This window comes from Mixophyes fleayi, chromosome 1, assembly GCF_038048845.1.
Source record: "Mixophyes fleayi isolate aMixFle1 chromosome 1, aMixFle1.hap1, whole genome shotgun sequence".
NCBI classification, from domain to species: Eukaryota; Metazoa; Chordata; class Amphibia; order Anura; family Limnodynastidae; genus Mixophyes; species Mixophyes fleayi.
In genome coordinates, this window is record NC_134402.1 from 8613685 (window position 1) to 8685773 (window position 72089).

The 72089-nt window shown below is 38.4% G+C and overlaps 1 protein-coding gene across 1 annotated transcript; it reads right to left on the reverse strand.

Moving 5' to 3' along the window:
- Positions 1–14738: 14738 nt before the first annotated feature.
- Positions 14739–56700, reverse strand: LOC142111077 (vomeronasal type-2 receptor 26-like). Its single transcript, XM_075193795.1, has 4 exons — positions 56395–56700; positions 49356–49661; positions 25964–26087; positions 14739–15661 (listed from the first exon to the last, which is right to left on the reverse strand). Exons 1-4 carry the CDS (start codon positions 56698–56700, stop codon positions 14757–14759), a joined length of 1641 nt encoding a protein of 546 aa, XP_075049896.1. The 3' UTR covers positions 14739–14756.
- Positions 56701–72089: the final 15389 nt, after the last annotated feature.

Genomic DNA, 72089 nt, shown 5'->3' on the forward strand with positions numbered 1-72089 from the left:
CCAAATTCATGATATAAAACAAAAGTGTATAGGTCCTCTTTTGTTTCTTTTCGCAATAATAATTTATTGAGATTTACACCTCAAATAGTATTATAGATTGTAACAGAAAGTGGAAGATCAGAAAATGTGTATAAATAGGGGACTCGTGACTGATTTAATCGTGTCTATTATTCATAAAATATTAATTTCTGCTTTATTAATATGCATTATAATTGGAGATTTATAAATCTTAACTCCACTGTGAAAGTAACTAGCAAAATATTAAAACTTGAGAAATTGAAAACACTATGTACTAATGAAAACCACTGTTAAGATGGCAGACTATTGCTGCTCTTTTTGAAACATATATTTATTTGTCCTTCTTTTCTTTCATTTCAACTACAAAATTTAATTAGCGATACTTTAATGTTCATTTTGGATGTAATGCAATAAAATTGCCTTCAACCGTATGTGTGCTTGTTCCGTGAGCTATAATCCACACACCTGCCTTAAAATAGATTAAAATTGTTTCTACCTTTAACCCCACATATTCTTACTCATATCAAGAATCTTTATAAATTCATTATTTTCACTGATGTGGTTCTAGCTTCATTTATAGTGTCAAATGACAGTAATTTTCTTTTTTGCAATGTTTAGAATTATTAGCTGTCCAGGTATTTGGAGTCTTCTCTATAGTGTTCCTTTACTGGTGGCTACATACTGATAATAGCCTCTACATTAAACACATCTTGGTCTGCCTCCCTGTATAACAGCTGTACAATTACCAACTAGTTGGCTTGGAAGTTAATTGCTGTCCTCAGATTATATTTGTGTCTGTCAGAGACGCCTATAACCACTTTGTTGTGGGTAACTGCTTGTGTAAAAAACTATCTAAGGCTTACGCATACGCTGCATGTCACCAGAGCCGTAACTAGGGTGGTGCGGGCGGTGCCGTCGCCCCGAGCGCAAGCCCGAGGGGGCGCAGCAGCCGCCCACTACCTTCCCCTCTGTGGCTCAAAGTAAAAAAAAAATATCTAAAAAAAATAAAATAAAATAAAAAAATATTGCCCCCCCCCCCGCGACTCATGCAGGGGGGGTGCCGCGAGTCGGGGGAGGGGGGGGGTCGGTTACCGCGAGTCGGGGGAGGGGGGGTCGGTTACCGCGAGTCGGGGGAGGGGCTAGTGTGGTGGCTGGTCAAAGAATGATCACACTGTCTGTCAGACAGTGTGTATAAAGTTATTTGTCAGGACCCGCCCCCTCCCCTTCCAGGATGCTGTGCTCCGCTCCACCCCCCCCTCTGAAAAGAAAGTGAGGAGCGGCCATTGCTGAGCAGAGAGAGTGAGTCCCCTGCATCTACTGCTGACTGCTATGCTGACCATCCAGGAGGGAAGAAAAATAGGTAAGTAAATGTTATATTGTAATTAAAATATATATTTAAAAAAAAAAAATAGGAAATAGGGTGCTCCATCCAGGAGCAAAAACTGAGGGAGTGTAGTGGGGAAGCAAAATCTATGGGGGCAGGGGACATGAAAATGTATAATGATTATTTTTTGGTATTGTATTTTTTGGTATTTTGCATTTATGTATTCTCCACTGTCCCTCTCATCTACCCCATCTGTGCCACCTTCTCCCCAGTCCCTCTCATCTACCCCCTTGTGCCACCTTCTCCCCAGTCCCTCTCATCTACCCCCCTGTCCCACCTTCTCCACAGTCCCTCTCATCTACCCCCCTGTGCCACCTTCTCCCCAGTCCTTCTCATCTACCCCCCTGTCCCACCTTCTCCACAGTCCCTCTCATCTACCCCCCTGTGCCACCTTCTCCCCAGTTCCTCTCATCTACTCCCCCCCCATGTGCCACCTTGTCCCCAGGCTCTCTCATCTACTACCCCCTCTGTGCCACCTTGTCCCCAGGCTCTCTCATCTACTACCCCCTCTGTGCCACCTTGTCCCCAGGCCCTTTCATCTACTACCCCCTCTGTGCCACCTTGTCCCCAGGCTCTCTCATCTACTACCCCCTCTGTGCCACCTTGTCCCCAGGCTCTCTCATCTACTACCCCCTCTGTGCCACCTTCTCCCCTGTCCCTCTCATCTACCCCCTTGCACCATCTTCTCCCCTATTCCTCTTACTTGTCATCCTGCAGCCCACTTCCAGCACTGGGTTTATATGTATTTAAAAATCCAAATTTATATAGTGTATGTCGTGTAAAGTACAGGAAATAGAAAATTTGTCATTTTCATATTCATAATCTATGATTTCTATTTTCCTCCACATAGTGTCTATTGCAAAAAATACAGGTGTAGCCAAGGGCTCTTATATTTCTTCCCTATAGTGAGAGAAATTTGTATAGGTTACACCTGTATTTTTGAGGCTACCAACTACACAGCAATACAAAAGAATTCATTCAGTAAAGTGCTAGCCACACCCCCACATTAGGTTGGCCACACCCACTTGGCAAATGTCACTCCCACTTAGATGGGGGGCGCCGGTGCCCTGTCTCGCCCAGGGCACTAAAATGTCTAGTTACGGCACTGCATGTCACATTCATCCTATAGTTCCATTTAAGTATTGTACTCTATATTCACTATATGGAATTATTTACCATACTGGTAGAGTGGATAGAGGGGGCTTTTGACTTTTCTCTGTGCGGTGTGAATTTTTTGTAGTATTATAGATTGTGTCAATAATTTCACAGTACAGAATGTAGTGACTACAAGCCAGTGGTGGCTGCTTACCGAGTGTGTTTAGTTCAACATGTGTTTTGCTACAAGTATGTTAAAAATTGATTTAAAAGAATTCAGAGTTATACCGGAGTTCATATTTATTATATATACATCAAACAAAGAGGGTATGAAAAGTGACTAATCTGTTCATCTTTTCTTTCATTAACAGGTAATTATCCATACCTAGTTTTCACCAGTGTCAGAACTGAATTTAGATTTGTTTTTCTTTTTATACAGAGTAACAATCCAAACCTTCTCTGCACCAGTATCAGAACTGAATAAAAAAAAAAGTTTTTTTGCTTAATATATGGTATGCTGTTATTTCACTTTTTCTTTTGATTGTCTTTTAATGCTATCCTTTATTGTGGGAGGTTATTGGGGTTTATTTAGAAATCACTAATCACATATGCTTTTACCCCAACATTATCAGGGTGTTGTGACTGCAAACCAGTTATGGCTGCTTAGCTTGTGTATTAAGATTGACATGGCATTTTTAAGAATTATATCAGAATTAAACAATAGGTGTAAAGGTGAAGAACGATCTACTTCACATCACTACTACAGGAGGACAAAGTCCATCACTCTCCAGTGAGTCCTGTTACCACCATCAGAAGCACCTGCTTGTACACTACCTGGACACACCCTACTGATCTCTTGGTATAGATACGTTCCCTGCAGATATAGCACAACCAGCAATCATTGTCTCTAATTTTGTTTCTCGGTATGTCCAATCTGTTCGGTGGTATTACCATGCTAACATCTGTACCAGTAAGTACCTCCACCTGCACTACACTGACTGCTTTCCATGTCTCCCCAAACTGCCACATGTTCTTCTATCTCTACTCCAGTATTCTCCTTCTTACTCATCCTCACTGCCTCCCTGTCTCTGTCAACCTTGTTTGTCCCTGTCATGTCTTCTGCTGAATTGTTTCTGTATGTCATGAGATTTGTTCTGTTTATTACATCTATTATTCTGTTCTTTACCAATGTACATGTTTGTCAAAGTAAAATTTACTGAAACTAACAGAAATACATATGAATTCACATATAATACTAATATATATAGAACCAATGTATTATAAAGGCCTGTAGAATTACTCAGGACCTGTACTTTTAAGAAGATGAACTTTATCCTAGTGTTAGCAGAAAAACAAGTTATGTAATATTACTAATGAGACACAGGTTTTTAGTAATTTTCCATTGTTGCACACTTCAGGAGAAAAACAGATTATATCATGGTCATATGATTTGTATTGAGCAACCATCTCCGGATATGTCCATATGCTGACCATCCAATAGAACATGTTATTTTAATGATAAAGTGCCAGTAGTGATGTAAACTGGGAAGGTGTGTTTTAAAGTAAGAAGGAGTTTCATTATCCTATAAAAGAATATGTTGAACAGATATAGGGGGTCAATTGGCATTTTTGAGACCCTGGATGTACTGCTTCATCCAGTATGGCTGTATCTATGTATTATATCTTTTTTTTTTTTTTTTTTTTTAAAGTTTTATTTTTGAGAAGGTCAATAATGAGCATCAGTCCAAGACAAAATCTGTTACAATCAGGTTATACACATTCAGGGACTAATACAAACATTGTGTATCATAATGAGAATATGGAGATTGACCAAATTTTAGCTATAGGGATAGAAGAAGAAAGAAACAGAAAGGAGGCCAGTCAGAGAAAAGTGGGCAAAATAGATTAGGAGGCGGTGTGGCAGACCGCCAATAGAAGAGAAGAGAAAGAAAGCAGAGCAAGAAATAGAGAAGTGGGGGGAGGGGGGGAAAGGTAGCGGGTTGAGGAGGGATATCAAGTGGAGTGTTTTAGAGGAGTCATAGGGCAAAAGGAATTTGGATTTGAAAAAATGACATCCAAATTTCCGAGACCTTATTGAATGATTTAGAGGTGTTGCGCAATATGCATGTCATAAACTCCATTTTGTATGAGTGCCAAACTCTATTAATAATTGTCTGCATAGTGGGCGCGGTGGGTTGTTTCCAATTAGTGGCAATTTGACATAGTGCTGCAGAAACTATGTGGCGGAACATTTTTGTTTGGTGTTTAGTTGCGGATGGAATTCCAAGTGGGAGAAGGAAAAATCTGGGAGAGACCGGGATGTCAATCTGCAGAATCTGAGATGCGAAGTTCCGTAGTTCCGACCAGAATGGGGCAATCTTGGGGCACTGCCACCAAATATGGAGGAAGGACCCTTCTGACGAGCATCCTCTCCAACATGAGCTGGATGAGTCCGGAAAGATTTTTTGTAATCTGGTCGGGACCAAATACCATCGATAAAGAAACTTATAGGCATTTTCTTTCAGCTTCACACAGATTGAACTAGAGGCCGTGTTGGCTTTTATATCATCCCAATCTTCCCCATCCAAGGGACCCCCCAGATCCTCCTCCCAGGCTCGCTCATGGGAATCTTGGGTGTCTGAGTCAGGGACTCTCAGCCCTCCATATAGCCGAGATATAAGGCCATTGGTAGAAGATCGCCAGAGGAAAAGTGACTCGAATGAGGTCAACGGCCTGATTCTTAAAGATGATTTAGTGGTGGAATGAAAGTTTCTTAGTTGTAGGTATTGAAAAAAAAAAGTGTTGGGAATATTGAATTTGGTTTTTATGTCTTCGAATGAAGGAAAAGAAGCGCCTGTAGTGATATTATTAAGATAGTAAACATCGTTCCTTTTCCAAAATTCAAAGGACGAGACTATTTGACCTGGTAGAAAATCTGGGTTATCAAAAAGAGGAACAATTGGACTAGGAGCCGGGGCAAGATTAAACTTAGTGTTTGCCCGGTCCCAGAGAGAGAGCGAATGCGATACAATTGGGTGAATAAGAGCGGACCGAGGAGGTTTAGTGCGAGGGAGCCAAAGGAGAGTGTATTATATCTTTTTAATAAATTATAGAAATATTATATTTTGGAAACCTGCTCATCTCATTTATTATTTAAAGAGACGGAAAGAAAATAACTTAGACAAGCTGGGGGCTCGGTCCTATCAATATCACATACCACACCTTACTCTCTTTCATGACTGCTTCGACAGGGGGGAGACGATTGATTGATGACCTACACTCCTCTGCACTGTTGAGTATCAGATGTAAATATATATATATATATATCTGTGCTCCGAAGTGTATCAAGGTACCGAAGCAGTCAGTGAAGAGAGGGTGAGGGTGGATGCTGATATGTAAAGTAACCTAGGACCTCATTGCTAAATGTGTAGTAGTTAATTAAATGTGTTTCTGCAGAAACTTAGTAACTTAAGAAAATATTGTTGTTTTGAATGTTGCTAAAATGTGCTTTTTTCCAATATGGACTGGCCACCCATAACTGGCAAAAGACATTTTAGTGTTTTAGTGTTATAACACTGTTTATACTTGTTTGCAAAGTTAAGAGATATGACTTGCAAAGTTAATGTGTTAAATGAAATGATTTTGCAGTATAGGCTGATGATCTATATTTGGCAGAAAGTGTTGTGATGTTTTGTGATCTACTGTAGACTTATTTGAGGAAAAAAATAATTTATAATATACGAGTAAAATGCCGGTTTCTCATGATGGACGCATCCCTGGTGAATTGAGACTTTAAGTCAGGATAAAGTCTGCTTTTCATAAGGAGAGAAAGGGCGTGGCTCCCCGGGCAAATAAGTGTGTGCCTATAGAGTTTCAATCCTGATTTCATGAAAATTCTAATAAAGGGGATATGAACCTAGACGTAACGAGAGATTAAATTCTATTATAAGGGTAAAGTGAAAAAATAAGACGTTAAAAATGCTATTTAATTATTAGTTGTTAATAACTGACATGAGCAGTGAAAAAAAAAAAAAATGAGCATAAATAAAAATTTCAAAGGAAAGCAGTATAATGATACAGCCAGTGCGCAGCGTATAGTATTAATACTGAACGGGTTTGAGGGGTTTTTTTTATAGTCATAGAGGTTTACAGATGTGGGAAATACATAGAGCTAAGCCAGAGGACGGGATTGGTAAGAAACTGTCCCGCTTTGAGATACTTCAGCTGTTTTTAGAATTGCAAACCTTGAAAAGTGAATTTTTTTGGTTTATACATCTGTCTTGTACGTCTGTTATTTATACTGATACTATACTATTTTGGCAGGTAGTGTGAACCGAATCTCTGGTTACACATAGAACACAATGTTTTTGTTTAAACTTTGAGAACTCTGTGCTGTTTAATAAGTGGAATAATTGTTATTTGAAATATGGCAAACAAAATATGTGTTATGTTAACTTTATCAGAAAATAGTTGCATTGAAAATGATAGTGGTTTGAAAATGGCATCTGTGTAGTGATTTATATAGGGAGATTGAGAAATAATAACTGCGTCAATGATCCTTTTGTGGTTTTTTTGAGTTTCGCCATTTTGGAAAAATGTCTCTCCTCCAATCTCCCACGTCAGATGGAATGGGGCGGAGTTTTCATTTGTCTTGCCAAGAGGAGGAGTTCAGTATATGGAAAATTTTCGGTATTCTGAGTTTGTAACATCGAACGGATAAAGGACTGGACCCCACCCTGCATACCAATGCAGATCTCAGTCATAGATTGCGCAGCGTTAATTTTTAATGCTAATAAGAAGTATTCAGAATAGTTTTTGCTGTTTGCCAATAGGGGGGTTCAATCTTTATAAAGTTTTATAGACAGTTCTAATTATTTGTTATAATGTGTGCAGAATAATTTGCAAACTTTTGTACCCACAGGAGACAAGAAAACCAGAATATGTGAATTTGGATGTTCTGCAGTGAAGAAACTAAATAATTATTGTGTTTTCTTTCAGAAGTATCCAAGCAGAAGAAAATTAATTTATCTATTAAAAAAAGATTTAATTGTTGGACACCTGGTCAGAGATATCTAGATTTCCTAAAGGGTGGTCCTGATATTTGAATACTCTCTACCTCAGAGTAATGAAAAGAGGAAAAAAAAATAAAAACAGTACATTTATTTCTTGATATGTCACAATTCTGTAGCCAGTGAATATTAGGATTTTTAGCCACAGCTGTATGCTGGATGACGTTGAAAAACATTATCTAGCATACACTTCTTAATACATTGAGGCAATTGAAGAGAATAAAAGACTCTACCCCTGCATCAGGCATCTAAAAATTATAAGAAATGTTTACTTTTGTACTGAAGATAACACTGTTTTAGGATATTTAAAAGATAATTAGTGTACAATTAGATAGGTAGCAAAAGCATTACCTTTATGTTAAAGGTTTATAGCCATAGGAGCTATTATGGTGGAACAGACACAGGATATTGTGTTGCAGCGTGAGTTACATTTGTTTGTCCCTCATGTGTCACACAACTCCTGAATAATGCACAGACTAGATATGTGCCTGTAGCAAGGTTTATACAATGGGAAATTAAAATTAAATTAAATTGCATTAATTCTTCTAACATTACAATATGCAAATGTCAGAATTTCAATTTTGCTACATCATTGCCTTAGAAACCTCACATGACAAGGAAGACAAGGAGCATTATTGAATTAAGTAAATGTGTAAGTTTTTTTTCTGTATTACCAGACATTTCTGAGACTACATTGGAGAATTTAGGTTAAAGTTTTTACTGATGAAAATGTGTTATAGATAAATGCATAATGAGCTCACTAGTGACAGTGACAGGATGTGCAATCACTATACATAATGAGATAACAGCACTCATCAGAGCATGTCAACTAGGTAAAGGAAAATGAGTAAACATTTACACAGAGTTACGTTACGCGTAGTAAGTGAACACCGTAGTTTATGATTTTGGAATTATTTGTAAATATAGGGGTTACCTAACATCAACAGGAACACCTATATAACATGCACAAACAGTCAAGCAACTGATAAGAGGCTATACAGTTGCCAAACGAGGTTGAAGCCATTAATTGCCAGGCACATACCAAACAGACAGATAAAGTCTTACTAGAATATAAAAAAAAAATATAAAGTGGAAGTTACTCAATCAATTTATAAGGTATAGCAGGTGTTTGAAAGGGGATGGGTTATCCTTAAAGGAATAAATACACATAGAGATCTCCCATACACTGCTATAGTCAGCAACAGATCTGCAAGAAAACAAACTAGCAGACTCAGCAATTCGAAGAAAGGGCAGCCACATACTCAATTGATGATTTTTAATGATATCACACTTCAGTACTTATGACAATGTCAGTAAAAGGCTTTATTGAATGAAGATAATACATGGAAATTGAAACAATGTTATTGAAACAAAGAATGATATTTGGGTAGATATAGAAAATAAACCAGTATAATTAAAAAATGTTGTTATGCTTTACAGAAAGTGTTCATGGGTTAGTTAGTATACATGGGGGCAGATAATAAGACTAAAATTGTTATATCTTGTTGGAATGCCCAGACATACTACATATGCTAAGTTTAAATGTGAAATGTGATAATTTGTCTTAAGAAAAATGAAGGAAAGATAATGCCTACTAAGGTCACTAAGACAGTTGTCTAATAAAACCTTTTCAGAGGCTACAAACTAGTGTATTGAATTTATTTAAGTAAGAGAAGAATAAAAAGAGTTAAGCGGGTTACAGTATGTGTTAGTTGGTATTGATACGTGTTGGTGGAATGAGGCCTAGTTAACTGCCTCAGACATAGTGCAACTTATTGCTAAGAAGATTTTGCCAGAATTTGTATGTAGATGTAGTTCACCCAGAGAGTGGACTCATTTCAGAGAAAAAGTGTTTCAAAGAATGTGTAATATGATGGGAATATATTCTAACATTATACACTATATCATTCTCAAGCTTCAGAGAAAGTTGAAATAATTAATGGAGTAATTAAATAATAACTAAGCTTACTAAAGAAACAGGAATGGCACTTCTTTAGTTTATAATGGTATTGGAATCACTAAACCTCTTCTCAATCTCTCTCCATATGAACTGTTATTGGCATTCAGCCAAGATACGTTATTAATCCACAGACTTCAAGCTGCATCATGATCTAACTGTGCAATATGTCATACAGTTGTCTGAACAGTTGCATTGCAGAAGCTTCAGAAGGTCCAGAGGAACACTTGAACAAAGACATTCAACCAGAAGCTGCACACAGAATACAACTTAGAGACTATTTTATGGTAAGGAATCTCTTACACTCTGGTTCCCTTACAGATCGATGGGATGGTCCTGCTAAAGACAAGTTCTATAATGACTGATACTGCCGTAAAAGTTGCAGAGAAAGACATTTGGATCCATAGTTCCCATTGCAAATAGGTCAAAGACCCAAGCTTAAAGGAACCAAAGGACTCAGAACTGAATACAGATAAAGAGACTGAGTTATGTTTAAAAGAACTCTTCAATCAAGATGGAAGTGATGATGTGTAATCAGTTACAAGTGTATCGACTTATGATGCAAAGAAAATTCAACCTTGCTGCCTTTCTTATAGGAACAATGATACGTGAAGCCTCAACATGTTATTTATATATTTTGGAAAGGAATTGAGGAGAAGTTGGTAAGGTGATAGCCCATCTGATATATTAGATGAGGATGATTTTAATAAGACCATTTCTGCTTCTTTTCTAAACAGGAAAACAAGAGAATTCAGAAATTGTAAAGGATTACCACCAATTCCAAAATGTATTTGTGAGTATTGTGGTACTCCACCAAAAGAAAGGTGGTTAATATGGTGGTCTGATAATAATGAATATTGCTGGAGAGTATATCCAGTTGACCGATAGTATGTTATGCTAAGGGAAATGTAAGGAGTTACAAATTGTTGGGCGTGTACTAAACCTCCTTTATTGAGTAAAAATATGCCAATGTTACCATTTCAAGTACCTTATGAAGAATTACACACATTTGTCCTAATATAATATGTCAAGGACAAAAGTGAGATCTTAGTGATTATGGTCGAATTGTTGAAAATATATATATATATAACCTGACTAAATCTCTGGTTATAGATTTAGCACCACATATAACTGAATAATTTTTTTTTTTTATGTTTAATAAAACAATAAATGAGGTTAAAAGGATAACACCTCAGATAAAGGACAGCATCAGGTATATATGTTACCGTAAAAGACCGAAATTGGAGAATGTCGACTTTCACCAGTGAATGTCAACAAACACCAAATACGTCGGTGAAAGATCGAATATTTCATTACATTCTTGTACATTCGGACCCTCACTGGTGTATGTCGACAATCACAGACATGCTCTGGTGAAGGACGAAAAGCAATATTTCATTACATTCTTGTACATTCGGACCCTCACTGGTGTCAAGAAATTTCGCTGAGAGAAGCAGCTGTTGCTAATTCGAAAAGCGGTGGGCAAGGCTATACACGCTGCCATTGCAAAAGAAAGTGTTCGACAAATAAATGCAGTTGCAAAAGCAAGGGCCTCTTATGCAATTCAAAGTGTCATAATAGTTTAACCTGCTGCAATAAATAGGATCTGAAGTTTTTTACTACTATTATTTACCTTTCTCATTTTGAATGTACTGTATAATTGAGTAAGTTTTTACCTTCTATTATTTTCGTATCTTATTTTAAATGTACTGTGAATTAAAGTTCCTAATCATTCCTCTCAAAAAGAGAGGCGAAAATTTATCGCGACTGAACTACGGAGAAAGAAATATGAATCTCGAACATGTTCAACATTCACCATTAGTGCATGGTGAATGTCGACATTCACCGGTGTAAGTCAGAAATAAGGATATTTAACAAATATTTCGGACATACACCAAGCGACTATGTGAATGTTGACATTCACTGGTGGAAGTCGACATTCTCCAATTTCGGTGTTTCACCGTAACATATACATTGCTGCCGTAAAACAATAAGTATTTTAAAGTGTAAGAATTAGCATGAATAAGTGTGATACAGTGGTTATAGTGCTCGAACCATATGAGCTCGAGTGTATAGAACCGTGTATGTTTGATGTAGACAGAGGTTTATAAATTACATAAAATAAGAAAGCTAAATTAAAGATAGAGCTTCAATCAGATGTAACTACATTTGGAAAGGTATAACACTGAAGCACAAAAAAGAGTAAAATATGTACACAATGCACTTTGTATTAGTATAATTAACTTTTTAAGCATACACTACTAGAACCAGACTTAGGCGAAGAGAAAACGATATTAGATAAGAAATGCCACGTGGGGATGATAATCTCAACCATGGTGTTAGAATATTGTGGTTCATTTCTTTTACCAGGAAACATTTATTATATAAACATTTATTGAAAATATGCAATTAAATGGTTATTAATTATGAATTATACTGTTTAGGAAGAGTGGTTCCTCAGTTTTATACAGTGTTGAACGATGAGCTGAAAGAGATATTATTAATAAAAATATGTTCTACTCATTAATGAGTCAATAAGACATAAAGTGTTTATAAATATTGATAATATGTTTACTTATGAAAATTATGAAATTATGAATTTATGAAATTGAACGTTTTCCAGGAGTTAATTGATAATGAGACTGAAATTTATCATGATAACTTTCATTATGTCGGACTTGAATTACAGGTATTTAAATATGAACTTTTACAACAGTGAGTAGTTGTGGACTATTTAACAGCTCAAACAGGAGGATAAAGCTTAATCCTTGAGACGGAACTTGGAGTCCATTGTTTATTACCTAAACAACGACACTTCCGATCCAGAAGCTATAATTATACGTTATATAAACAACGCCTATAATATGAAGAAGGATTTTGATGACAAAATTATTATAAAGACTTTTAAAATGATTCATCATGGACATAGTTATAGCCAACCATATGGTTCTGTGGACTTGAAAAGTGGCTATCAAACCAAATGTATATTTACATGAAATTTATTGTGATAATAATTGTGACAATATTGTTTCTGTACAATTGTTTAAAGTATAGATTGTATTTGAAAGAGTCAAACCAAGAATATCAGTGCTGGCAGAAATATATACTCCTATTCAATTAAGTATAGTCACATGAAAAAGAAGTTTTTATGTGCATATAAAAGGGCTGAACTGTCAAAGTAAAATTTACTGAAACTAACAGAAATACATATGAATTCACATATAATACTAATATATATAGAACCAATGTATTATAAAGGCCTGTAGAATTACTCAGGACCTGTACTTTTAAGAAGATGAACTTTATCCTAGTGTTAGCAGAAAAACAAGTTATGTAATATTACTAATGAGACACAGGTTTTTAGTAATTTTCCATTGTTGCACACTTCAGGAGAAAAACAGATTATATCATGGTCATATGATTTGTATTGAGCAACCATCTCCGGATATGTCCATATGCTGACCATCCAATAGAACATGTTATTTTAATGATAAAGTGCCAGTAGTGATGTAAACTGGGAAGGTGTGTTTTAAAGTAAGAAGGAGTTTCATTATCCTATAAAAGAATACGTTGAACAGATATAGGGGGTCAATTGGCATTTTTGAGACCCTGGATGTACTGCTTCATCCAGTATGGCTGTATCTATGTATTATATCTTTTTAATAAATTATAGAAATATTATATTTTGGAAACCTGCTCATCTTATTTATTATTTAAAGAGACGGAAAGAAAATAACTTAGACATGTTATTATGTCTAATGTTTTGTATGTATGTCTTATTTATACTATTATGTTAGGCGCTGCAGAATCTGTGACTCCATGCAAATAGTAATAATAATAATAATAATAATAATAATAATAATAATATGATTATTACTATTTTTATTATTATTATTATTATTATTATTATTATTAGTAGTAGTAGTAGTATTATTATTATCATTATTAACATTATTATTAACAGTACAATTCGTTAAAATTTTCATTGTGTTTAAAACAAAGGAACAGATGGAGAGAGGAATGTACACCAGCTTGCACAGCAGAGATATTGTGTGAAATCGCCTTGCGCATGCATTGTAGGTGAGTGCACACATATGCGCCCATGTGGAGTTGCATGATTCTGCCACTTACACCAGCATGTGCATAGAGAGGCGTAATGAGTACGCTCTAACGTAGGCTGAGTACAATAAACACATGTACGTGCAATTGGAAACAGATGCCAGCCAGGAAAAGGAAGAATATATGCCTGAACAAGCCTTATTATTTGCTGGTGGTAACGGGCAGGTTTACATAGTGAATGATGATAACATCAGTGTACTGCACTAGTGAGCCGCTTGTAATTGGCTGCTTGAGATTGAACCACTGAAGCTGATTGTTGCTGTGATGTGTGTCTGCCATTAAACCGGAGAATATGTTACTGGAGTCGTACTGCATGGATTATAAGATTCATTCATTCAGCATATCAGCGTAAATATGTGGTTATTACATCCAAATGTTTTTAGAAGTAAAAAACACCCATTTTGCAATGAGCTGGGGTTCCACTGACTCATACATGAAATATGCTGCTTTCAGGTATATTCATTTTTTTAAAAGTCCTTTGGTTTTTCCAATATATTTTACTTGCAACCCCACATCCAAAGATCTACTACATAGGTGGTGAACCCGTTCCATAGCATCAGCTCTATCACTATAATTGCCAACATCAGTCTTTGGTTTATCATACTGGCACTGGCTACACTCACCACATTAGTTACCAACATAATGACTATACATTTCCTCTACATTTATGACTGTGCCATAGGTAGTGGAGGATCTGTTACCAATACATTTTCTAAAAGTAAAAGATACCAATATTTCTGATGCATGTAGAAAATTGCAAATCTACATATACCAGGATCACTGTTTATTTCTTGAATAAAAAGTATTTTCTCTTACTGGAGTAGTTCTTCCCTAAACGTGTTTAATATCTCTCTTTTATAACCCCTATCTGGAAGCATTCGGCTTTGCTGCTCACTAGAACAGTTCCCGTCTCAGAAAATGTCCAACAGGAAAACAGGACAAGTAATTTAATGTAAATCTTAATTTAATGTGCATAACATAAATATACAACAGCCATGTAAGGGAGTTTTACTTTATATTATATATTTCTATATATTATATATTACAGTTATACATTTTCACCACAAGACTATGAAACAGTAATTGAATTTCCATTGAAAAAACTCAGTTAGCTTTATGAATAACTTTTTTCTAATAATTGTCTTTTACTGTTCATTTCAGGTCTCAGTAGAATATTGTAGCATTTCGGAAAAAAAATACAGCTCAATATTCCAATACCAGAAGTCAATATAGCAAATATCTCTACAGTGACCGTGTTCTTCCCCTTACTGCTCAGATAGGCTGGGATGGCGCAGACCCAAACACTGCAGAACACCAACATGCTGAAGGTGATGTATTTGGCCTCATTAAAGATGTCAGGTAATGTCCTCACCATGAAAGCTAGACCAAAACTCACAGCTGCCAGGAACCCCATGTAACCCAACATGAAAGAAAAGGCAAGGACAGAACCCTCATTACATTGGATGATGGTCATCCCAGGGTAAGAATCCCTGTCATACTCCTGAAAAGGAGCAGAAACTGACATCCAAATAGCACTGATGAGAACTTGAACAGATGAGCAGATCAACACTACAGAATTGGGAAACTTAACACCAAGCCAATTTCTCCAATAGCTTCCAGGTCTGGTGGCTTTGAAAGCGATGCAAACCATGATAGTCTTGGCCAGGATAGAAGATAAAGCAACAGTAAAAATTATTCCAAAGGAAATCTGCTGTAACATGCAGGTGATATCCACTGGGCGACCGATGAACAGATAGACACAGAGTAAACTCAGCTTGAGGGAGATGAGAAGAATGAAAGTAAGGTTTCTATTATTGGCTTTTACTATGGGAGTGTCCCGGAATGAAATAAATGTTCTGATTATATAGACAGCCAAAATAAAAAATAGCACAGATATTGCAGAAAAAACTGTAGCAATTGTGTCCTTGTATGATAGAAATTCTGCTATTCTGGGAATACATGCATCTCTGCTATCATTGGGCCATTCATCATCAGGACATTTCTGGCAGTTTTCACTGTCTGCAAAATAAAATGAGCAAAATAATGTTATAATTCTTCTGTGTCCTTTTTATTTGTATTATCTAGCAAATATCATTGCTTGGTCTTGCGTTAGACTGATCTTTGTATTTCTGATTGTTTTACAACAATTTATAAATGTTTGTAAATAGAAATTTTTAAAAACTACAGTTTATTTGATTTTTCTTTAATTTGGTGGTGATGTTACATTTTATTGGCTCAGTCAGCTGTGAGGATGGACTAAAATTTTGTCTTCTGTCCTGTACAGTTGTGTATATATTTTAATGTTTAAACCACAAAATTATACTTTTATATCCTTATATTCCTATTAATAAAGATTTTATAATTCTGAGCTCCAACTTGAAGATGAGCTGTCAGATATTACAACAAATGTGGACAACATCATAGAAACATTTAATTTAATAGCAGAAAAGAACCTACAGAACCATCTGTTCTGCCTTTTTCTGTGTGTTTGCTTTTCGTTATTCATATTTTTTAATTAATCTTTGTTTATTCATAAATGAACATATATACAGATAATTTACAAAACTTTTAGCAATGAATAGAATGTCTATACACATATTTCTTTTATGGAAACAGGGTGACAATGTAATTGTTAATATTGTTTTTGCCATCTGGTTGCGTGCTGCCCACCACAGAGGGAATGGAGTGGTGGAAGGGTTCACAGACATCAAAAAAAGGAGGGGTTTATGCATTGCTCCAACAGGGAATAATAGGAAAAAGATTCCTTAAACTCCAGTCATCTAAACCATATTACCATAAATTCGGTCTTGACGTGACATAGAAATGTTACCCATAGTCATGAGGAAATCACTCCTTCAGGCTAGGTGGGATCTCCAATATATCAGAATAACTGTTTTTGCAGCATTATTAAGTGTCTGCATATGAATATTTTAAATTGGGCTATTGGGATGTCAGGATATTCAGAAAATTAAAGAGCCAATAATCCGGACCCACTGGACCTGGTCCTGCCATTATCTGCATTGCGTATTCCCTGACTGTATGCTTTCACCACAACTCCAGCAGGAGCCTGAGACACATTGGTGCACAGAGAGGATCGTTAACTTCAGTTTAAGCACAGAAAAGCTGGAGGACCCGCCATAGTATATTGGAATATTTTTCACCAGATTTGGTCAATTTCTGACCTCTCAAAATCACTGTCATGATCTAGAATAAGTAAGTAGTGAACAATACATTTTTTAAATTAACATTAGGCATATAATGGAAATTATGTGTCTGGCATGTCTAAGATGTGGTCCAGAGGTTCTCAAATATAGTTTCTTCCTAATCCCTGTAAGAATGGTCTAATCTTGCATATAGTGCCCAGCTTGAAAGTATAGCCAGTGTTCAGAGAAGGGGAGATTCAATCGTTCCTGCAAGACAATGAAAATACACATTCTTTAATTCTCCACCGCCCAGCCAATCCTGATCACCTTCCCATCTAGCCATAACCTAAAAGCCAGAGGTTGTAGTTGCAGTGGAAAGTCCAGATTATGAGTCAAAGGAGTGAGAAGGGACAATAGGGAGCTGAAATGTTGTGTCCTCAGCCTAGCCCAGCAGTGGAGACTGGGACCAACCATGGAGTTAGATTCATGGATAAACTTGAGAAGCCACAGAAGGATATTGGGAGGGATCACCAAAGCAGGGCCCACAATTGTAAACCCATAGTTTGGAATCCATAGTTTGGGTCCATTCTAGGAAGCTAGTGAGAAAAACCACCTGATGGCAGTTAGAGAAAGGAGAATAGAGGAAGTTAAAAACTCCCATCAAGTTTATGGACTAGTTTCTGCAGGTCTGTGAGATATCTGGAAGTGATATTAATAAGGAGCAAATGAAGCAAATAAAAAAACTTTAGTTAAAAGAAAGTTTCAAAGCGCAATTTTTTTTAACTGGATTGCAGTTCAAATTCCATCATCAAATTGGGAAGAAAAATACTGTTGGTGATAAGTGCCAATAGGTTGTATGAAAATAAACACAATTTGTGGCACGCACACCTCACTCCTACATCTGTAGCCCAGATACATCAGGATTTTTAACGTATCTAACCTAATGCTTCATGCAGGGAACAGATATCAGGGTTGGAGGGGCAACTGTCTTGTACAATTCTTTGTGCAGAATGAGAGAGGGACATTAACTTTGAATATAGCTGTGGATTTTTTTTTTTGTAAAGGGAAATTATTCTTTGAATATATGCAGGGTCCAGAAACTTCAGGTGGCTAATGATCATTTTCACGAAAAGCTTTAGATCTACATTCAACATGAAGATTGACCTGTAGCTCAAGCACTGGGAGGAGTCCTTTCTACTTCCTACTTTTGTGAAAATTGTAATATGATCCTCAATGGACTGCTTCCAAACTACTCTCTCTAACCTCCTCACTCGACCTCTCCCCGTGGATTGAATCATCTACTCATCAGGATGGCCATTGCCTTGATCTTGTTTTCTCTAAACTATGCTCAGTTTCTAATTTCCATAACACACCCTTCCCCCTCTTGAATCATCACCTTATCAGCTACACACTCACCTCCACTGCTCTAAACTCTTTACTGTCTAACTCTCCAAAGCCTCCTCATACCCACAGAAATATCACTTCTATTAATCTTAAACAATTTTTCACCTCTCTGCAACACCTTCTCTCCCCAATCTCTACATTCTCTTCCCCTGAGATGGCAGTACCTCATTTTCACCAAACCTTAGCAACAGCCCTTGATCAAGTGGCTCCAGCGACACTGAACACTACACATCGACTTCGATGTCAGTTGTGGCACATTACAGCAACGCAAAATCTTCAAAAACTTTCCCGTAATGCAGAACGTCACTGGCGTAAATCTCGCACCTCTAATGACTTCTTCACATATACTTTTATCTACCGCTCCTATCGAAATGCACTGGACACTGCAAAACAAACATACTTCCAGTCTCTTATCTATGCTCAGGCTTCTAACCCCAAATGCCTTTTCAATATATTTAAATCTCTTCTCAATCCTCCCACCCCGAACCCTCCATCTACTATCAGTGCCCAGGATCTTGTTTCCTACTTCAAGGACAAGATTGATAAGATCAGACTAGAAATGGTATCCTCTTCCTCGACAAGCAAACAGCTCAATTCCTTCCCACTACCCTCTGACACCCTCTCTTCATTTGACCCCACAAATGAAGAGGAAATTTCTACTCTCTTCTTATCTTCCTACTCTACCTCCTTTCCTCTTGATCCTATTCCCTCGAAAATTGGCAGATCCCTTTATCCTGTGCTCATTTCATCTCTAACTAAAATCTGTAATCTCTCGCTCTCTCCTGGCATCTTTCCATCACTATACAATCACGCAGTGATAACTCCTATTCTAAAAAAACAAGATTCCGACCCAAACTCTCTCTCAATTTACCGTCTCATCTCTCAGCTCCCGTGCCCCTCCAAGCTTCTAGAGAGACTTGCCTACACTCGCCTCACATGCTTACTTTCCATAAACAACCTGTTGGATCCTCTTCAGTCTGGCTTTCGTTCTCAACACTCCACAGAGACTGCGCTAACTAAGGTTGTCAATGACCTGATCACTGCTAAAACTAAACGCCATTACTCTCTCCTAATTTTCCTGGATCTCTTGGCTGCATTTGACACCGTTGACCACTCTCTTTTCATAAAAAATCTGCAATTTCCAGGTCTTCAAGACAATGTTCTATCCTGCTCCTATGGATTTCAGTATAATTTCTATTCGGGTGATACCCACATTCATCTATCTTCTCTTGATCTCTCGACATCTGTGTTGTCCCGTGTAACTGACTGTCTTTTTGCCATTTCATCTTAGATGTCCTCTCGCCAACTCAAACTTATTCTTTCTAAAACAGAGTTAATAATATTCCCACCCACAAACAAGAGCATACCTGATATTTCTATCTCTGTTGACAACATGACCATAAATCCAACCCCACAAGCTCGTTGCCTAGGTGTAATCCTTGACTCACACCTATCCTTTGTTGCCCACATTGACTCTACATCTAAATCATGTTACAAACATCTAAAAAACATTTCCAGAATTTGCACATATTTCATGCAAGACATTGCAAAAACTTTAATTCATGCACTTATCATCTCTCGTATTGACTACTGCAATTCCCTCCGTACTGGTCTTCCACAAAACAGACTCAAACCCCTACAATCTATTTTGCACGCAGCGGCAAGATTGATTTTCCTAGCAAATTGTTATTCCTCTGTTGAATCACTCTGTATGTCTCTGCACTGGTTGCCTGTTTTCTACCGAATCCAATATAAAATACTTTTACTAACCTACAAGGTCATCAACAAAGCTGCACCAACATACATCTCCTCTCTTGTCTCAAAATATTTCAAAACTCGGCAACTCCGTTCTGCACAAGATCTGCGTCTCTCATCCACCCTCATTACATCCTCCCATTCCCGATTACAGGACTTTTTTCGGGCTGAACCCACTCTATGGAATTCTCTCTCTTGTACAGTAAGACTCTCCTCTGGTCTTCAAACTTTCAAGCGTTCTCTGAAAACCCACTTTTTCAGACAAGCTTATAATATTCCTCAACTACCCCCTGACCAACATTGTTGTGTGACAGGATCATTTAGCTTATGAGTCACTTTTACCTTTGCAGTCTGGCTGGGCCGAAATGCAAAATGTAGACTTAACCTCATGTGTCAAACTCCCATTGTCCCATAGAGTGTAAACTTGCGAGCAGGGCCTTCTCACCTTTTTGTCTGTTTTACCCAGCTTGTTTATTAGTTTACTATGTTTGTCCCCAATTGTAAAGCGCTACGGTATATGTTGGCACTATATAAATAAATTATGATGATGATGATGATATCATTGAGGGCTTTCAGAAGGGCTTTGGGTTCCCTTGTGACAGTGCCTTTGAGTATTATGATTCTGTTCAGAACTAATTCCTTATAATTACAGCCATGGAGTCTGAATCATGATATAAACATTAAACTGTTTATTGCAGCAAAAACATAGTCATAGGGAAGCAGAATAAACAGAAACCAGTTCAGGCTGAATGAAAGAATGGACTTCCAGGAATTGCCAAATAACAGGTAAACAATACTAAAAACACAGCAAATATTTTAGCTGAAGCCAGTTCACAGTAATAGCCAGAAGTCCTCAGGAACTAAGTTAGTATTGTGTCCAGGCATAGAAAGATATCAGGTAGGTCTCCAGGAGATCAGGTTTCAGTTGACTAGCAGGAGTTGGCTGAAACAAGGATTTCCACAGAACAGCAAGAAACATACAGGTAGTCCAGGGACAAACAAACATAAGCAGGCTTAGGAACATCAATGACCAACAAAGAATTCTGTAATTGGCCCGGCATATATAAGACATAGTCAGGCGTGCATGATTAGCTAGCTGTGCTAGTTAACCCCTGATAGTAGGAAAGGCCGAACAGCAGCACCTCTGGAGGATAACAGGTACTGCAGGGTAATATGCACACAGATAGACAAGGCAGATAATTACATTATTCCACCCTTACAGGAGCAGATTGCAGATGCTCCATAAAAGTCTCTTTCAGGCTTTTCTCTTCTTCTGCTTACTCTTCTTCTGGGATTTTCTAGGAGACATAATTGAGCCCTTCTCCAATGGAGTGCAGACAAAGCCCAATTCTTCGAAATCACAAGAAGAATTGTCAAGTACATCCACCAAGTCTCTAGAAGTATCAAGTTCAGTCTCAGTGTCTGAGTCCCATTCTGGAGTCGGAACATAATCTTTTATTTTATGACATATGGTGCTATGCCCATGAAGCTGGCAACCAAGGTTTCTTGTGATTGATGCAGTCTAGAAATGGGTGTTTCCTGTTTCTTCTTTTTATTTTTCAAAGATATAGGTTGACCAATGAAAGCAACGTACATCAATGAATTGTGAATAAGCATAGGAGCTGAAACACAGGCCGGAATGAAAACAGAAAAACTATGACCAGGAGACACAACTATTGATGGATAGTACTTATGACAAACGGCATTAACAAAGTCCATGTTATTATGGATAATGGGGTCATTGGAAATTAGAAGGGAGAAGGCCCGAGTCTGTGGCTCCCCTCTAAAACTCATGATTATAGAACCCACTTGGTTAAATTGGTTGGCAAAGTAATCTGTTTCATGGAAAGCTGAAATACTGGAAAAAACTGATTGATGTCTCCCTCAAAGATGACTGGAGGAGGATTTGATGACTTGAAAGAGGCATCTAGGCATCATGGCTCTCTGGCAAACTCTGGGGAGACCTCAACTTGGGCAGCAGTCTCTGGAGAGCCCCTCACTGGGACGGCAGAGCAGGAGTCCCCAACTGGGACGGCAGAGCAGGTATCCCCGACTGGAATGGCAGAGCAGGAAACCCCGACTGGGACAGAAGAGCAGGAGTCCCCCACTGGGATGGCAGAGCAGAAGTCCACGACTGGGACGGAAGCTGGGCACACCTGACGGATAGCCCACACTGAGCACACCACTCAGACTGGACAGCACAGTGAGAAGCCTCAGACTGGACAGCACAGTGAGAAGCCTCAGAGCGGACATCACTGTGAGAAGCCTGAGAGCGGACAGCACTGTGAGAAGCAACAGAGCGCACAGCATTGTGAGAAGCAACAGAGCAGACAGCACCAAGTGGTAACTCGGGCTGAACCGCATTGAGTGGAGAATCGGGCTGAACCGCATAGTGTGGGGACTCGTGCTGAACCGCATAGAGTGGCCACTCGGCTGAACTGCATGGACTGGCAACTCGGGCTGAACCGCATGGACTGGTAACTCGGGCTGAACCGCATGGACTGGCAATGTCTCTGGAGTTGACTGGAGGGACAGTGCCCCCTTTTGGAGCAGACTATAAGTGCAGCGCCCCTTCTGGAGCAGATTGTAAGGGCAGCGCCGCCTCTGGAGCAGACTGTAAAGGCAGCGCCCCCTCTGGAGCGGCTGAAGACTCGGGAGTGGAGGCAGCGGCTGAAGACTCGGGAGTGGAGGCAGCAGCTGAAGACTCAGGAGTGGAGGCAATGGCAGGAGACTCAGCACTGGCGGTAGTAGCTGGCAACCCAGAGCTGGAGCCAGAGACTGGCACCTTGGAGCTGGAGGCAACTGGAGCTGACACAACAGGACAGGCGGCCACTGGAACTGGCACCACAGGGCAGACGGCCTCTGGAACTGGCACCACTGGACAGGCAGCAACTGGAGCTGGCAACACAGGACAGGGGGCTGGAACTTACAGATTAGGGAAAGGATCAGATTGAAATGTAGAAACGGGAAGTGAAGACCAAACAAATCAGCAAAGAGGAGTTGAGAACACAGTAGACAGTTTTGTAGGCTGCCGTGGTCTGCGGAATGGACAGTCTTGCAAAAAATGCACATTACTAGCACAGTAAAGACATAATTTTTAATCCCTCTGTGTCGTCGCTCCTCTTCAGTCAGAAGAGGGCGTGAACTACTCGCTAACCTGGCGTTAGTTACACTGTAGTTCTTAATTAAATGTAAATTTGTAAAAGCACTATTAAGAGGTCTTGTTTGCATGGATTCAGCAGCAGACAAAGTTGATTGAAGCAAATCAACAGTGTTGGATTTCGGAGAAACAGATTCTGGTAGTCTCCTGAGTGGGTCCAAAAGTATAGCAGAAAAGTGAGCCAGCTGAGAGCGTAACAATATTATATCCGTTTGTAGACATTGTAGCAGAGGCAATTCAGTCACTTGTAAAGCAGACATTTTTGCAGGAAAAAAAAATTAGATCAATTGTAATGAGAGTTACGGGTGAAATCTGAAGCAGAATTTTTCACATGACTCCAAGGCTTTCTTTTCTGGCTGGACATTCTGTTATGATTCTGTTCTAAACTAATTCCTTATAATTACAGCCATGGAGTCTGAATCATGATTTAAACATTAAACTGTTTATTGCAGCAAAAACATAGTCCAGGGGAAGCATAATAAACAGAAACCAGTTCAGGCTGAATGAAACAATGGACTTCCAGGTATTGCCAAATAACAGGTAAACAATAATGAAATCACAGTAAATAACTTAGCTGAAGCTAGTTCACAGGAATAGCCAGAAGTCCTCAGGGACTAAGTTAGTATTGTGTCCAGGCATAGAAAGTTATCAGGTAGGTCTTCAGAAGATCAGGTTTCAGGTGAGTAGCAGGAGTTGGCTGAAACAAGGATTGCCACAGAACAGCAAGAAACATGCAGGTAGTCCAGGGACAAACAGTCATAAGCAGGCTTAGGAACATCAATGACCAGCAAAGGATTATGAAATAGGCCGAAACATATAGGACACAGTCAGGTGTGAATGATTAGCTAGCTGTGCTAGTTAACCCCTGATAGTGGGAAAGGCTGAACAGCAGCATCTCTGGAGGATCACATAAACTGCAGGGTAATATGCACACAGATAAATAAAGCAGATAATTATATGGGTTTTTGTTCGGATTCCTCACCTTCTGCCACCTCTTCTATTGCGGAAGAGGAAGGAGCATTAAACAGGTAGACCAATGTTGGCAATCCTGACTAGTGATTTTTGGAAAATTAAAAGTAGTAAGAAGGATAATTTAGAAGAGCTTGTTTGCTTTTGCATGAGGAGTGTAAGCTAAGTAGAAAGCCCCAATTGATTTTGTTGCTGTGTTTCCCCAGCTCTTCTGTGAGCGACTTTAGATTTCTCTGTTGTTGCATAGTATGCCAAGAGAGATCCTGGAACACCTGAATGGCATCCGTTGCCTGCATTGTTCAGGTATGCCTCTTATTGTATCCAGGGTAAATCAAGAAAGGGGGTCAAAGGAAACTTAAGATTGCGGGTCCTTCTGGTGGAAAGCGGGATTTGTGTGCACAGTCTAGTCAAGTATATCTTAGTTTTTACAATAATTGGAACCTTCAGCAGCAGTGACTTGTGGCCACGGGTAAATAGTTGAGACCCGGTGCTGTCTAGACTCCAGAGACAGGTCTAATTTTTCGCACAGGCCTAAGTCCAGTGAGCTATCTATTTTCTCGGACTAGATTGCTATCAAAGCCTCCAAAGGTACTTAGCACCGTACTCCTGAAGAGGTCTGATACCAAGAGTAGTCAGGAGTTCCAGAATGGAAGCAGCTTCAGATGGTATAGGACCTGTCCGAGTTCTCATCGGGCGCCGTAATGTCTGAGACAGGCAGGCCCCGCATGCTGGAAACTAAGCAAACTCGTGATATATGCATTCCTGGATACCTATTTGCTGCACTGCCACGGAGCTCTGAGAGTATGCAAACGTTCATTCAATGGTTATAGTGCTGTTTATTTGTAAAATGCATTATGATGTGACTTTACATTGGACATATGCATGTGTGTATCCTGATCTTTGCTGTCTGTGTATTGTATACTACTGTAACTTTCATTGACAGCTCTGCTGACCTTTTGCAGCTTCTTATTAATAAAATATATTATTATTATTATTATTATTATTATTATTATTATTATTATTATTATTATTATCAAAGGATATATGAATACAATTATATTGCTACATTAAAAGTAAAATAAAAACTAGTTGTTTTAAAGTAATAATAAAGAATATATCAAAAGAATGTATTATTACAGTAACAACTTCAAGTAAAAAAGATTGCAATCCATAGATCAGGACTGAGTGGGATAGGTGCTCAGACCTTAAGTTACATAGACTACATGTGTATATTCCAGTCAACACACAAATTTGTGAATCAGCAGCTAAACTATTCTGTGAGTAACAGCAATCTCCATGATAGTGCTGAATCTGCAGCTAACCACAGGATGTGATGGCATACTATGGGGTAAATGTATTAACCTGTGATTATAGCAAATCGTCCAATGCAATCATCTTACATACAATCTAAAATGTAATGAAACTCTTGATATTCTACCGCTTAAGCTCCAGAAAGCAATAAATTGATGATGATTTAGGCAGAAGCCTTAATGAACGTGATCCTTGAGCAATACAGAAATGGGGGTAAATGTATTAACCTGTAATTCTAGCAAATTGTCGACATTCAGCGACTTTACTAGGCAAATTTGAAATTACAATCTATGTAAAGGCCAGATTTGCCTTTAAAACACGTCGCCATTTTAAATTTGGCTGGCAAAGTTGTCAAATATCGCTGATTTTCTAGAATTGCAGGTCAATACATTTACCCTAAACGTTCATTAAGACTTGTGCCTAAATCATTGTAAATTCATTGCTTTCTGGAGTTTATGAGGTAGAATATCAAGAGATTCATTACATTTTAGATTGTGTGTAAGAAGCTTTAATCGGATATGTTAAACCATAAGGTTTTTTTGTCTATGGAATATTTAATTTAATCTATAAGATGTTTACTTGTTACATTGGATGTCTCTCCTTGTGAACACGGTATACAGTCATAGCAGCATATGGGGAAGCCTTTCCTTAGTGCTTGTCTGGTACCTGGAAGACAGATTGCAGAGCACAAACTTTGTGGAACCTAAGAAATACAAATATTAAATGGTCATTGCAAATATGTGCTGATTTCATATATATTTTAAAAACATACGAACATTGTTATGCTCTAGGCATTGCCTGAACTTAACAAATACATTGCTTTGAATATTGTAACTGGATAAAATTTAGGCGTATTTTTGTTTCAGCATCTGGAAAATATAATGCACCATCTTTGTAATGTCAGCTTAAAATGCAGGAGAAAACTTGTAGTATTATATTCATATTGTAAGCTCTCATGATTATCTTTCATATCCTCCTCCCTCCACTTTCGGTGCCACCAGCATGTCTATGTTTCCCTTCTTTCCTCAATCGGGGATTCTGATACTGTTTGTACTACCCACTCTATTGGGTACAGGCTCAGCTAGGGCTGTTTTTACTCCCTTTAATTTCCCCCTCTTCTCATACCTCATGTTCTAGGAAGGGGTTTTATCCCTCCTACTTATCTCCCAATTTTACTCAAATCACTTTACATCTTGCAGGTGGTGAGGCAGACATCTTGGGCATACTCAGTTACTGTCTTACATCAGTCCCCATCCCATTGGAGCTATCAGTCTAAATTCACTACCAACAAATCTAATCTACCCGTATGCTTTTACTGCGGGAGGAAACTGGAGTATCTGTAAAAAGCTCGCAGAAGCACAGTGAGAGCATAGAAACTCCACACAGATAGGGCCTGGTTGTAATCAAACCCATGAAGCTATTGTGCTATTTGATGCCCATTAATAAGTAATTTTAAAATTCTAGGTGTAACATAAATAACAAATAGATATGGAAAATCCTTCTACCCATGTGTACTGTACTGTGGTTTCAGGTTATAGCTATAAGTGGTGGACCCACTAGTCTGATCTGTGATTGACTATCAATACATTAATATGACCAAAATATAGACTGATCCAAACTGAAATAGGGGCAAGTGAGCAGCAGTACATGGTCATATATGCTCCAAACCCTCAGCATTCAATTAGACATTTTGATGTCTACTCACCCCAAAAGTACCCAGCACACTAATGCTAATAAACATGGTTTACTATTCTGTTACCTCAGGAGTTAATTCTTAACACTGATTTTCATAAACTATTCAGGCTAATGAGGGAAAAATCTGTTTTCTGAAAAACTTTTGCATAATTAGAGGTAATTTGCTAATATTATTGTATTTTTACTAGTTTTATGTTGATTCATGTGTATTTACGCAAATTAACCGCATGCTTATATTTCTATATAATCCCTTACATATGAGGATGTGTAACCCACATGGGACATTCCAGACAAGGGTCTCCACACTCCATCTCCTCACTGCTCTCCTGACACTAATTTCTCTCCCATTATTTTCACATATATACTGATCTGGATGCTCACATTATTGAGTACATTGTCTTTACCTTTGTACTGCTCTACCAAAATATTGTTTTACCATAGTGTTGCCTTGCTGATGTTTTAGCACTTATTGAATAGGTGGTTACAGATTAAATTGCCACCATCCACACTTCTTTACTACCTAGTTTCAGACACCATCATGGTCCATGTGTCATCCTGGATATTGCCCATATAGGCTACTACACCATATGGACCCCTCACCAGTCTCCACCACTAGGCCCATTCACAACCATGGCCTCTCTACATCATTGCCACACTATTTTTCAGACCTCCGCATCACAGTGAACAACAATGTGCCTATTCTTCCTTTTGTTTCTCCTTACACCCTTCCTTTACAATGTATCCTCTCACAGGCAGGGTCCTCTACTCTTTGTCTCATGTCTGCTGACTCTCCATTCTCCTCTCTGTCCCTGTTTTGTCTTATGCAGAATTCCAAGCCTTTCAATTTGTTCTGCTAACAGCATCCTAGCGTTTTGTATTCTGGTTACCTGTTTCCATTGTTCTTATCAGTATGTAATTATTTAATTTTGGTGTATGAGCTACCTTCATTGTAGGGCATGCAGAAGCCTTGTGATGCCTTATAAATAAAAGATAACAGTAATGTTTATTCTAAGTGTATGCTGAAATTACCATTTTTAGCAAGAAGCTATGTGTCATGTAAGGTGGCTGTCTTGGTATTTTGTATGATATTCAAGTACAATAATGAACTGTACAGATGCAGAGTTGAGTTTGCGGTTTCAGACAGACCAGATATGGAAACATATTTATTTCAGAATCCATCACAATCACAGTAAAGAGAGACTACATAGTGCCACCTACTGTCACTCCAGTATAGCCACTCAAATGCTACCTAATGTTGTCTTGCATTTCAGTGTTATTTGAAGCATGATGTCAGTGTAGGACTTGCAGGACTGAGGACTGCAAGCTAAACCTCCTCAGTGCTAAGGATGAGTGGGACTCAAGACGTTAAAAATATACTTACCTGTCCCCAACAACCATACAATGTCAGTATTGGACAGAGGTGTGATGGGGCTTAACAATGTCAACATTTACAGTCATGGGCACATGTGTTTGAAAGATGAGAGGCTCCTTAGTATTAACTATATAGTGATTATGTGTTATCACTAGACAATGACCACCTACTCTTAGAAATTATTAACAAGTTTAGGGATGGATGAGATGAGCCTAGATCTTCTCCATCATGGCTTAAAAAAAAAAAATCAGGGGCACCCTCTTTAAAAGGATAAAGCTCCTTAAAATTGTTTGATGATCAGACAAAAACACTTTACACTACAGAAATAATTAAAGATTCATGGATGGTGTCGGTGTTTTGTAATGACAAGATATCCCACATGTTGGCATCTAGAGTCTCAGTGTTACCCTCATTTGAAAGATGGGAATCCTCACTTTCAAAAGAGGAGAGTGGGAATTCCACATAGCATATAAATAGACCATGCGTCTGTTAATAATACTTTCTGCGCATAGTTTAATGTTGTGCTGTTTAATGGTTTATTTTTTTGCCAAGCAAAAAGATGAGGATTATTTTGGCACCAAGAAAGAAGAAAAAAAGATTAGTTTCAACTACCTTTGGAAAATTTTTGGGGGCTTGTTTTTTTTCTGGACAGCTCCAGGACCTTAGATGATATTTTTTTGGACAAATACAAGACCTAGATATATTATGGTTTTTATTATGGTTTCAAGCATGATGGACTAAAAGATTACATATTGGATCGCTTACAGATGAAGATATCAGATGGTAAGTATATGGGGATTTATTATTTTTAATACGAAGATGTAGTTACAAAGACGTGTCAGATTTATTTACATTTTAGTCAGGGTTTTTTTTATTTTTATTACAATAATGTGATGTAAAAGAGTGGTGTGCTGAATTTTTTTCACTCCTGAATTTGCGACAGCCATCACTAGGGTTAATATCATTAGGAGGGGGGAACCCCACACAATTTTTTCAATTTTTTTTCTTAACACTGTATGGAGTCGGCGTGTCCGAAGGCATTACAACCACCGGACCCGCAGGCCACTGCATGGGCTGACTGGTTCATACAAACATGCAGCGTCCTGTATAGTACAGAGCAGCAGCCCTGCACCTATATTCAACAAGGCACGGATCTTGAGATCCTTTGCTTGAGGAATTTGGGAGCATGCAAACCAAAGATATGTGCACATAATACTGAGCGCGGGTTGCGCTTAGAATGTGTAGAACTTGATAGGTCAGACCCTCGGTGTGCAATGAAAAACAGGCATCAGCACTATGCAGTTTATTGTATCGTCACACATATGCAGCAAACATTGTGGAGATTTGTCATTCACCCTTCTCTGGGTTTGGCCAGAAGTGATCACTGCTGTTTACTCTAGAATGCCAGAGAGGAAACACAGTTGCTAGAGGAAAAAGATGAAAGATTCCTTTCTGATGTTAATGCAGGAAAAGTGGTTGGAATCATGAAGCCTCCAAAACCAACCATTAAAAAAATGGTCAAAATAAGACTTTCCATAGTGAGCTGTGTAGTTATACTGGTCCCAGATATTTAAATATTGATCTTCATAGGAAGAGCCACACTGCTGGATGACCTCAAAAGTGCCCTGGTGGTGCTATGGCCTTGGTGATCAGTGGCAAGTTTGCCATTACAAAGATATACATAAGAAAGTATTTAAGTATTCAATGTGTCATTCAGTGTCAATGTAAACAACCTGAAGAGAAACATCCGTCCACATATACCGGCTAAAGTTCACTGTCCTCAATATGGTACACTTAATTTGAGAAATATTAATTTTGGGGTTTATTTAAGGATGAGAGATTCCTACAATGGAAAAGACAAGAAGTTCCAGTTATTTTGTGATTGTCTTTCATGACCACTATGCCATGTTAGAAAATCTTGCACTGCCCATGAAGTCCATGTAACCTAACTTGGTTCCGCTAGGGGAAGGGATATGCAGCAAAGAGAATGATTTACCATGTGTGTTTATGTTCTCGGACAGTGAGCAGGCTTCAGATTGTGGCTGTAATGAAGCCTTGCAAACAGGCCAAGCAGAGCACCTGTTCTAATTACCTTTATCTAGGGAGATAGAAGGTATCTGCCTCAGTGGGTTGAAGGCATTGACTACACAGTTGTCAATCAGGCTAGAGCTGGGGAGGAGCTTAAGGTTTAAAAGACTTGCATTTCTGATTGGTGGGGTGATCAATGCTGGACAAGCAAGCAAATCTAATAGAGAGGTAACCTATGTTAGATTACTTCTAGAGATCTCCAAGGTAAGAATTATTTGTTTAGTGATAGATGTCTGCCATTCTGACAAATAAAACAGATGAAGAATTATTGATGAAGAATATATATAAATAATCTTTTATTTTATATCTCATTTTATAATATATGTCAGAATTCAGCCATAGTTGAATGAGGACACTGACTTTGCACATACAATCCCTTCCACCACCTGGTACTATGGAACTCGTGAAAACCTGAGCAAAGCAGGTCTAGGGCAGCACGGTGGCTCAGTGGTTAGCACTTCTGCCTCACAGCACTGGGGTCATGAATTCAATTCCTGACCATGGCCTTAGCTGTGTGGAATTTGTATGTTCTCCTCGTGTTTGTGTGGGTTTCCTCCGGGTGCTCCGGTTTCCTCCCACACTCCAAAAACATACTAGTAGGCTAATTGGCTGCTATCAAATTGACCCTAGTCTCTCTCTCTGTCTGTCTGTCTGTGTGCATATGTTAGGGAATTTAGACTGTAAGCTCCAATGGGGCAGGGACTGATGTGAATGAGTTCTCTGTACAGCGCTGCGGAATTAGTGGTGCTATATAAATAAATGATGATGATGATGATGATTGAGGCATTCTACATTCTGTGAGCACTTCCTGTGAAAAGGCAGACTCTACCCAGAAGAAAGGCATTGTGTTATGCAGCAAAGGACACAAAGATTCTCTTGGTCCCCCGCTCCCAGCCTGATAAGAAATGTAGACACAGCTCCTAGCTGGACATGCAGGAAAGTAAGTTGCATGGCCCTGGCTAGCAGGAAAAATGTAATTGAATGAAAGGTGAGTGAATCTGGAAACATAGTTTCATGACGGTTTGTAAACTGAGTTAATTTGAATGAAGTGTAATGTGTTTTTGAATGGAATGTGGTTGAATCTGGATGTATACATAGTTCTGTGTGGTTCTGTGTTTGTCTAATGCTATAATGGAGTTTTGTTAGCTTATTTGAATGAAATTGTCTGAGTTCAGATAAAACGGTGTTAGTGCAAGAGTTATTTGGAGCTTTTGTTGGTTTTAAAAGTTAGGCTTTGGTTTGGTATGGATAGTGTTACATGAATGCATGCCTTGTAATAGTGTGGTAATACTGTGTAGATATAACATAGGTAATGGTATGGTGTTAGTCTGATTTCTATGTGATTATGTAGTCTAATAAGAACTGGGCCCTGTTGCTATGAAAGTTGCATTGACAGCATATTAGGGCATTACAAGCACATGTGATTAAGATGGCTGGCAATGTGTTCACTCCTGTTATGCTCTACAATTCCTGGAGTTCCTGTTATATTTAGGATGGATTGTTGGTTCAAATGGTAGCATTTGTGACTGTTGCAAAACATATTTAGAATAGAGATGTTCACTGACCCCCATGTTCTGGTTTTGATTTTGGTTTTGGATCTGTATTAACTTCATGTGTTTTGGTTTTGGTTTTGATTTTTCTAAAGTATGCTAAAATCACATAATTTTGCTCTTTTTTTGTTCTTACATTATTATTAACCTCAATAACACTAATTTCAAGTCATTGCAGTCAATTTTGACCACCTTACATGTCACCGTATTATTTTCATACACGTTCGGACCAATACTGCAGCAACCTGGCTGGATGCTAAGCGACAGAGCAATGACTCAAACACATGGCAGATCCTAGCACATCTAGGAAACATTGCAACACGGCAGTGTCATTAAAGAAAATTAGTGCAATTAGCAATGGAGCAATGGAGCTCTCATCTTTGTGTGTAGCCTATATAACACCGTACAATTTGACTGCAAATTAAGAAGACAAGCCTGCCAGCTCTAGTATTTGTATTTCAGCAATGACACTTAACAATGGAGTAATGGAGCTCTCCTCTTTGTGTGTTACCTATATAACACAGTACAATGTGACTGCAGATTTACACCACGCCTGCCAGCCCCAGTATTTGTATTTCAGCAATGACAATTAGCAGTGGAGCAATGAAGCTCTCCTCTTTGTGTGTTACCTATATAACACTGTACATTATGGAACTGAAGATTTAGAAGCAATGGAGCAATGAAGCTCTCCTGAATGTCACTGCAAACTTTGAAGAAGACTGCTATACCCTCCTCTTTCTATTCTACCTATGTTGCTGCCCAACTGCTCTACAGACTGTGCTACCCCTTCTGTGTCCTTCTGTGAAATGACACTAGATTGCTGTCGAGGGCGGTACTTATAGAATACAAAACTCGCGAGATCCGAGATCCGACGGATATGCTAAGTTTGGGTGTGTTCGGTTCTCGGGTAACCGAGCCAAATAGCATATATTGTCAATTTGTAACCTATTCAGACAATTTTGAGACAGAACAGTTGAAAAAATTTAAAATTGGATTTTTTTTACTTGAATCTATATATTAACAGAAAAGTTATTCATGCAACTTGGCATTGGTAATGTATTTGTGCTGGACTATGTGACTTTATTAAATACAGTTTATAACTGAACTTTTTGGAAAATGTGTTATGTCTATGGGAGTTAACAAATGCTGAATAAATACAATAGTGCAAATTCAGTGAACCTTGGCTGCTTTCTTCTCTTACCCTCTTCAAATGTAAAAAATAAAATAAAACAACGCAGAAAGAGCCTTCTGAACCATGTATCAAAACTACGGAGGCTGCCTACCCCTAACCCATGTCAGGGGATGAAATATAGGTCTCCACCTCTTTCAGTTCCTTGCAATGCCTCCAACCTTATCCAAATCTCTAGACTACAGTCCCTCCCCATTTTAATCAGAAATCTGGCTTACCTCCTATAACACTAAATTCCCTGTAGCTCTAGCCTACAGGGGACTCTTCCTCAGCCACTCTCACACATGGGTGGTGGAATAGGTAGGGCCACCGAGAGGGGGGTGGTGGGTACTAATTACCCGGGTCTAGGCATGCCAGAGGGCCCAGCCAAGGCCCTCACTGCCGACGGTTTATTTTTTTATTTTTATTTTTCTTAAACCCAATTTATTTTTTTTATTATTTTTTTGTGCAGGGGGCCAGGGGTGGCTCTGCCCCATTTGTTGGTGGGGGGAGCAGGGTAGTTGAAACTTCCCAAAAAACATATACTCATGTGATAGCGGTGCCGGCATTCCTATTCTCTCCTCACTGCTCTGGTCACACTGTGATTAAAAAAGGGGGGGAGAAAAGCACGGTGTGATTGAAAAAATGGGGGGGAGAAAGGCACAGTGTGATTGAAAAAGGAGGGGAGCACAGTGTGATTGAAAAAGGGGGGAGCAGCATGGCACAGTGTGATTGTAAAAAGGAAGGGAAGAACATGGCACAGTGTGATTAAAAAAGGGGGGAAGCAGCATAGTACAGTGTGATTGAAAAGAGGGGGAAGCAGCATGGCACAGTGTGATTGCCATTCTGCTTCCCCCCCTTTTTCAATCAAACTCTGCCATGCTGCTCCCCCCCCTTTTTCAGTGTGTGAAGAAGGGGGCCAGGTGAAGGGGGAAAAACAGTATGGAGGGCACAGTGTGATCATAAGGGGGCACAGTGTGGTTGTGATGAAGAGGCACAGTGTGATCATAAGGAGGCACTGCATGGTGATGATGGAGGGGCACAGTAATGTGTGTGATGACACAGGAGCCTTGTGGAAATATAATGTGTGTGAGGTAGGTGGTGACTAATTAATGGGTGCTATTTTGTTTGTGGGGCAATAGTGGGGCAATTTAATAGTGGGGACTATTAATTTAAGATGGGGTGGTTTTGGGGCTATTGAATGTGGGGGTGAGTTATGAGATTGAGGTTTCTTTATTAAATGTGACTATGAATTATTTAATGGCAGTGATGGTTGTGGGAAATAGGTATATTTATGAAATGTAAATACTATAATTTATTGCTGTGGCTGTTTGCAGTGAGGGAAAAGGGTTAATTTATTAAATACTATTATTTTGATTTTAGGGCTGGAGGAAGGCCTAATTATTACTTGTGGGTCCTATTGATTTATCGCCGGGTCTGGTTGCAATTTTCTAAATGTACCCATTTTTTTTTTCCAAATAGGGCCCCCAACATTCCAGGACCCAGACAGGCCACAACTAAAGAAACCAGCAGCCACAGGTGGTGAAAGTGACAAGAACAGGTAGGAGAGAGCAGGACAGTCTGTGAAATGTTGTAATTCTAGTGGGACAATCCCAATTTATGGTGACTGTTTTGGCCAATGTAAGGGGCAGACCAAGATTGTTAACTCTTTATATACACACTGCATTCTTTATATACTACACTATGGTGCTAGATGTCCTGAGAATCAGGAGTGAACAACAATGCAGGTTTTTCTCGATAGAAGGGTGGCCTAGCATTTTTCACCTGCTAGCCACACCCCAATGATACATAGTCATGCCCCCAATCATATGAGCACACCCACAATCAACTTTTGCTCCACCGCGGATATATATATTGCTTCCATCTGCCAGGCATTACTGAGATGCATAAAACTATCCACAAGTACCATTGAGACTTACAACATAATTTGAAGGGGGCTCAATGGTCCTATAATCTCTAAGCAGACAAGACTTTTCTGCATCCTTTGCTTAACAAGTAGACCAACAAGTAATCTCTCCACAAAAAACTTGAAACCATTTAGGATCACCCTCGCACTTTTTATCAGAAATTTCTATTGATAATTTTCAAAGCTTACAAATCTTTTAATTTCAACTACCGAATTCCATTTGAAAAATGCAAACAGTGTTTCATGTGTCCTTGCTAAATCTGCACATTTGCTCCCAATGCCTTTACTAGCTCCACAACTGGTTCAAGTCCAGTGACATCTGGAATATATTTTGGGCGGTATCCTTGACTCCCTCAAGGTCTAAGGTAAGTTCCAATATCTTGTCAAGTGGAAAGGATTAAATATGGATGAAAGATCCTGGCAATCTGCTAAAATAATTTGCGCACAATGTCTAATCGCTGCCTTTTACTCCAATCACCCAGGCGGCCTGGAAGTTGCTTTGGAAAGAGGAGGATACTGTCAGGTCCTGTTTTGGTGCACTCCTTGGCTTACACTTCTGTGTGAGTTTCATATGCCCTGATGGAGTCATGACTAGCACACAGGGGTCACCATTTGCGATAATGTCTCTTCTCTGACATGGTGCAGCTGCTGCACTGCACAGGCGAATGGATTTTATCACAGACACTGAGTGATGAGCCACATTAGCAACCTGCTACAGGCTATTCATTTAATCTATATAGCTCTCAATCAGGAAATGGCCTTATTAGTCTGCTCTTAATGGGTTGCCAGCATCTAAGGCTTGTTACCTTACATTCAGGCATAGATAAGCGGCTTCCTGTGAGCAACAACTGACCAGTTTACTGATCCTTGTCTCCATGTACAGCGTTCTGAATCCTGTATCTTCCTGTCTGCTTTCTTGTGCTTTTACCCCTAACTTTCAGCTGACTATATCTCTGTCTCCTGACCCCTGGCTCTCATATGACTACCTTCTCTGGCTCTTAAAAACTGGCATTCAGATGACTAACTCTCTGGCATTGGGCCCCAACTTGAGGTCCAACCGGGACCTCAGCCACCCAGTATGTCTTCTGGGATCCAGTGTTACCAGTCTGTGAATTTTTCTATAAACTTAATCCAGTGGAACGCTCAGAGCAGACTACCCAGGTCAAAGTTCTTCCCAGCGTACACCAATGGGATTTCCAACAAGGACCCGAAAACTTCTAAATCCTGTCCAGGACTCAACTGAACTACCTCGCGTTGGTTTCATACCAAATGGTGCAGGGGTTTCTGAATGCATAACTGGATAGACAAAAAAAACAAATCCATTCAGTGGAAATCCCAGAATTGGCTCCCCCGGTCAAAGTTCTGCCCAGCGTACAACTGCAGGAGGTCCTCATGCTAGTATGTCTTCTGGGATCCAATATTACCAGTCTGTGAAGTTTTCGTGAAAATCCAGAAAGGCTCAGAACACTCGTCCAACATACACCAACGGGATTTCTGACCAGTATGCTATCCCCCCTAAAACCTGTCCAGGTTCCAACTGGACCACCTCTCATTGGTTTCATCCCAGTCGTTCGCAAGGGTGTCCGAATGCATAACCAGACAGACAAACAAATAATATCAAACCAGTGGAATGCCCAGAACAGGCTCTCCAGGTCTCCAGGTCAAAATTCTGGCCAGGATTCAACTGGACCACCTAGCTTTGGTTTCCTCCCAATCGGTGCAGGGGTGTTAAAGATATTCACCTACAAACAAACAAACACATTTCTTCTTTCGTGTATATATATATATATATATATATATATATATATATTACATTCTTCTTGAACCATTAAAGATCCCGTGAGTGCTGTGAGGTATTAACCAGACAATTTGAGTTGTGTTTTTCATCCTTCCTTATGTTGATATGTTCATCTGAGCATTTATAAACATCACTATAACTATATGTGCTTGATATGTGCTATATAACTGTTACCGATTCAGAATGGCATGCAATACATTACTGTGAATGATTTGTGTTTTGCATTTCCCTATATTTTCCAGTTTTTACCCTTATGAGGCTGTTTTTTTACATTGTGAATGATTTAAGAAAAAAATTCCATTTGTATATTAAGCTTCGATTCATTTTTGTGTGATTTTAGAGTGTTTTTTTGCCATATTATATATCATTTTTTAATAATATTTATATTTCTATTATAAATGTTGCCTTGCTCTCCTTTCTTTTGTTTTATTGTGTTTGGTGTCTGCTATATATTTGTTAATGAAGAACAAACTAAAAATACCCTTAGACTTGGATCTGAGAGAATTAACTGGGCGCTCAAATAGGTGACTAACTTATAAATAAATAAATATAACGCTCACTTAATATTCATATATTGAATCAATTAAAAACCTCTAAACTTAATTTAAAAAGAAAACAAAATATCTATAATATAACATTCAATACCAATTCACCAAAAAAAACGCAGCCCCCTTTTTGGATTAGTGTGTACTAAATCAATGCCAAGAAAACCAAAACAAATAAAAAGAAAAAGAGGCGCTTTTTTCAATATCATATTATTAACCACAAAGCAGATTATAAATATTATAACTATTCTAATATAAAATATAACCAATTAAAAATATAGCCACATAAAAACCATATAAAAACATAATGTTTCAAAAGAAAAATACAATTTAAAAAGTTTTATGAACTGTCAATCTACCTATGTGATATACATTATACAATGTATGTGCAGCCTACAGTATGGCGGCCGCACTATGAGGTCTTTGAACATAAGATTTCTAGAGCATAGAAGGAATATCTGTAAGAAAGTTGATTCCCATAGCCTATTCCAATAGCCTATCTATACATGTGAGTCAGGTACATGGAGGTGATGGTAATAATGTTAGAGTTTTTGCAATTGAACAGATAAAACCCACCACAAGAGAAGGAGAAAGGTTTGCTTTATTACAAAAAAGGGAATCCTTTTGGATTTTTTTACTTGGAATTTTCTTCCCGGGTGGCTTAAACGAATCCATTGAACTTAATGGGATAAATTAAGAAAGTGATACTATGCATTTCAAGTGTAAGAATAATTATTATATATTTTTTACTATATATTTTTAAGTAGTTCCTTTTAATGTATCTTGTAACAATTATTTATATCTTATTACAAAATAGAAGAGAGATATAAAGTTTGACTTTGGTTAACCTAATCAGATGCTATTATAAGATATGTATTAATCTGTACTCAGGAAATTTTAGATGAGGACATATCCTAGTATTATAGTAATTTGCTTTGGGTACATAGAGTGCAGAGTTTGAGCCCTTTTTAGGACAAAAACATATAAAAAAAATGTATTTATATATTTTTTGTTATATAGAAATTGAATATATTTTATATATTCTAATATTGAATTAAGTATAAGTTTTGGATTATTTTATATTGTATACCTTTGTTTAATATGCCAAATAAATATGATGTTTAGGTCTGTGGAAACTAGATGACCAGCAATCCCTAGTAATTAAATGAAAAGCTTTTTTGTTAAATAATGTTCTACCTGAGTCAAACTGGTAATCTGCTCCTATTTGATTTCATGGTCTACTTAAGGATGCAGTTTTACATTATGTTTATACTCTCTGATGAAACCACACTATATGCAGTGGAGAAACATGTAAGAGTTTGGGACTTAAATTTATTTGCAAAAAGAAATGTATGCTTTTCTGATTGATTGCAAGCAACATCAATTATGGGTACCAAAGACAAGGAGTTGTGGCTGTTGCATTAGAAGATTGGAATACTAGATCTCTCTATATAAGCTGGCAAACCTGCAATATCATATGTTTTAACCTCTCAAGTATAATCAGCTGCTGACCGGAGGGCAAACAGTCACATACAAGTTGAGAAATTGCACAAGGTACCTGTGCAAGAAAATCTGCATTATTATCCATGCAAACCATGGAAATCACAGGGACTTGTGAATAATATCAGCTGCTGCCTGTATGTGTTAATTGATATACACATACCAGTAATTCAAACAAGTTATTTGTGAAACAACAAGTGTCACAGAAGGCTGAGGGTGAGAGCTGCAGCTCTCTGCTGATATCACAGACTGTTCCATCAAGGAAGAAGGCTCATTTGAAAAGTTGTATTATTGATGTGGTTTTAGGTTTGGATGAGCAGGATTTTAAAGCCCCAAATAAACTGTTGAAATAAGTGACTCAATATTTCATTATACTACACAGCCGGAATTTTTTGGGAGATTTACTTGTGGATATATACAATCAGTATTTTGTATCAAAAGACACATTCTTTGTGTAATGTAAGAGATATTTAACTGGGGCATTGAATATATGGATTTTGACTCCTAAACAGGAAAACATTATTTTTTTTTAACAAGATGGAATTCTAATATATAGTTTTATTTTGTATATGGTTTTTATGTGGCTATATTTTTTATGATTAATTTTGGTGCTTTTATATTTGAATAAAAATAATAAAAATATGTGTTTTTAATTATAAGCCGGTTGGAGGTCAATAATATAATATAGAAAAAAAGCACATTGTTTTCTTTTTGTTAATATTTATTAATGAACTTACAATGTATTATTCTTAATTTGCTATTAGTGAAAAGTTTTGCTGCAATGATTGTTTATGATTATGGAGACCATGACAGCAAAATGAGTCTATCAAGGCGATTGCAATAATCCACATAAAAGAGTGTGAGGGGAATGCTTGTCAACGCAAGTAATGATGTGTGGAGGGGCATGAGACAAGGCAATGATTATATATAATACAACAATAGAGAAATACAAAATTGAAGGAATAGTTTTATAAAACAGACAGTGTGGTCCATTCTAAAATACTTATCTAATATCAGTGTTAGACAGCTTGGGCCAGTTTCCACTCTAACAGCTGGAGCGAAAACCAGTCCCAAACTGGTCAGTGTTTGGCTGCCACCAGAATAAGGATGGGGGCCATAAAAATTATAGTGCACCCCCATCAAGAGTCTATCATAAAGCTGAAAAGCCCTGGGACTTTTTATGACCACCCTGGCCTGAAGGTGCTGGCGTAATTATCAAGATTAGGACCTTTAGAGTGGCAACTTTGCTAACCCAGTAAACCCTGTTTAATGGACACCGATCCCTAAAACATTCATTATCCAAAAAGAGTAAATTAAATATAATAAACCATTCTAAAATAAACTCCATCACTTTGTTAACTATAAAAGAAAGTATTATTAATTTTTCTTGATCTGATGTAGGTGAGATCCAATGTAGTCCCCATATATACAGAGGCATGTAAAACCATTTCCTCTCATGCACAAAAACAAAGAATCTGCCCACTGAATATTGAACATCACATATGATGAATAGACCCTAAGTTACTTACATATCTCAGGAGTCACACAACATCGGAAAAAAAATATTATTTATTTAACAAAATTGTATGTAATGTCTTTGCAAATGTTTTAGAGAATTAAACAAACATAGATCTTCCCCCCTTCATTCCCCACATATGGTAGCCACATTGAAATGAAATGAATGTGAAAGCTTAGTACACAAATTAAAAATATAAAAGTTGGACAGTGTGCTCCACCCAGCCACCAAAATGTCTCAACCAACCAAACCCATTTACCTGTCCATGTTTCCAAGCTATCAATGCTGGAAAAAAAATTAGCTGTTGATCTTCTGGAAATGATGGATCAAAGTTGCCCACACATGTCCGATAGGCGATGTTTTTCTGGTCTGTTTGTTTCCTTTTCCAATTCTCAATGTCTAGAGTTTCAGGAAATTCTCCATTCTCATTAAAACATAATGTTTCATTATAAAGACCTATGTGCTTAATTTTATTTACAAAGTTCCTTAGCTTTAAAAAAACAGACATAAAATCAGAATTATTAAGTGGCATTAAACAAGTAAAAATATGTTCTAAACTGCAAGAATTATGTATATTTCCTCTGTACTGAAAAACCGTGTAAGTCATTATATCTGTTTGCACATACTGGAATTATAGTAATATAGAAAAAATACCAACAGAGACATAAATCCAGGAACCATATAGAATAACAAACTTTAAATCCTTGTTTGTTTACATTTTCTTTCACTTTTGCTATTAAATAAAAGTATGTTGTAAAGTGAAATCTGTCACACTATACACTGAGCAAACACATGTTATATAAATTGATTTATGAATTGGATGATACATAGTAACATGTAAATGAGATGAGGACAGATGGAGAAGTATCAGCTGTAATAATGTACATTAGATGCAGGGTGTGAAGAGACCCGGCATTAAATTACTCCAAAGAAGTCTCTCTGTATTTCATACATTCTCGGATCACTGATGTAGGAGTGTGAAATCTTGTTTTATTACCATGAATTTGCGGAAACCTTGTGGCGCCTAACAAATAAATGATAATAATAATTATAATAATTATACTGTATGTGTGTGTGAGGGGCATATATACTGTGTGTGTGAAAAAGGGGCCAGTGTAGTGTGTGTGTGTATTGCTCTTTTATTTGTGTTGATGGTGGGGCAATTTAATTTAATAGTGGGGCATATGAAGTTAAGATGGTGTGATTGGACCTTTAATTTATTGCTGGGGTGGTTTGTGATCTATTTATTGAATGTAGCGCTGTTTAAATAAATAGACCTCATTTTCCCCAAAGTGATTATGAATTATTTAATGCCTGGGATGGTTGTGGGAAATGGGTATATTTATTAAATGTAAATGCTATTTAATTTATTGCTGGGGCTGTTTGGAGGGAGGGAAATTGGTTTATTTATTAAATGGGAATACTATTAAATTTAATGTCAGGGTTAGTTGGAGGGAAATAGGTCTATTTATCAAATGTAGATACTATTATTGGTTGGCGTTTTCTAAATTTCATGTACCCTTTTTTTTCTCCAAATAGGGCCTCCAATATTCCAGGATCCAGAGAAGCAGCAAATGAGCTAAAGAAAATTGCAGCCACAAGTGGTGACAGTGACTCTAGTGGGGCAGTCCTGAATTTGGGTAACTGTTTCGCTTAGGACAGTTAGGAGGTATTTCCCGCTTCACCGTGTACTGCTCGTGAAGGCAGAACTGTGTACACCTAACAGTAGTGCACACAGTATTCCCTGTGTATTTGTCTAAAATTATAACCATGCTACATCATAGGGCGTTACCCTGTCTAAAGTGCCCAGGCAACCAGATCCTTAATCCAGCTCTGGGCCTGGGCATAAAAATATATCTATGGATTAAGCAACACTAAAATAGCCTCTTTTTATATAGATAAATATATATTGTACCAAAAACCACCATTTAAGGATGGGCCTCTACTTATGGGCCAGTGTAGTGCGCTTGATCCCCGGGCCAAAGTCTGCCAGCCCTCCCCTGACAATATTGCACTCAGTGTAAGAATACAACTGGTAGTGATTTCACTTTCAACTTCCAGGTTTTCTGGTCTAGTTTTTTCTAAAATTAAAAACAAAACGTAAAAAATGGGAATATCAGGAGAAAAAGGCCAAAACTCCTGTAAGAGGAAGCACTGCCTGTGATCACTGTGTTTACTTTTGGAATATTTTCCTTTACTGGGCGGCATATTTAAGGATAACCTTATGATTGCTTTATGTCATAAGAGATATTGTGTGATGTCAGTGTTAAAGGCCAGTAGGCAACTTAATAATTACTAACTCACAATCACTACTAATAACTGTGTACAATGAGCATCATTTATGGTTCAACACAATCAAATATTGTCACAAAAATCTTAAATATGTAAGTATAAAGATTCAAATATACTTTAGCGATCGTTAATAATTGGTTAAATGTTTAAAAAGTTCTATATGACATAATTAAATTTGTCAGTTGACATGTGAGTTCATGAATGATGTCAATCATATAATCCTTTGGGGTAGAGCAGGTTAAGGTTACTTCCAATCTTACCATCCCGATTCTCTATGGATTTTATTAGCTTTGCATAGAACCTGAGCAGGTTTAACAAAGTTTTGTATTCAGTTAAAAAAAAAAATTATTCTCAAATTAAGACTATGCAAAAAATGTAACAACTTTATTCAAATCAAAAACTTCCACAATTGAGCCACACAACATAAAAAGAGAGAGGCATGAATAACAAAGGGTTGAGTTATCATCATCACCATTTATTTATATAGTGCCACTAATTCCACAGCACTGTACAGAGAACTCACATCAGTACCTGCCCCATTGGGGCTTACAGTCTAAATTCCCTAACATACACACACACAAAGACAGACTAGGGTCAATTTGTTAGCAGCCAATTAACCTACAGTATGTTTTTGGAGTGTGGGAGGAAACCGAAGCACAGGGAGGAAACCCACTTAAACACGAGAAGAACATACAAACTCCTCACAGATAAGGCCATGGTTGGGAATTGAACTCATGACCCCAGTGCTGTAAGGCAGAAGTGCTAAACACTACACCACCGTGAGTCCTCTGCAAATTACAAAACATCATAGCTCTGGGATAATGTAGGTGCCCTTCCTCACCTTACTGGTATCAGTAGTGACTTGGGAAGCAATTGGACCTCCCCCAAGTGGCAGCATCTAAAATATCAACTTCATCTTACCAGAGTCCCTATTTCATCGAAAAAAGACACACATGTCCATATCCCCATTACTTAGCAGGCCATTCAACTAGCTAACCTGGAGTAACTGTAAAGATGTGGAGTGAACATCACATAAAAAGGCCCTACAATCATGCTTGCCACCCCTTTGGGCAGTCCATGCTACTAATTACTTTTGGTAGAGATTGGCTAAACAAAAGAGGATCTTGTGTCCCTGCTGGAGATGACCAAAAAAACTATTTCAACTAATCCAAGTGCAAATAATGTACAAAGGACCATCCAAGTGGTAGCAACGTTTCTAGATTCCATATTTATTAGGCAAGGAGCCCTGTCACTCAAATCTCCAGGGTGGTGGAAAGATCATTGAGGGGAAATCAATTTAAATTAGAGATGTTCGCTGACCCCCATGTTTTTGGTTTTGGATGTGGTTTTGGTTCTAAAACATGTTCATGTTTTGGTTTTGCCAATGGTTTTGCGAAAAAAAGGAAAAGATTTTGGTTATGTGTCTGGATTTAATTAAAAATTGTGAAAAGTAGAAAAAATAATATAATTTGTGCTGTTAATGCTCCTATATTACCAGTATTGATATTCTTTTCCAGTATTTTCCAGTTTATTTTCTAATAATCCTTCACAACTGTCCCAATTTTCAGCAGTTTTGGCCAAAGTCTGCAGCGAGCTGTCTTAATGAAGGATTTTGTAATTTTGCCATTGTTGCATTTGTTTTCTCCCATTCAATTACAAAAGTAATTAATCAGTCTATATGGTTTATATGGTTTTCTAACTCCATCACTTATTGTAAATCGTTACCCATCATATCTCCATCTATACATGTATTCTTTGCCAGGGCCAAAATCTGTCCTCTTATTTTTCTCAGAATGTGGACTTTCAAATGTATTGTCAAAAAATGTTTTGGGCAACCAAATCTGCATCAATGTGAGTATTATACATACTTACTTAAATGGGAAGGGCAACTATTGGCCCATCTGAAATGCCTGTTTTCCATATTCCTTATACTTCACTAACAGAACATATAAATATTACTTATATACATTCCATATTTATATACATGGGTCTTGGGGGAGCACCTCCGCTGCAAGAATCCAGGGTACTGATTCTAGAGGCCTCCCCATAAATATATACGAGTCTCCCTGTTTGATTTAGAAGGGCAGCATTATGGCACAGATCTACCTTACTAGTAACTCTGCTCTTGGCTAACGATGAATGCTCTGCCCATAGAGAAGTGCATAGTGCTAATTTTCAAGTTTTTGGTATGAGTGCGGGCCACCTTTGACTATTTACTTTCATAAATTTCTAATTCTATTCATTCATACCACTGACCATCCAATGACCTCTTACTGTAGCTTAATTGTCTATGATGGATGTGTGCAGTCTTAAGTTTTGTAGTGTGGGTGCTGGCCACTTTCATCTATCAGCATCAACATTTATTTATATAGCGACAAGGTATTTGAAAGCTTCAACCTTGGCTAATGATGATTGCTCTGCCCACCAAGAAGTGAATAGTACCTGTCTTTGAAGATTTTGGTATCAGTGCAGGCCACCTTTGTCTATCACCACCATTTAATTATTAAGCAACAGCAAACTACGTAGCAATTTACAATTGGGTATCAACTTGTTTAATTATCTACTGATGCCTCTGTCCATCTAATGACATCTGATTGTTACTGCCTCTTCACTCTCCATGATGCATGCAGTCTAATTTTCCAAATTTAGTGTGTGCGTAGTGGTTCAATATATTTATCTCTTGCAGCTTATGTTAAATGTATTTTGTTGCTTAATTTATCTAATGGGCTTGCTTCATCTAGTGGCATTTCTGCAGCCACTGCAATGTTCTACTTGCGGTGGCTGATTTTTGAAAATGCCCACAGAAAACCTTCACATGCAAACACCCATTTTTAATATAGATGTCTGTGAATGACCCTTTCAAAATTGACATGTATTGCAAAATAGAATAATGTTTAGAATATATTTCGGTTTTTGGGGGGGTATACAGCTGTGTTGACACTGACACGCAAGCACCCAGTGTTTTTCCAAATTTGTTCAGATGTCACATGATTACTTTCACTACAAAATCTTAAAATTTTAAAAGTAATACATTGATTTGATTTTTGGATTCTGCTGCTATTAGTCTGACAGCAAATGCACACTGTGTTTCTCCACTATATATACTACTTAGTTCGGAATGATATCTAACTCCGTCTATATACTAGAACTATTATATATGCATTAACAATAACCAGTAGCCACTATTCCATCTAAACTCTCTAAGAGATTTAAATTAAAACCAATTAATCAGCAAACGTTTCTAGCTGACTGATCTCTACAGAACTGATTTAAAATAATCACACGATTCTATTGTTTTCTATGTCCCTCTTTCATCCCGAACGCTATTTTAGAGCAGAGCACTGCAGCTAACATCCTCCCTACACGCTGCCTGTTCTGAAATGGCACAGGAGAAGACAAATCCAAAATGTGAGTTTTGCCTCAATATTTTCCCGGAAACTACGTTTTGCCCCATTTAGAGACCTGAAAATTGCCACGTGAAACCCACTCTGAAGCCCAAGGGCTAGATATACTAAGCTGCAGGTTTGAAAAAGTGGGGATGTTGCCTATAGCAACCAATCAGATTCTAGCTTTCATTTATTTAGTACCATTTACAAAATGACAGCTAGAATCTGATTGGTTGCTATAGGCAACATCCCCACTTTTCAAACCCGCAGCTTAGTATATCTAGCCCCAAATCTCAGATCTGTCAAATTTCTTCACTCATTTCTACCGATGACTCCAACTTCTTTGCCTATCTTGAATGTACCTGTTGAACTTTTTTCTGTGTGACTGTTATGGTTAATGTTTAACCTATGCTTATGAAATTTGCACTGGACTTTGTGCTATTTGTAATTATATTTGCATTATTTGAACTGGTATCTGTAATTACATGTTTATGTTTAATTTGAATTTATTTAATTTGAACTGTGACTTTCTGGGACTTTATAAATTGATGATGATGAGGATGATGATGATGATGATGAGGATGATGAGGATGATGAGGATGATTATGAACATATGCTACTTATTAGACTAAGCACCTTGCTGACTCAGGCAAAAAGATAACTGTAATACTATAATACAAACTGTAGATCCTGGGTTGTGTCTGTATCTGGTGCAAAAATGTGCTACATGCAACACAACACTACATTTAGTTAGATGCATTCAATTCTCTGACACTTAGAGGCCGGTCTTAGTAAACTGCTTTGTTCTGGATTATTTAATTACTTGAAGAAAACATATGGACTACTTCAGCAAGATACTTTGGCTCTAGGTATGTAATAAAATGGTTAATATGAGATTTGGTGAAATTTGTTTTTTAAATAAAACTGCTTTGAAAGTCGGTTTGTGTTTATTTTCAATTAGTTCATTGTACAATTACAGGTTTCCAGCTACCAGGACTCGCTGTGACTTGTAGTTCAACACACTAAACTAGCAATTTTATTCATTTAATTCATTACCCAGACCTCCATCACCACCAGGTAGGTTGGGAAGAGGGGTTGAGTATGAAATGTCGACAATGAACATGTCGTCATTCAGAATGTCAGCACCATATAGTTGACAGTCAGAATGTCTACACAATTAAAGGGTCGACATTGTGAACATCAAGATGTTCATTAGGTAGACAAGGTAAAAATGTTGACATTGTGTATGTAGACAGGTTGTAAACTCGACAGTCACAATGTTGACAGAAAACATTAAATTTAAACCAGCAATGCCGCAGTCAGGAATACCACTAGCAATTCAGTAAAAAAACGGAATTAAATATTATTAAAAAAACATGTGCCCCCCTGGTACTAGAAAAATCAGGGGGCCAAATAGCATGGGGTCCCCCTGATTTTATCATTACCAGCAGTAGGCTTTGCCATCCAGGGCTGGTTTCACTATAGCCAATAAGCACAGAGGGTGGGGTCCCTCTGCCATAATGCCAAAACCAGGATGGTCGGTACGTGGTTGGATTCCCTAAGGATATCAAGGTTCGTGCAAAAAACGTGTCATCCTCCCTAGGTTTAACCAACCCAGTGCTGGAAAGCACTAGTGCTGTTTCCACACTCCAGGCGTGGAAGGTGTGAGGTAATAATAATAAAATAATTTTAAAAAAATTGGCCCTGGTGAACTACATCTCTCAGCATGCCCAGGCTGCCATTAAATGGTCTGGACATGCTGGTGCTTGCAGTACTACAAGCACTAGCATACTCATGGCTGCCAAGGCATGTTGGAATTTAGGAACCATTTTACACATTACTTGTCAATAAAAGTAACGGTTAAAATGGTGTCTGTGTTTTATTTACATTTTTTCTTGATGCACTACAGGTTCCAGTGTGCTGTGGGTGCAAGGGCACTGGTTACTCCCCCCAAGTGCCAGCATGGGATGAGATAATGAGAGGTGAATTGAGGCGAAGGTCAGAGGCAGAGTATCTGGCAACATAACATTCTGTTGCCAAATACTTAAAGCCACAAGAGTAACTGCCCAATCAGAACATATTCCGTCTGCCACTCACTGCTCTGATTGGTGCAATCCATTTCAACCACTGCTCAAACTACTCCTGTTGCTTCTAGATCCCAGCCTGTGGCCAATGCAGAAAAAAAAAATGTAACTTATATTTGTTAGACAGTGTTTTGCACAAACTAGTCTTTATCACATAAGCAGCTCTATGCTGCCAGACACGAATAGGAGCCACCAAAGTCATAGTTTGTGACAACTGATTACTGACATCGCACAGCATGTCCTTTGATATCAAAGATCACAGCAGAAATCACAGAGATGATGATAACACTTTTAAGATCTCATATAATTAATGTACAAACCTCACAGATTTTAAGATATATCAAATAGACAAAACCAATACAGAAAACTTAGCAACGTTGCAACTTATTCAAAATGGTTTCCAAATCCATTAGTAAATTGATGTACTACTACTACTACTAATAATAATAATAATAATATATCATAATATCATGAGATCTGCGACATTATTCTAAATGGTGCAAAATATGTCTTTTTATTCTACATCATTTGCATATGTTCACTCACCTTGTGCTGAAATACAAATGTATTAAATAAATTCTTTACTCCATATATATTTAAAGCTGTATTCATATCATGCAAAGCATGTGCCATACTGATAACTGCAATATACACCTGGTAGGTGGTTGGATCTCCAGAAAAATTATAAAGCTGCCTAAAAGTCCTCATCCCAGTGCAGTTATAAAGATTTATCTTATGAAAAAATGAAAATATTAGATTCTTATGATAATTTCCTGACAAGCAGTGAAAGAACTGCATCCAGATATCTTCAAGTAACTCATCACTTGGATGACTGAATGGATGAAAACTAAATAAACGTTCCTGTAATGCAGGGATATGACGTGATGGAGGGGAAAATACCAAACTGTTCTCAACTATTTCATTCATACCAAAAAATAAAATTTCTGGTGAAAGTGACCATGAAGCTGAAAGGATAGTTGTCTTGTTAAGGAGAATATGTTTTACGCTGTGCAAAAAAAACCAAAACTCTGCGTGAATTGATCCACAAACAACAATAACTTCAGTAGATGACATTTTCATCTCAAGACGAAGGTCATGACGCTCTTCACGGTTTTGAGAAATTTTCAATTCAAATTCAGTACAAATTCCATAATTATACAATTGTTTGCTCAGATGTAGCAGCTCCCGTTCTCCAGCATCATCATCTGATGTGATGATTCCTACCCAGTTCCACCCAAAACTTCTCAATAACTTTCCAATGGCCACATGTTGCATCTGGTAGTTTTGAACTGTGCGAAAAAAGTTTGGGTAAAGAATCCTATCACTTAGCAGCGGGTCTCTCGCTCCATAGCTGATCTACAAAGTTATAATGTTACATTTACAATATTTACATACTGAATTCCTTTAAAATTTTGTTTTACACTAAGAACATGGTGGGAATTATAAGAAATCACTTATATATAACTACACCATTAGAAGAATCAGCATGACATAGATTAGATTACAGATAAACGTGATGATGTTATCTTTGAATTCTACATTTGGAATAGTAATTAACTACACATGATGTAACCAGTCAGCAATGCATCATAACAATGAATGTAAACAGCAGCTAACTATTGTGGGTTATTCGACATTCCTGATGAAATTTGCATAGCAAAGACATGCTTGTAGTGGACATTTGCTGTTACGTTGTGAGTGCTATAGACTGGCCTATAGCACCAATATAATTTAAATCCACTAATGTTCCATCAATTAATTTTCATTGATAAATTCCTTATTTCTAGACAGTAAGTTCAACCAGTGGCTGCAGTGATATTGTTGATATTCGGTACTTTGGAAATTCCTTTGCTGCTAATCTGTTTATTAAGTCTACTCTTCATAACTGGTTTCTCCATGAAAAGTAAGGTGTTGACATGTAATATGGTTTACTGTCATGAACATAGAGAACGTACAGTTATTTATAAGGGTTAACCCATTGCAAAATTGTGAGGAATAAGGCCTAATAATAACTGCAGTGTAAATATGATATATCAAATGAATCCATTGTGTACAATGTGAAGTCAGAGGGTCTGTTATGTGTTTAGTCGGTGGCTCTGCACATCCCAGAATATAGCAGTGTCAGCTGTGTCAGCTTCAAAGACCTCATGGGGTGAACAATATCCTGGCCTAGGATGGAGTTTTGACACCTGAATAGACATTTAGGAACCGCTCAGTATGGTGTCTTCCTAAAGGAATTCAGTTTTCAAATATGCAATGTAAAATCAATAAAAGTAGTGATCAACCACATATTCCTAAAAGTTAAGTAGAGTCAGATGCATGTTACCCTTAATATGCCTAGAAAGGTGTAACAGGGGAGGAAGGGAGGTATGTTTGAACATCAGGGAAGTACAGTAAATACGAGATCACATATTTGCTGCCTATGTAGAGATCAGATAGCCACAGATATGTCTGTCAGGAAGTGCATCTGATGCTCAAACCTTGGTGCAAGTAACATACTGATGATCAATAATAAATTAATTATAACAGTGTGGAGAACACTGTTGTAAGTGTATGCTCAATGATTAATACAACTGTTTAAAAATAATTTTAATTTTAATATCAATTTGATTGCATTTAAAGTTTCTAGCACATGCCTTTTCGTTTTTGAAATTTGGTGTAATTTTTTTTTTTTGCAAACATAGAGTAAAATTGACTGAGCTGGATGGACAGAAATTTGAATAACTAGCTGAACCCATTCGTACCTCGACAGATGAATTAGTGACTGTATAGCTAAGGGGTTAGGTATGAAAAGTCAACAGTGAAAATGTCCACAAGAAACTGTCTAAAGTCATAAAGTTAACACAGTCATAACGTCTACTTGTTCATTAGGTCAACACAGTTAGAAGTCGACATAAAGCACTATATTTAAACTGGCAATACATGATACATAAAACAGAGCTAAATGTAAACAAAAAAAAGTTTTTCATCCTTTGTACCATATAAGACTCAGAGTTCTCAAAAATATTGTAATACACTGTCTGACTTATTAGTGCATAACTCAAAATTTGGACCTATTATAGATGACTTTTCTTCCACATCTGTTATTCTCCAATTATAAGTATTTCCTATTTTTTTACCTAAATAAACCTTTCCCGGTCCTACTCCTCCCCCCCTTCAATTTTTCTTATATTTTTAATCTTTAGCAAATTACTATTGTACAAAATGTCATATAGACTTAAAATATATCCACAAACAGATATTGCAACTCTATCAATATGCAAAGATCGCATGGTATCAACTGATCAACATTCTCCTGTCACTTTAATCCAGAATCCTGATTCTTACAAAGACCTTTCACCAGCTATGAAGCTGTTTTTCAAAAACCTTTTGGAGGATCTTAGGGAATTTATAAAGACACAGACTTAAAATCTCTTAAAACGGATTTGAAATCTGTAGTTTCTTCTATTGATTGTTGATTACGGGCAGCACAGTGGCCTAGTGGTTAGCACTTCTGCCTCTCAGCACTGAGGTCATGAGTTTGATTCCCGACCATGGCCTTTTCGATGTGGAGTTTATATGTTCGCCATGGGTTTCCTACCACAATCCAAAAACATACTGGTAGGTTAATTGACTGCTATCAAAAATTGACCCTAGTGTGTGTCTACGTAGGGAATTAAGACTGTAATCTCCATCTGGGCAGGGACTGATGTGAATGAGTTCTCTGTTCAGTGCTGTGGAATTAGTGGCTCTGTTGAGATTTTGTAGTTTTACTTTTTTATGAAGTTCTTTACTGTCTCTTTCTAAGACTCGCTGGCCCTAAACTACGATAAAGCTAAACTAAGACAATGTAATAGTACTGTATGTGTGTATTCCAGTGAACACACATATCTGTGAATTAGTAGTTCCACCATTTTGTGAGTGACAGCAATCTGACTCCATGATAGTGCTGAATCTGCAGCTAACCACAGGATGTGAGGACATACCATGTCTGTATTGTGTGAGTGACAGCAATCTGACTCCATGATAGTGCTGAATCTGCAGATAACCACAGGATGTGATGACATACCATGTCTGTATTGTGTGAGTGACAGCAATCTGACTCCATGATAGTGCTGAATCTGCAGCTAACCGCAGGATGTGAGGACATACCATGTCTGTATTGTGTGAGTGACAGCAATCTGACTCCATGATAGTGCTGAATCTGCAGGTAACCCCAGGATGTGATGACATACCATGTCTGTATTGTGTGAGTGACAGCAATCTGACTCCATGATAGTGCTGAATCTGCAGCTAACCACAGGATGTGATGGCATTCCATGTCTGTATTGTGTGAGTGACAACAATCTCACTCCATGATAGTGCTGAATCTGCAGCTAACCACAGGATGTGAGGACATACCATGTCTGTATTGTGTGAGTGACAGCAATCTGACTCCATGATAGTGCTGAATCTGCAGCTAACCACAGGATGTGATGACATACCATGTCTGTATTGCGCAAGTAACACGTCCATTAAGGTTTCTGCCTTAATCGTCGCAATTTAATTGCTTTTTGGAGTTTGAGTAGAAGAGTTTCAATCCTTTTCTTACATTTTAGATTGTAAGTGTACAAACCTTAATCAGATATGTTAAACCGTAAGGTTTTTTGTCTATGGAATTTCATAGCTTTTCATAACATTAAAATATATATGATATTAAATTAAGAAACATAAACACAAAATTTGACGGCAGATAAGAATCACTTGGCCCATCTAGTTTCCACTATATTTTTAATCCCTAATAAACAAGCGTGTTTAAATTGCTCTATTATACTAACCTCTACCACCTCTGTTGGATGCCTATCCCACCTTTCCACTAGCGTTTTAGTAAAGTAATTTTCCTCTAAATTTCTCTAAACCCAGCACCCTCTATTTCCAGTGCATGTCTTTCTCTCCCACACACCCCACATGTCACCGCCAGTTGCACCAGATTTTTTTCACACGTATGAACCAGTCTCTCTCACATGGCACCCCATTCTTACCAGATTTTATTTACATGTTACTAAATATACCACAAATTTTCTGTCATGTGCCATCCCATATGCCCACAAGCTTTTCTCTCACATTCTAGCCTGTATGCCCAGAACCATATCTTATGTGCTACACCAGGCTAACCCGTGGATCTCCAGGTGTTGTGAATCTACAAGACTCAGTATGTCCTTCCAACTATCGGCTGGATATCTGCTGAGCACGCTCCTGGAGAGCACAGGGTTGGCCAGGCCTGTGTTACAATGACTGGTGCAGTATGTATGTATGTATATTGTAGCAGGCAGTGATGGGTTGCAGCATGCATTTTTGTTTGTTCTGACAGGCAGTGGTGGGGTGCAGTATGTAAGTTATGGCTGGCTGTGGTGGTGTGCAGTATGTATGTTGTGGGAGGCAGTGATGGTGTGCAGTATGTATGCTGTGGGAAGCAGTAGTGGTGTGCAGCATGTATGTATGTTGTAGGAGGCAATGTTGGCGTGCAGCATGTATGTATGCTTTGGCAGGCAGTGGTGGAGTGCAGCATGTATATATCTATGTTCTGGCAGGCAGTGTCAAGACATAAGAAATTGTGGAAAGACAATGGTGTATGTGTAGTGACAAATTTATACAGATTCTGTAGCAAGGTATGGTTGAAGCGTTGGTAGTCAGTTTCACAATACTGACTACCCCGACAAAGAAGACAACAACATAAGGATTCCGATGGAGTAGTACACTACCAGGTCGATGTATTACTCCATCGGAATCCTCATGTCGTTGTGCTTTGTCGGGGTAGTCAGTACCGTTAACATGTACTACACCCGGTTGAAGAGTAATGGCTGACAGATTGGAGAGTAGGAGCAAGGATAGGGTAAGTTCTTACAAAAAGAAAGCATCCTTCTGTATTTATTTTGGAGTCTACAAGAACAAAGGGAACGTCGTTTTGTATCATGATAGTGACACCTTTTTTTATCGAGGAGTGGGAAACATATTTATTTATTTTGCCAAATTGCTAGATTCTACTTAGGAGTATCTGGCAGATTGCTTATCGCAGATGGCTCCTGGGGAGGTAGGCCTATTAATCTAATATGTGTGTATGCATCACAGGTAAGAATGAGCATTTGGAGCTTTTCCAGGTCCTGCGGGCCCAACATGTAACCACAAGGTCTATAGTGATGGCAGGAAATTTTAACTACCTCATAGAGGAGGATGGATGCAGCTCCAGCAGCACTGCCATGCTGGATGTCAACTCCTTCATTTTCAGAAAACACTTCTCTTGCCACATGCCCTTGTCTGAGATGCAAGATGAAACCGATATTCCCAATAAGGGTAAAGAAGGCATCGTGTGAGTCATCAGTGAGTACTACAGCAACCTTTACTAACCAAAGATGACCAAAAAATATGCGGGTGATAAGTTTCTGTTATGTATCACTAACACAATTGATCCTTCAGGTAAAAGAGTCATGAATGGTCTCCTGGCGTTGGAGGAGCTGCACTCTGATACTAGAACCTTTAGGGCGGGTAGGACTCTGGGCAGTGATTGTCTCCAAGCGGAGTTTGATGTAGTGATATGGGATTTTGTTTGAGGAAATAATATTTTTCATAAGTTATTCTTATGTACCTTGACATGTACAGCTCAATGTCTGTTGCATCCTAGGTTGAAGTACTCTGGGGACCTTGTCCTGCTACTGGAGGGGTGGTAGAGGCAGTGCCTCAATGCATCTGATTGGTTGAGTTACATCTGGAAGACTGACCCATTTCCTGTTCTGTCTGGGGTCAGACAAGGATGCCTTCATTCACCTCTTCTGATTGTTTGTTGTATAGAGCTCTCAGATGAAATCCAGAGATCAGAGTGATCACTTCACTGGGACATGACTGTCATGAAGCCAAGTGCGCACTCTAAATGGACAATGTCACTGTTTTCTGCACAGAACAGCACTCATCCAGACATGAGAGAACTTGGCTGAGCTTCAAGTGGAAAGGTAAACAGCAGGGAGTCAGAGAAAATGCTTTTGGAGCAGTGACATTTGTCATCCTCCACTGCATTCCCCTTAACTGTCGAACTGGCCTTCATCAAAATTTGGGGAGTGGAGGGGGCGCGGTCCTGAAGTGCTGGGAGGAGAGAGAAATAGAAGGAAAGGAGGAAAAAAGTAGGAGAAGGGAGGTGGTAAAAGAGACCAGCTAAAAGTCAAAAATATAAACAAAACAAAGGATTTAATTTTGAATGGTGTGAGATATTTAATTTTTGTTTACACTTTTGTGTACTGACCATGAGTCTTACAATCCTCTTGCCAATTACACAGGGACACAAGAGAGGCCAATTTGCCATAATTGCCAATTTTTGGTTCCACTAGTTTGAGTGGCCATCAGCAATTCATAGAGAGGGTCACCAACTTACTTTTTGTCTTCTTCAACTAAGCGTTATCAGACCACAACTTAACTGACAGCCCAATGGCTTCCATTTTGATTAACAGTGGACCATATGTTACAAGCCTTCCCAAAATCATGGTGGCCAACCCTTTTTGACTAGTTCAGGGGCGTCTATGAAATTGGCAGCAGGAGTAGTATACCTTTTGCCAATTACACACAGATGCATGGAAGACGGCACAGTTTCAACTTTTTCAGATACAATATTTTTGCCCAACCATTAATGGCACCACAGCATCTAGGAAGATCCATTTCACTTTTCAGCGCTGCTGCTAGCTGCAGTTAGTAAAGGAGGGGCGCTACCATTACTTTTGGGGTCCCTCTGCTATCAACAATTAGACCAGCACTGACTGGACCATGGTCTGACACCCTTTACTATTTTCCCATTTTCTGCCCTCTTTCTACTGTTTTATTAGTCTATCGAGATGTCCAGTACTCATTGACTATACTTCCTCACAGAAACATTGAGTTAGAATGTATTGCTTTGTTTTTATTTCCTGATAGGAAAATATCCTGGAAAATGTAAAATAGGACATATATCAGCAGGACATGTAAAGCTATTTGTCTTACTAGGTTATTCTTCATCAAAGGCAATCTTTTCTGGTGGTTGTAAAAAGGAAATATCTATTTAGAGGATAAATAAAATAAGTATCTTAATTTTGATGCACTTTACAGAAATTACCTGTGTATATCCATAGAAATTTAGTAACTGTGCCATGGGAAGTGTAGTGAGAGACAGTCTATCTCCAATAAACCCAGCCACTTTACCATGTTCCATACATACATAATTAGGAGCTTCCTTCTCGTGCCCAGATATTATCTGTAGAACATCTTTTATAACTTTAATTATGTTTCCACAAGAATCGTACACATGATATCCCAGAGTAACATTGGGCAGAATATCTGGATTACTGTTAATCTCATCAATAGCAAAGATTAAAGCTTGGAGCTGCTGATAGTCTCTGTTATGAACGCTGTGAAAAAACATCTCTGAATTATTATATTTTATCATATTGGAAGTGACTATAATGTCAATATACATACATGTAATACACAAGGGATTCTAATATATAGTATATAAAAGAAGTGTGTTTGTTTGTATGTTTTATTTTTGTTTGTAGGCGAATATCTTCGACACCCCTGCTCCGATTGGAATGAAACCAATGAGAGGTGTTCCAATTGGATCCTGGCCAGGTTTAAAGTGGGTTAGGATTCATGTCAGACCTCTCATTGGTGTACACTGGGTAGAACTTTGACCCAGGGAACTTGTTTTAAGCCTTCCACTGGCTGAATTTGGACACAACTTTCACAGACTGTTAAGATTGTATCCCAGAAGACATACAAGGGGGCTGAGGTTCTGTTCGGACCTCCTATTAGTTTACACTGGCCAGAATTTTGACGTGGGGAGCCTATTCTGTACCTTCCACTGGATGGGATTGGTTTGCTAGTCTGTCCGGTTGTGCATTCGGAAACCCCTGCACCAATTAGAATGTAACCAATGCAAAGTGGTCCAGTTGGACCCGGCCAGGTTTTAGGAAATTTCGGGTCCTGATCAGACCCTGTCTTTGGTGTACCTTGGCCAGAGCTGTGATCCGGGGAGACTGTTCTGGGCCTTCAGCTGGATATATTTGGATAACATTTAATATAAAAACAAAAACGACATTGGGCAGCAACCTAATGAGTGTGTTAGAACAGCTTCTAAGCTGCTAATTATTTTTAAAATGTTGACAATTACATCCAACTCATTGGTAACTTAGTTTGAAGATTTCAACACGGGCAATGCCATGTACTTCAGCTAGTATATAATATATAATATCTGTATTATCATTGAGTTTTTATGTTATCATATCAGTGTTCTTTAGGAAACCTTGTATTTTATGTTACAAATCTGCCTTTGTATGCTGTTTTGCCCCTCGCTTGTAGGAGTTAAACTCCTTACCTAATTAATACCAGCACCTGTTTCACTGCTTCATATACCTGCCTCAGTCTGTGTTCTGTGCAGTTCATGGTTTGTACCTGGTTGCTGCTTGTCTCCTGTTTATAACCTGTTTCAGTGTGCTTTATGGCTGTCTTATCTCTCGCTGTGACCCTCTGCCTGATTACTGTATTCTGCTTGTTCTCTTGTGACCCTGACCTTTGCCTGTTCAATGGACTCAGCTAGTCCTTCTGCATCCCTGGGCTGCTCCTGTCTTGTCTAACTGGAATCCTGATCCCTGCCTCCTTAGTATGGTGCCTGGTGCCTCCTGGCAATTGGGTAATTCAATCTACTTGTTCCTGCATTTGAATTGTATTTGTCATTTGAATAATTACTTGGAACCTGTTGCTTCTGTGTACTATTCCTGCCATTCATCACACTTGTTCACATTTGTGTATAGGAGTATACCTATTAATTCTGCTACTGAAATCAGCATATTCCATGATCTGAATCTTTGTTCACATATTCTGCTTTAATAAAGACACTTGGTTTTTCTACATCTGTTGCCTCTTCCTGCATTAACTAGAAATCATAACGTTTTATGAAGAATAACATAACTAATACTGTGAATTATTGTGGATATTTCCTTGGATTTCAATAACCTGAAGACTGCATGACCTGTGTCCTCATGTCTAAGTCATGTGTCACTGAGTGCCTCCGGAATGGTTGGGAGGGCGCTCTGCAGCGATGCATCATCACAGATTTTTCTTTACACCCCTTAGAGGTGCAAAGGAAAATTATTTATATCAGTGTAGAGTAGCACCCAGAAATGTGCCCAGCTGGACATTGGCCTCTATGAGTATCCATGAGAATCCTTACAATATGTGTGTGTATCTCATACAGTATATTATTACAGCACACAAACATCTGGTATCCCCATTTTTTATCCCTGATAATCTCAGACCTTATCTGATCTTTAACATTTTTTTAGATTTACGGTCATGGCCACAGGGTAAGAGGTACAGCAAGTCCTAGAGGACTCTCCCTAGACATATAATTAGCAAGCATATAGCTTTAGATATGGTGACTTTCATGATTGTTGAATCTGCATTATTTTGGGGATTAATGGCTTGTGCAGAACTGACATGACAAATATCTAGTTGCTAAATCTTTTCAAACAAAGCTGTACCAGCTTTATACACAGAGGTTACCAATATACACCGGTCACCCTAAAGTTGATATACCCTAAGATAGAACAGCAAATATGATGTTCAACATCTATACCCAGGAAAAATCTATCGTTATATCTGCCCAATTTGTGATTCCAGAGGATGCCAGCAGATCTTCACCAACAACATCAGCATTATTGTGATTGTCATTATCCCTCTCACCATTTGCTTCAATAATATAAAAACAAACTAGTGAAGTGTTGCTAGGTCACATTACATTTAATCAGTTTGGACAATAAATCATATGCAAAGCAAAATCTTGGCCTATAAATTATAAAATGTAGCCCAAATGTAACAGGCACTTAAATATCATTACTGACTTTCAACCAAGACCAATACCATGTCTTTAACCCCACAGTACAGGGTATGTTGAGCCACATATTATATATTGAGTGCATGTTAGTGATGTCAACAGTCTGTGCTCATTTTACACATTATGGGCCTGATTCATTAAGGAAAGTAAGACAAAAAAATGAGTAAGTTTTCTCCAGGACAAAGCATGGTACAATGCAAGAGGTACAAATTAGTATATTTTGCACATAAGACAAATACAGGTCTTTTTTTCAAGTAGCACACAAATCCTTGATGGCTTTAATTTTAGACTGAAATTTAAAGTTGATCTAGGACATGCCCTTCCCCAACTATAAATCTTTCCCTACAATTTAAATTTTGCTCCCCCTCCAATGCAATATGGTTTTGCACAGGTGCAACGTTACTCATTTTTTTTTTTTGCTTTACTTTCCTTTACGACTCAGGCCCCTTCAGCAGAACGAGCATTTATTCATTGTGCTGATGAAGTCAGGTGTAGATCTGCTCTGCTCTACTACACAAGACCCTACATGATATGTCCAATATCTCTGTGTATTATTAATATTGAATTAATGTCACTTGTTGATGACATAGTAATTACTAATAAAACATTAATTAGGATATTCTTAATGTCTACTGAACATTAAATACATGTTTACAGTTGCTCCTGTTTGCATGTTCTAGCATGCATATGAGACTGTCATTAGTGCTCAGGACTTAGACTAGCCCTGTAGCTGGAGCAAGAGATGTGACAGACAAACAAGCCCAGAGCTTGATTAGGATTTGGCTATGTGCGCTTGAGTTTGGCACGCCCTTACTGAAAACTGACTACGGGCAAACACCCCTTCAACGCCTTGTTCACTCCCAAATCATAGGCTGAGTAAGCGTTTTTTGTGTAGGAAGACAGAGCAAACATGGCTGCCTTTAATGCATGGAATGACATGAAGATAAATCCACTACATTATATAAATCAATCTTTCACACATAATGTACACTATACTCATTCAAACACTAAACTACACACTATATTACCATCTACACTGCATTATACACTATGTATATCAACATACTACACTACACATTATATTACCCTCTTCTACTGGGGGGCCCGCCGGTATTCATCGGGTCGGGGGCGTCCCCGCCCCCGGCTCTATCTGTCATCTTGTCAAGGAGAACGGCAGGCAGCTAACAGAAAATGGTTTGCTGTTAGCTACCTGCTGTCACTGCAGTGCTTCCGCAGCGTGCAGTAAGCTCCTTACTGAGGAGATCTCGTGAGAGTGAGACTATGAGTCTCACTCTCACGAGATCTCCTCAGTAAGGAGCTTACTGTGCTCTGCGGAAGCATTACAGAGAGTGACGGAAGAACGCCTGCAGACAGTGAAGAAAGGACAGATCAGGAATAGGAAGTAAGAGCGCGGAGGGAGGGGCTCTCGGGGGGCTCCTCACAGCTTTATATTAAGCTCTATTATATATATTGGAGCGGGGCTCACAGTACCCTTAGCCAGTGGGCCTCCATTCCCTTAATCTGTCCCTGTCTACACACTATGCGGATCAATACACTACACTACACACTATGCTACCATCTACTACACACTGCACACTATGCAGATCAATACACTACACTACATACTGTACTACCATCTACTACACACTATACACTATGCAGATCAATACACTACACTACCCTATTCTACACACTATGCAGATCAATACACTACACTACATACTATATTACTATCTACTACACACTGTACAATATGCAGATCAATACACTACACTACATACTATATTACCATCTACTACACACTGTACACTATGCAGATCAATACACTACACTACATACTGTACTACCATCTACTACACACTATACACTATGCAGATCAATACACTACACTCTATTGAGAAATATGATTCTGCTGAGCTAATACAATTTGTTACCTGTCAGCCATTTTTCCTTTCACAGCTTAAAGACAGCTAGTTTGTAGAAGTTTTTTATTATTAGCTGGTTGTTTGCAAGGAGCTGCACCCATAGCCTTGAATATAGCTAACGGGAGATAAACCATCAATACCATCAGCACCCTCTAGGAGACTGTAGCAACGTCTGTGTAAAGGAAGCATGCACAAGTTTGGGTTAAGACAGGACAGAAGATCAGGGCTGCCAAGAGGAATTCAGGGCCCGGGTACAACAAATTCATGGGGCGCAAAAAATTTCGGGGGTGTGGTCATACATTCAGGGGCATGGCAATGTGCCATTTGGGCGTGGCTAGCCTAACGGCGGTGCAAAAATTTTCGGGGGGGTGGTCATACATTTGGGGGCATGGCAATGCGCCGTTGGGGCGTGGCTAGCACATCAAAATCACTAGGTCCTGAATTCACCAGTGTCACATATGTCCCAGCACTCCTGACTTTTAAGACATCTAGCACCACAGTGTAGTATACAAACAATGCAGTGTGTACACAAAGAGTTCAGTCTTTGTCTGCACCTTACATTGGGCACAACACTCACCAAAAAGTGACATTGTCCCTACTAGAATCACAACATTTCACACACTCTGCTGCTCTCTCCTACCTGTTCTTCTCACTTTCACCACCTGTGACTGCTGCTTTCTTTAGTTGTGGCTTGTCCGGATCCTGAAATGTTGGAGGACCTATTTGGAAAAAAAAATGGCTACATTTAGAAAATTACAGCCAGCCCCGGTGTTAAATCAATAGCACCCACGATTAATATTTAAGCCTTCCTCCAGCCCCAACATTAAAATAATAGTATTCACATTTAATAAATAAACCTATTCCCTTCCTGCAAACAGCAATACCTATTTCCCGCAATCATTATTACTGCTATTAAATAACTCATAGTCACATTTAATAAATAGACCTCATTCTCCCTAAACTCACCCCCATATTCAATAGCCCCCAAACCACCCCATCTTAAATTAATAGTCCCCACTATTAAATTGCCCCACCATCACCCTACAAACAAAATAGCGCCCATTAATTAGTGCTTCTCTCCCCTTTTTTAAAAAAAATTAGTGCTTCTATCCCCCTTTTTTTTTTAATTAGTGCTTCTCTCCCCTTTTTTTTTTAATTAGTGCTTCTCTCCCCTTTTTTTTTAATTAGTGCTTCTCTCCCCTTTTTATTTTAAATAGTGCTTCTCTCCCCTTTTTATTTTAAATAGTGTTTCTCTCCCCTTTTTATTTTAATTAGTTTTTCTCTCCCCTTTTTTTTAGTGTTTCTCTCCCCTTTTTTTTTAATTAGTGTTTCTCTCCCCTTTTTTTTTTTTTTTTTTACTCTCTGCCTCTCTCCCCTGTTTTTTTTACTTGCTCTTCTTTATAGCACAGTCCCTTTCTGTTTCCCTCCCCTTGCCTCTCCGCTTCTTTACTTACCTTCTTTCTTTTCTTCTCTTCTCTTCTTTCTTCTGTCTTCTCTGCTTTCTTCTGGTCTTGTCTGGTTCTCCTCACTGACTGCCGGGCGTGACTTGATGACGTCACGCCCGGCAGTCAGTGTGAATGAAGAAGAGAGGAAGGAGGGACGCAGCGCCGATCACGTGAGTATGAATCATTTTCTTTTTTTTTCTCTCCAGCTCCCCCCACCAACGATGGAACCCCCTCCCTTCCCCCCCACCCCCCCCGGAAAAATAAAATAAAAAAAAATTATAAAAAATCACCAAATAGAAAATAAATAAATAAATATATAAATTACAAATTAGGACGCGAGGGCCGGGCCCGGGTAAAATGTACCCGCCCCCCCCCCCTCTCGGCGGCACTGCAGAAGATAAGACATTTCTGGGTGCAGTTTGCTGAGGTAAGCAATTCTGTATAACCAGTGTGCTATAAAAAGTGAACTTGTAAACAATAAAGCAGAGAATATTTTGGAAACTCAGAACTTAAAGTGTGTTTCATTGTCTCCAGCTGTAAACCCACTATTACATACTATACACTATGGTGATCAATACATACACACTATACTACCCTCTACTACACACTATACAGATCAATAGACTACACTACACACTATACTACACTCTTCTAGACACTATATACTATGTGGATCAATACACTACACACTATACTACCCTCTTCTACACACTATATATTATGTGGATCACTACACACTATACTACCATCTTTAACACACTATACAATATACAGGTCTACTTCGTCACACTAGCAGCCTTGCTCAGGTTATTACAATTTTACACATTATACAATGCACCAGGGTATGCTGGCACCTGTAGGACCACAGTTTGTTCAAGACAGCACTACACACACTACCACACTATACACTGTATACAGCTGCACTACACACACCAGACACTATACACTATATAAACATGCACTTTACACATAACCATAATATACAATATAAACACCTACACTACATACACCACCACACTAAATACTATATACACCTGCACTACACACACCACCACACTATACACTATATACACCTGCACTACACACACCACCACACTGTACACTATATACACCTGCACTACACACACCACCACACTATACACTATATACACCTGTACTACACACACCACCACACTGTACACTATATACACCTGCACTACACACACCACCACACTATACACTATATACACCTGCACTACACACACCACCACACTATACATTGTATACACCTGTATGTGTGTCTGATCTCAGCACTGTTGAGCTGCAGGTTTCAGTAACAGGAGCAGAACAGCGAGTGAGAGAAGAGAAGCTGTCAGATACATCTCTCACCTGTCAGTATGACTATGTGTAGTTATAATATAATATACATAATAACCTTATATCTGATGTGTTTTGATGTTAGAAAACAGAGTATAAGGTTATTCTGCTGAAAAATCTCTGGTTATTATTTATGACTAATATGTATTATAGCATTGTATTCAACTAATCATCAATCATCAAGTACCCAGACTGAAAACTGTGACACCGAATAAATGTGGCCCTAAATCCACAAAATACATCCCCCCAACCCATGGCCCTCACCCCTATATACCACACTGAGGATGTTACACCTGATGTGGTCACAGCACATTTAGGAAAGGAAAAAAACACTAAAGAATGAAACATATTTATCTGTTCCTGGTCCCTATAACCAGATCAGACTGTGAGTAAACTACAGATATTACATTCTACGTTACATGGGATAAATAGTCTATTCAATAATTGTGGCTGCATTAATAGGAATACTCATGGATCCAACATGAAAAATCCCTGTAAAATATCTATAAAAATTTTCCTAAAATAAAGTCCTATCCATCCTAAAGATAAATAAATCATAAATACATGATGCTGTCTAGAGGAGACTGATTAATACAAAATATATTCTCTGATGAAAATTATTAAAGTACTTCATTCTTCATGATGATGTTAATGGGAATGTGAATGTACTAAACAGTATTATTGAATAGAAAAAATCAGTCATTTGTTTTTAAATACAGTAAAACATTGTACATATGTCTAATAATACCATTTTATCAATGTGTAATGCACCATAAGTCCCAGAAACACATTTTAACTTATAATCACCCTGACAATTATTTACCATATGACAGTTTGACAATGATGGTAACAAGGTATTTCAATATATTTAATAATATTTTGGAAACGATATGAAACAGGTGAAGTATCAGAGAAAAATTATAAAATTATTATTAGCTACTGACATTATATACAACTCATCTGATTACAAAAACTCAAAACAAAAACAATATTTTTATATAAATAAAAGTTAAATCAACAGTTCTTACATTGAACACATCTGATAAGTGTAGCAAGTTCCTTCATCGATTATTGTGGTTACCATAGAATGTACACTGAATATTCCTCCTATAACTATATCTCCTTCCTTAGAATATTTATAGTCAAACAGATATCCCTTCATAGTAAGAGCACATCCAGGTGCTGAGCTCGGAGCAGCAGATTTGAAGGTGAGAACACTCAGGAACAACAACCAGAATATATTCAGTAAAGTAGTAGATAGAAAGTTGGTACATTTCTGGCACATTGTAGAGATTCTCCCAGCAGAATCAGCACTGACAGCAGCATGCAGTGTTAGTAACATATTCAGCTCTGTGGTACAGGATGAGACAGGGAGAGGATTTTATATCTTATGTAGTGTATTCATATACATAGGAAAATAAAAAGAGTTATACTTACAGGTAAAAACAAGCAGCAAAATAGAAATAACACACCTGAGACCAGCTCACAATTAAATATGGTATATTTTTCTACATTACAAATAAAGTTATAATTGTACCATTAGGAAGTTGTATTTGATAGAATAGTAGCCTTACATTTTTTTTAACTCAATATATTTTTATTAAGAGATGTATCAATAAGATACAAATCAATTGAATAATTATCAACATGGAATCAACAAAGAAAAAAAATTAAATAAACAAAAGGAGAAAATCATCTTAAAACCAGGGAAGAGGGGGGATGGTAAAGCAAATACACAGGCAACCGCACGAATCTACGTGTCAATTTCAGACCTTAACTCCTTTGGTGCTGTGGGTTTCTCCTTCGAATGCACTCGGTTTCAGGCCTCTTCTGTATCCCCGGTAAGGTGCTTGCTAGGTGTGAGATTTTTCCGTAAGTTAGATCGGTCAACTGCAGGTTTCTCCAGTATTCACAGCCGTATCCCCTTTCTGAAGTGTTCAGGGCAGCTTTGGTGGTCTGGGACGCTCTCCCTGGGGTTTTAGCTTGGTGCGGTTATTGTCCGAGCCCCCAGTATTCAATAGCAAGTGTGCAGATGCAGCGAGGGCGGTCATGTTTGTTGTCTATTTTGCCAGAACTTTGTGCTCTACACCATAGCCCAGTGGGTTAGTACGGCTTGGACTGCTAATATTGGACTGCTAATCCTGCTGCTGGAACTCTTCCTTATTGTGTGGCTGTCGAATTGCGGGCAGTTCGGTTTCCTGGCGGGCAGTTCTTTTTCAGGTTTATTACACGGGGCACTGTGTCGGCAATTACTGAGCATGTGTATTACCCACTGGTAACTAGTTTGCTAAATGGGCTGCTTCAGTGTGGCAGTAAGTTTCTCCTTTCGAGCCAGGAGGGGTTTTCTCAATACAAGACCTTGCCGCTGAGCATGTGGAGAGGAGGAGACTCAGAGCTCTATGTTGAGGGATGGGACCTACTAGGGGCGCTTGCAGGGGAGGCATATGACAGGTTTGGATGTGCATTGTTAAGTGTCACTTTAATATTGTTGTTTGCCACCTTACGGGCGAGCGATTTCTTAGCCTCTTCTGGGCTGGCTCCATCCTCAGGGATGTCAGTTAAGCATGTACTTATTGCCGCTTAGTGATCTGCAAAGTGCGCTAGTCTACACTTTATCCGCTAAACCAGTGAAGGAGGGTCACTTTGTTACATAGGAGGGATTGCATGGTTTGCCCAGTTAAGGTTATTTCTGAATATGTCCAAATACATACCATATAAACGGCATGTGGTTGGTGTATGGTGGTTGGTGTATGGTGATGGGTCTCCCCTCAATGCATGCCAGTTTAGGTTTTCTTTAAGCGAATGCTGGTCTTAATAAATTTTATTGGCACTGTGTGGTGTACATTCCTTTTGTTTTGGGGCGTCCACGTCTGCATCTGTAAAGGGTGCGTCAATTCAATTAATTAACCCCTCCAGTGTAGGGTATTAACTCTCCCGATGCTGGAGTCCATTTAATGATAGCTGAACACACTGGGATGCGGCCACAGATCCTTACTGTCATTTAAGGAGCACTGGTCCTAGCTGACTTGCCTATCATTTTCTCCTCCACTATACAGTGTTTTGTGTTAATAAACTCCTAATATTTGCCAAAACAATCTATAGCGTCAATTATTATAATAGAGTGTTAAGAAGTGAGGAAAAAGGGGGTTTTTATGCAAGAACATTAACCGTTACCTATTTTATTATAAATAATATGTCGCGATCTGCCTCTGGCTGCATTTCTACATCTTCTCCCTAGATGCTGTTCTGCTGTCCCCTGAGAATGCCTACAAAGGGTTAAATTCTCATTGTTTTCTCACCTGTCTGTGGCATTTAAAAGACTGTCTTTTCCAGCAGTCTGGGCCAGTTCATCAGTGGTCTTTGCTGCTGCTGTTTCCTCAGTGTACTCCTGTGTTCTGATCATGCACTTACTCTCTGTTAAGTGACTCCTGCTAGTTCCTATGTTCTGCATTGTATGACCATCCTTTTGCCTGATTCTCCTGCTCACCATCTAGTGCCTCCTGCCTCCTGGCTAAACTGGTAAGCCAGTCTCTTTATGCCTGCTTTTTATCTCCATTATCTGCTGTCCACTCTCTAACATTTTAAAACCATAGTGTTCAGGTTTTCAGTTTTTTCTGGCAATCAAGACATCCAATGTATGCTGTCCACTGTCTACCTTGGAAAACCAAAGTTGCCAGCTTCTCAGCTTTTCCTGGCATTCCACACATCCAATATCTGCTGTCTAATCCACTGAGTTGCCTTAAATGCAATAAGAGGTGAAAATATCTAAAGAGGATTATGTAGATTGGATTTCCATATGAAATAAAATAAAATTAAATCAATTTTTTTTAAAGGATAAATAATGAAGAAATAAAGAAATAATATAGAAATAATAATTAAAAAAATAGATATAAAAATATAAAAAGATAGATAAAAATCCCAAGCGCTGTCAATTCGTTCAAGTTTTTTCTTGTTGGAGTGGGGTGCTGCCCTAAGGGGTCTAAATGCTCTCTCTCACATTTATAGATAATACAAAGTATATAAAGTTTTCCCCGGCTCTCCACCACTTAGAAAAAAGAAGAAAACCTATTACATATCGGGTAAATTGGTTGTTTATTGATGTAGTATGTACACTTGTATATCTCTGGCCAGAGTATGTATATGAACTATATTCTGCTATGACCTGATTGAGATCTCTAGTGCACGTTGCTGCAGTTAAAACATTACTGATCATAAAATGTTATTGTCTTTATAAAACCATATTTTCACTATCCATTAAATGTCGGTCCGATGTACTGTTTCCATCATTAGATATATTATAATGGATAGACTTACGATTGTTGGTTTGAATCCAGTGAATCCTTGTTGCTTGGTTCCGGTGTCGGCAGCAAGAGCTCCGGCTGTACTTTCCCCTGCAAAGGGAATTCGTTGGCGCATGCGCGTGTTGTTGTGTTCGGTCCGGCGGGGAACTCAGATGTAGTTTGATAGTTCCGCTTCTGTATTGAGATAGTCTGTTCCTACTTGTGCGGTTTCACATGAATCCTTCCTTACTTTGGATGATATTGTCAGTTTCAAAGATGTTATAACCAACGCGTTTCCCCTCATAAAATGAGGCTTCCTCAGGGATAATTATGAATGAGTGTTTGTGTAGATTCGCATCTATATATACTCCCCCTCCTGCCATCCCATTGGTTACATTGATTAACTCCTCGTGGGGTGGTTGTTTTTTATTATTTTCCTATTGGATTTCTATATCATGTCATTTATCCATGGATATAGTGAAATGTATCTCTCCAAGAACATTGAAGAAATAAACAATATTAGATTTATTACACAGTACAGTAGCCATGCCAATAAAATAAGCAACACGATCAGAAAATATTGGCCAATACTCTTAAAGAATGAAAAGTTGGCTGGAGTAATCCCAAAAAAAACCTCAAATGACTTTCAAGAAATCATCAAACCTACAGAATAGCCTGGTTAAGAGTGCGTTACCTATACCAAAACAGGTAACAACAAACACTTGGCTTAATAAAAATAAAGGAGGATTCTATTTTTGCAATAAATGCTCTTCGTGTAGAAATACTCACATTTGTACAACAAAGCCTGTAGTCGAATTTACATCCAACCACAACCAAAAGACATTCTGCATTAAAGAGAAGATTACATGCGACACTGTGGGTGTCATCTATCTCCTACAGTGTCCTTGCAATAAACAATACGTAGGGAGAACAACTAGAAGTTTAAAAGTGAGCCTGGCAGAACACTGCAGGAACATCAAGAATAAGGTGGAGAGCCATAGTGTGTCTGCACACTTTTTGCAACATCATAATAGTGACATGACAACCCTCAGATTTTTGGGCATCAAAAAGGTGAAACAAAACTGGAGATGCGGAGACTTCGTGGCACAAATTTCTAGAGAAGAGGTAAAATGGATCTATGATTTAGGATCCTTAGCACCAAATGGCCTCTATCTAGATTGTGACTTAGGAAGTTTCTTAAACAAATGAAAGGAAATAAATCCTATATTGAAAAGTAACTATTTTATCTGTATAACAAAATCAACACTTTGAAAACAATAAACTCCAGTTTCCTATGTGGAATGTGAAGAATTAATTACATTGATGAGGATACAAACCATATGAAGTCTCACTTTTGATTCAATTTTTAGTAGAGAAGTTCCCATACTTGTATATAACGTATGGAAAAACCTAATAGTTGGACTTGAGAGATACATTTCACTATATCCATGGATAAACGACATGATATAGAAATCCAATAGGAAAATAATAAAAAAACAACCACCCCACGAGGAGTTAATCAATGTAACCAATGGGATGGCAGGAGGAGGAGTATATATAGATGTGAATCTACACAAACACTCATTCATAATTATCCCTGAGGAAGTCTCATTGTATGAGGGGAAACGCGTTGGTTATAACATCTTTGAAACCAGTGGTGGGATTCAAAAAAATTAACAACAGGTTCTATGTCCTAATGACCATTTTAACTATACCAAAAGATAAACCGAAAGGTAGTCTAACAATTCACGCATTAAATACTGCAATAAGAACAGTAAAAGAGGTAAAGACAACTAGATTATGTGTAACGTAAGATTTTAAATATTAAATACCTCATAAACAGTTAGTGAAGATATTTCCATATTGCTGTTTGATTGGCGTCCTCACTTGCAATTTTCTTTGCTTTTATCCGAGCATCATCAGCTGTGTGATTTACCCTTAACCATCTTACTTCTTATTTTGCTTTGCTTTCCTCATTGACTCAGGCCCATATAATTTAACACAATAGACGTAAATTCAAAATGAAAAAATAAAAATCATTCTAAAATAAATACCTAATAGCATACACTAAAAGACTAAATCAGCACAAATACTGCACAACCAACAATGTGTTTAAATAAGTTGCATACCCTACAATAATGAAGCAATTGAAACAAATATGTTACTGAATACTCCTAAATATGAATATTCATAAGTGTTCTCCAGAATTAAATTTAGACAGATTGTGCCATTGTCTCTTACCTGTTCTTACTCTTCTCTCAATCAGCTTTGTTGTCCTCTCGCTGGCTTGTGAAAGTTGGAGTCCTGTATTGAAAATGCAAAAATTGTATTATAATGCAAAATGTTAACAAACCCTGAATGATTAGGCTCCTTAGTTCTAGAGATGAGCGCACTCGGATTTCCTGAATCCGAGCCCACCCGAACGTTGCCGATCCGAGTCGGATCCGAGACAGATCCGGGTATTGGCGCCAAATTCAAATCTGAAACTGAGGCTCTGACTCATAATCCCGTTGTCGGATCTCGCGATACTCGGATCCTATAAATTCCCCGCTAGTCGCCGCCATCTTCACTCGGGCATTGATCAGGGTAGAGGGAGGGTGTGTTAGGTGGTCCTCTGTCCTGGTAGATCTCGTGCTGTGCTGTTTAGTTCTGTGCTGTGCTGTTTAGTTCTGTGCTGTGCTGTGCTGTGCTGTGTTCTGCAGTATCAGTCCAGTGGTGCTGTGTGCTGTGCTCTGTCCTTCTGAGGTCAGTGGTGCTGCTGGGTCCTGTGCTGTGTCCTGTTCAGTCCAGTGGTGCTGTGTCCTGTGCTCTGTGCTTCTAAGGGCATAGTTATTTCCCCAATATTCCCCTGTGTTTAAAAAAATAAAAAAAAGTTATTTAAAAAAATACCAAAAACTAATTTAATTTTTTTTAATTACCACAAAATTTGCACAACCAATCCTGCAGTATAAGCCCATTGGTACTGCAATATTACCAAGTTCACACATTCAGCAGTAAAAGTCCAGTGGTACTGCAATATTACAAAGTTCACACATTCTGCAGTATCAGTCCAGTGGTGCTGTGTCCTGTGCTCTGTCCTGCTGAGTTCCGTAGTGCTGCTGGGTCCTGTGCCGTGTCCTGTTCAGTCCAGTGGTGCTGTGTCCTGTGCTCTGTGCTTCTAAGGGCATAGTTATTTCCCCATTATTCCCAAGTTTTTAAAAAATAAAAAAAAAGTTATAAAAAAAAATTAAAATAAAAAATTAAAAAAAATAATAATTATAACCAAATTTGCAAAGCCAATCCAGCAGTATATAAGCCCATTGGTACTGCAATATTACCAAGTTCACACATTCAGCAGTAAAAGTCCAGTGGTACTGCTATTACAAAGTTCACTGATTCAGCAGTATAAGTCCAGTGCTACTCTCCTGTGCCGCATATAATTTTTAAAGGCTTTGCCGAGTGTGTGTGGCTTAGGGTTACGCTCTCTTGTGCTACATATAATGGAAAACCAAAATTTGGAGGATAAAGTAGGGAAAGATCAAGACCCACTTCCTCCTAATGCTGAAGCTGCTGCCACTAGTCATGACATAGACGATGAAATGCCATCAACGTCGTCTGGCAAGCCCGATGCCCAATCTCCTAGTACAGGGCATGTAAAATCCAAAAAGCCCAATAGATAGCCACCAAAGTAACGTAGTCCATTTAATTTCACTTTCTAGCTCAACAGTCTGTGCAGCCTGCTTTTTTTATCTTCAAAGTATTTATATTTACAAGCCTTGCAATCTAAATTAACTAGAGGTAGTGACGTGGTAGAACTCCAAAAGGCAGTTTGGAAGCCCCTGTACAAACTGGCTCTATTTTTTAACTGAGTTGTGCCCTCTCCAGTGTGTACTCGGAAAGAGTTTTTAGTGCAGCGGGGAACCTGGTCAGTGAAC

Coding starts and splice junctions, on each gene's coding strand:
- LOC142111077 (XM_075193795.1), bottom strand. CDS start 56,700: ATGTTTTTTCACAGCGTTCATAACAGAGACTATCAGCAGCTCCAAGCT. Junction 49,662..56,394: donor ATTTCTATGGATATACACAG/GTAATTTCTGTA, acceptor ATAACTTTGTAG/ATCAGCTATGGAGCGAGAGA. Junction 26,088..49,355: donor CATCTACTGAAGTTATTGTT/GTTTGTGGATCA, acceptor TGTATTTCTTAG/GTTCCACAAAGTTTGTGCTC.